Genomic DNA, 72,089 nt, shown 5'->3' with positions numbered 1-72,089 from the left:
TATATGAATTAAAATCAGCTTGACTAGAAAACTAGCTGCTCACTGAGCCTTTGCTGTAGTATTTACCTGTAGTACTTACTGTTACCACTAGTGACCGCTAGCGTCACCGAATCAACCAGGACGGGAATCTAAACCAATAACATTTCACCAGACTGATACTACAGTTTAATAAGACAGAAGTTTTGTAAAATGTCGGCCTTCATTGGTTTGTTTGCTACCCAGAGCTATCAGCAGCTCATTATCTCGACTTTGAAAACATATGGCATTGAATACTTTAGAACTGTAGAAACATATTTTGCTGTAAACCTTTATTAAGCTTTTCAGATTCAGTTTTTGAAGAGGCCGGAGTTGTTTGGAGTGAAGGACCATCAATGACACTGTCAGAGTTGCGCCTCAGGACGACAGACGTGAAAAGGAAATGTTATTGACAGTAACTTAACATTCAGGAAAGGAAGGCCATTGGGACTTTCCAGTGTCTAATAAAGGCTGTGACTAGCCGATAAGGCCGACAATACGAACGCCGCTGTCCTGTGAATGCAGCAGCCGGGGGCACAGTTATTTAGCCAGGGCAAAACAACGATGCACCTTTGCTGAGATGATATCTCCTAGAAAGCACGCAATAAGCTATTAGCAAACTTCACCTTGAATCAGCAGCTCATGTGTGAGTAACTGCACTTTGTGCTCACAGAGCTGTGGCCTCATCTCAGGAAATAATGTATTTGAGTGTACTTGGGGGAGTTTATTGAAAGTGGCAGCGATGGCCCTTTGGATTCCCGGCGCCTTTCAAGAAAAAAACTAAAATGGTAGGTGTAACCATTATCCTTAGGTACTTTCATTTCTCCTGCTAACCAGCATGTTATGTGCCAATTACAGTAAAGGAGAAAATGACATGATGTGACATTTATGGTGAAATTTACATACTCTACAACTGATCAGCCCACAGAGCCGAGGAGTGCATATGTACATGAGAAGAAAGCTGCAGACAGGCGAGCTGGAATGAGCGACTGTGCCATTGACAGATTGTGGGGATCAAGCCGGAGATGTAGGGATTCACTCGAGGGTGTGAATCAGTCATAATTAATTTAGGAGTGCACAAAAATTAATCCACCCAAGAGTGCCAGAAACATTTCTGTGTAGTTTCCCCAGCCACCTGCTGGCTGCCTTATGATAGATGAAACCCTTTAGTAAACAAGCATCACGAAATGGCAGAATGAGGCGTATTGAACGTTGCTCTGTCTCTTCCTTGCCATCTTCTTAGCAATGTAATTAGATGCTGGGATGCAAAACACAGTTGCACAGTGTATCTGCAGGCACCTGCTCTGCCTGATGAGCATCCTGCACACGAGAGCCCGACAAAGCTGCCGGCACTTAAAGGTTCCTTCCGCGATCAGGATCTTCATCCCTGATCACCTTGGCTGAATTCATGGTAGATATCAGATCGTGTGCGTGACGGTGGACGTAGCAGGGCGCGCTGTGCCTTATGGTGTGTGGGTCACCTTTTCATTATAGCAGCAGGAGAGCAGGGGCGACGTCTAACATTAAAACTCATACCAAAGTAGAGTTTGATAGAGCGGCCTCACAATATGCAGGGCTGCTGGAGCTCTGAGGCGGGAAGGCAACATATTTCCTCTGTGCATTGTACACTGTACACAGCACAGGCCAATACACTGTAAACACACACACACACACACACACACACACACACACACACACGAAGCAGTGGCACCAAAGTAGCTCTCATCTTCTTTTCTTCTTTGTCTTATGAAATTTAACTCTTTCATCAGTCATATCAGCTCCAAAAGTCAAATAGTCCATCACGTTAACATGCACATTAAGATGAGCCAGGCTATTATCAATATCTGTATCAGCTTAAGTTGTTAGGGTTAACCCTAACCCTAACCCTGCAAACAAAATAATAATAATAATAATAATAATAATACTATTTTAATCATGTCCCCACAATGATCAAATAGTAAAATATGACTCACATTTGAATCTGATGAAACAGAACAAACACAGAAGTCAGTAGGTGTAATAATGTGATTTTCTGCACATGTTGAATAATGTATTTGTTTTCATTTACACCGTTCTTTCACATATAATTCACACTAATTCATGCTACAGGCCTCATGGTTCATGGTATAAAGTTAGAATAATAAATCAGCTGCCACGTCGGCCTGTGGACTTTAGATAAAACTTCAGTTAGCAAACAGAGTCCCCCACTGTGAGCCGTCAGTCACAAAGAGGGCTAATAGCACTTATAAAGACCATATTTAGCATGTTAATTATTGAAGGTATTTATGTGGGTTATGTGTGGTAATTATGTCTATTATTCATTTTCTATGGTACAAATCATGCCAGCAAAGGGTCAAAACAGAGCGTGAGTGTGCTGGAGGGCTTCACCGTCTGGTGATGAAGATGATGAACCAATAACTGGATATTAGAATTATACACCGTTTAGTCCAGACTACAACGGCTCTTCATCGATCATATCTCTCTCTTTCTTTCTTTCTTTTTATGCCACTTGAGGCTTGATTGAGTTTTTTTTTTGGTGCTCACCAGAGTTTGAATGTCACCGATCGTACCTGCTTCATCAAAACTACCAGATAATCTGACGGCTCGGTGTGAGCGTGGCGTCTGATGGGAAGGAACAAAGACGACAATGTGCCCTGATGATGTATTTATTCATTGAAAGGATGAAGCTGATCTTGAGAAGAAATGCTGTGTAGATTAGTAACATGCGGAGCACCACTATTTATCATTTTAATGACTGACAGCCTCTTTTAGGAGGTCCTGGTACTCTATCTCTGAGAGGACACACACACACACACATGCGTCTACATGTACTTGTGAAGCACAAACACAAACATACTCACTCACTCGCTCCTCTTTCTCTCTCTGAAAGGACACCAATCACATTAATTGGTTCCTTGGGGAAATATAAAACCCAAGGAGTAGGTCTGCAGTCCAAGTCCAAGGCACTCAAAGTCCAGCAAATAAGAGAATATATTTAAGACTGTGAGCTGTCAGTCTATCAAATTAAAGCCATTTCACACAGAGTTTGTAACTTGCATTTCGCTGCGAGCTGCACATCTTTTGTTTAGATAATTATATCAGATTTCAACGCGGTTACACATAGTGTTGGAAGATGTAGCTGATTAGATCCCTGACTGGTAATGCAGCATGATTAGGCAGTTTGCAGTTTCCTACCAATTATGAAATTTAACCCAACAGCTTTTAAAGAAGACAGATGCTGCGTGAATGAAAGCTGCTCCCACGTGCCGCACTAAGAGGCGAAGCGCTTTTCATCAAACGGTGAGAGAATTCTTTGAGGTCAATAGGTGCCAAAAGTCACATCAAGATAATCAATACGCGGCCCCCACCCCCTCCCTATGAATGTTAAGTAACTCCACCCTGTGCTTGTAAACAGCTGATACACTAATGATGCACTGAGGAAATTAACCTGCTCAATGACTTCTGCAAACATCTGCAGATATGAAGCACTGAATGTGGTTTTCCTTCAGCGTCCCTCCGTCTATCTGCACGTCTCCACATGCTATTTTCTTTGTTTTCAAGATTTTCATTCATAGTTCATCCTTGCATGCACAATATGACCATTCAGACTGATCTGCCTGCTGTCCTTCAGTCATTCATTCCTCTCTGAATGCACAGAAATCACCCCTGGAGCCTTCTAATCCAGTTAGTAAAGGTAACTCATCTCTCAAAGTCAGATTTCACCTGAAGTCATGAGAGCACAGATGAGACAGGAGGGTGGGGGGTGTGGGGGGTGTTTTACCTCTTCTTCCTGCTTGTAAACAGTCACCATAGCTTCCAGGTATGTGTCCCATTTCTGTCTTTGTCTCCAGAATGAATCGCTCGGCCAACAGCTGAGGTTGTTTGTGATTATGTTAGAGGGACCTCCTGTCAATCACACTCCGTTCAAGCCCACAACAATAAAGCGACTTCTTGGTTTGATTGACGAGACGATTTGTGCCGTCGTCTGAGAGACGGGCCGACGGATTTGGTTTGGTTTTTACACAATTACAGCTTAAAATTGGACCGTGTTTCTTTAGAAGCTAACTTATAACGGTTGGAGTTTGGAAACTTATGAACGGGGGGGGGGGGCGAAGAAAGACACCGATTCAATTGGCTGAGCACATTTGGGAAATAAGTGAAAATGTGTTAAGACTTCTACATTTTGTCTTTACCTGTGTTACGTTCCGTCTCTTTGTGGACATTTTGTGCCTCTTTGTGGGTGTTTTCTGCCATTTTGCAGTTATTTCGTGTGTCTTTGCGGTGGTCGTGGTTCGTGGTCGTTTTATCAAACGTCTTTGTTAATAATCACTTCAGGAGATACCACACCTCTGGTATATTCCAACTATTTACGCTGAAAAGAGAAAACAGCAAGCGTGTCATAATGTGATCAAACCCCTGGAAACCTGTAAAAAGGGAAAAGTCTGCAGGAGTTTGTGAACCACAGTTACGTCAGAGTCTTATTGTCCAGTCCAGTCACAGCGCTCCGAAACAAACATCTCTATCGGCGTACAATCATCTGAAGTGAAAGCCAAGAAGGCGCGGAGCAATCAGATGATCAGTGGAGGACTCATCTACACTTTGATGTTGTGTGAAGGTCATCCCTTAATCTTCCTTCTCACCACAGCAGACCACATGGTCGTACAAACGCCGGATGGGTGATTTGTGTGAGCCGATTGCGTCCGACTCTCTGGGCTAACTCTATAGAAACCATACAGGGGACATACTGCAATCGTCCTGAGTGCTTGATGGCTGATGGACACCCCCCCCCCAGATAACAAGGTTACCTTGATCACCGTCACCAAGTGTTCCTCTGACCATGGAAGTGCACAGACCTCTGACTGCCTTTAGCACTTGCTAAGACTTTTAACACTGATTGAATGAGTATCATCACCTCTTACTTTTCCTAGAAAGCAACAGGTGAAGGAAGCTTTCATGTTAATCTGGAGATGGTTTGAGGAAAATAGAGAAAAAAAACTTCTTGCTACTTTCTAAACTCAGCATAGATACACAGTGAAGCACTTTTTAGTCCACAGCATTTACTTCATAAATTAAAGAATAACTAATAAAATCTGAAGCATTGTTATAAATCAAAGTGCCCAAAAGCAAAGAGAGCAGTTAAAATTAGCTTCACCTCCTCCAGCTACAGGATTAAAAGGCTGCTGACACATCAGTTATAGTAAAGCAATAATATTTCCTATGACAGAAAAACACTTAGGTGCCATTTTTTGGCGTCGTGACTACTTTTACTTCAGATGAGCTACGTACACTTTGCTCATCATACTTCAGCAGCGTTGATGCAGTATTTCTATTGCTATATTTACGTCCTTTGTATATTTTCCCTTATTGCATGTTTCTTCAATTGTCATTCACAGTAAAGTAAAATGCCACACGAGCGACTGCGGGTGATCATTTCCACTTCCTGCAACAACAGCCTCTCGACTGTGCAGCTGTTGTAACAGAAGGCTTTTATCTCACAACAATCCCAGCATCTGTTTTACTATTGAAGTCTGCCTGAAACATGGCAGCAGAACAAAACCGAAATCCCCCACTTCTTTATTTTCAGGACTGTTAACGGTTCTGCTGTTGTGGGACAATTAACCAGCTAACCAGCCATCAGTGTCTCCTGAGCCGAGCCTCTAGCATCACGCGGTGCACGTAGATGGCTGCTTTGGAGACGAGCTGAGAGGGGCATATTGTAAATGATGGGGCGACTGACTCATCAATAATGTCCTCAGCCATATGTCCAGCTCTTACAACCTGTGGACGACCTTGTTTGTTGTGCTGTGGGGATCAAAGGTCACTCTGCTGTGGAAATAATTAAGTACAACGTCTTTTGATAGCTGTTGACTTACAGAGCGCGTGCAAGCTGCCAGAACGCATCTCTACGTCCCAACTTAAAAGCCTTTAAGCACTTCTGTCAAGATGGAGTTTAGCTTTTAAGTTTTGGCAAGAGACTTTGCTTACCTAAGCACATGTGTCTCGTCACGATTAAAGAGAGCAACATGTTTCAAAGTGTGCGTGCGGCTATTCACAGGCCGAATAGAGATTTTAATCAGAAATACTGACTAAATCTACAGATTGTCACTGAGAAAAGGAAGATAGGACATAGTTACCATAGAAACTGCTCCCAAACTTGGAGCAAACATACTAGCATCTACTTATAAAAATGTGCCAGTATTCACACCATTAGTAGGCCACAGTGTACCATAACACTCACATCGGAGAGCGTCGCTGCATACTTGACTTACTGTTCATTGACACTATCCGAGGCTTTAATATGATGCAGATTATTCAAAGAGCCCGATTTCTACACAGTCATCTAAATGAAGTCTTGAAAAGGCTTTGGTGTACGTGCTTTCCACAATGACTTGCATAAGGGACCTTGAAACAACTAACGTGATAAATTAATTAAGACTCAGAGTGTTTGTAAAGAATCCCACCGAGTCGCTTGTGTTTCTATCTTTGTGTCTGATTAAACACTGCAGTTGTTTGAAAAATAAGTGTCCTCAACACAGAAGATTGATTGCAGAGCAACAAAGCGAGGCAGAACACTGGACTCTGAAAGCAATAACTGAACCGAGCCACATCAACCGGAAAAAAATCACTATATTTGGTGTGCCCTGAGCAGCGCAGTCAGTGCCGTGCCGTGCCAAGGTTTTAGAGTGCCGTTACCAGATACTACAGATCATGATTCAGATCGGATGCGAGACCTTTCTTGGCAGCTTTTTTGCTGCCTACAGCAGCGAATCAGAAAAATATCAATATTTACCTGGATAACTGCCACGCTGAAAGCTGATGTTTCTGAACAACAGCCAGATGAATAACGTCTTGTGAATATAACTTATTTCTCCCACCAGCTGATGAAATCAGAGACAAATGTCTCGGTAGCACGAGCACTTTCGCTAACATACTTTCTTAATGATTATTATCCAGGCCGACAGCTGGCAAGAAAAATGGCCCATCCCCAGCTGCAGAGCATTAATCTGACGCTCCACCTGTTGTCTCTTCGCTCGCGCCCTCCATTGCTCATTAAACAGAGATGCCTCTCAGGCCGAATCAGCTCATCCCGGTGATCACCCACTGTGAGACCAGAGCGCAGAGAGAGAAGGGATCTGGGGTGCCAGATTGTCAGGCCTGTGAGGTGTTATTCCTCAAATAAATATGAAGATTATGTGTAAAGCATGTGTGCCAATTATGCTTTCCCACTTCTTCAGTAAGGCCATTTGAAATGTGCGTGAAGCTATGTGCAGCGAATAAAATGCAGAGTTGGTGAATCCGTGCAGGATGAAATTAAAAAAACAGGAACCGTGGGAAAAGCTTCGGCTCTTTCAGTGGCTCCTGGTCTGTACAAAGCAGGATTGTGTTGAAGACTCAACAATCAAACGCACTTGGACAATAAGTATTTTGTACACGAGGGCAGACATAACACCCATTCTTTTAGCTCCCGTGCTGCGCTTCTGCATCAAGGTGCAGCGCCTCGATAAAAGAAAACATTAACTCATTTGATCCCCCAGGTTGTTGTGCAGAAGCAGGTCTATGTCAGTCAGTCTTGTTCGTGGATCAAGTGCTGCATGTCTCCCAAGAAGGAAGTGGGTAGTCTGGGTAGTCCTCCTGGCTGAGCCTGTAAAACCTTTTACTGAGAACTACAACACTGAATATTCAGGGGGTTTTAACACACACACACACACACACACACACACACACACACACACACACACACACACACACACACACGCGCTTATTTCATATTCAGACCCGTGTCACGTTTTTCTGCCACCGTGGCTCACAGTGCTCTGGTTTACGTGTCTGGATGGACGGACGGACGGACGGACAGACAGACAGACAGACAGACAGACAGACAGACAGACAGACAGACAGACAGACAGACAGACAGACAGACAGACAGACAGACAGACAGACAGACAGACAGACAGACAGACAGACAGATAGATAGACAGATAGACAAATAGACAGACAGACAGATGGATAGATAGATGTTAGGATTTCAAATTAAAAGCAGTCAGAGGGCCTGACTCCACTGCACAGATGAATAAATAGTCAGATTATGATGAGATACTCAGTCTGAGTAACACCAGGCTGAAAAACTGTCTGCCACTGACATCGTCTGGCTGAATGCTTCATGTCAGTTGGACTTCTGGAGTTTGACCTCTGACCTCCACCGGTTCACCGTCGGCATGCTCAAAACTCTGTTTTAACTGTGATCACACCATGAGTGCACTTCATCACCGGGAATCAGCAAAAACAAGAATTTAAGACCTGTCTTTCTCTCTGTAAAGGTTTTCTCCACAGGTCTCTCTCAACACAATTATGGGATGTAAAATCCAGTAATACTGGAGCAGGGCGTTGGCACCAATCTGAGGCTCAGTAACTTATTAATTGTAGAAGTGCTGTAAATGGATTTGTGTTTCCCCAACATGGGTTAGCTCAACGCAGAGCAGCAGCACAGCAGACAAGGATGAGGAGGCCGTCATGCTTGAACTCATTTTTCATTCACTATTACAGTATGGAATTAGTAAAGAACAATATTAATGTGCAGAAAAAAGAAATAACAGATCAAAGCTTAATATGCAGAACATAGAGTATGGCTTCATTTTTAGGATGAGGTATCAAAGTGTGGGTGCTCTCCATAACCAGTCTGAATTTAGACTCTTCCCAACAACTTTAGGCCAAATACGGGTGCCAAGAAGGGTCACATTCACAACCTGCTGCCAGAACTGCTGGCAAACTGCTCATGAGCCTGAAAGGAAAAGAAAAGAAACACTGAAGCATGTTTGCTTCTGCTTGAGATCTGTTTAAATACAAATAACTCCTATTATACCATCAAAATATGAAACACCGAAATAATGAGGCTCAATAAATGGACTAAAATCATAGAAACAGAGCAACAGCTTCACTTCTTCTCTAATGCACATCAGGGTTCAAATCTAAATTATGTGACGGGCCTGTTTACAGTACTGAGGTATAGTGGAACGTAAGGAATCGTTCCCCTGCTCAGACCACACTCGTTTTTTAACTCGACACACCTCAAATGTTTACATCCTGCACCGCAGTGACAAAAACCATGTCCACAGACAGGCAGACACATAAAACACACACTCAGACTCACCAGGTGAAAAATACCAGAAAGTACAGCCGCAGCTATGTAGCAGTGCAGGAAGATAATCAGGAAGAGCACAGTGTCTTCCTCTTCTTTCCTTGGCTTTGAAGCTGAACTTGAGCTTTTGCCACTGATTTGATGCAGGAAGAGAAGGAACCTTATGACCTGGGGGGGCAGGTGTCCTCCCTCCAGGGAACGCCTCGATATGGGAACAGACTACAAGTAGATGGACTCAGATATAAGATGACTTTCTAGAAACAGACATGCAGCACAGTGTTTAAGGGAAGTGCTGTGCAGGTAATAGTTTTCCAGTATGATGTTCTATAGTGTGAATAGAAGCACTGCAAATATAACTCAGTATACCATTAAAGCAGAAGAGCATTCAGGCCCTTCAGTTCCTCCTCTGAGTGCTGGATGAACAGCACAAGCCTGAGCAGTGAATATTCCTACAGTATATACTGTAGCCGGTGTTTTATTTGAGGACAGGGCCTCCCTTGAGGGCCGGAGTGCCTATTAGGCCTGCGGGTGTGCCCATCCGCCGCAGGCACAGTCCCTCTGTCAATTGCTCTGCGTTGAGCCTCCAGTCCCTCCTCCAGGGAAGTTTTCAAAGAGGTACATCTGTTCTGTCACAGTTATGCCAGTTACAACACAATGGTAAACTTGTTCTGCGTGTGTTTGTTCTCTTTGCAAATTATCCAAAGCGTTTTCAGAACTGACAGGATTTTACACACGAATCTGAACCACGACTGTGATGATTCATTTGATTGTAACAGCGCGATATATACAAATTCAAAATGACATGCAAGGCTCCATTAATCAATAATAAATTCAACTTTCCACATTAATTATGCATTTTAGAAAATGGAATAATTCACTTAAGTTAAGCGGATAAACATTTTCTTGGAGGCGTGTGTGGGACGAGGTCCACTCTGGTATGATTACATGAATCACAGCATAAAAGGGGCTGAAATTTCAATTAATTTTTCCTTGACAGTCTTGTACGATACGAGTCTGATGAAACAGTGTAATCCATCTTGACCAGCGTATAAATCCACATCAGACAAAGTGTCCGTGAGGAAAAGTGCACACTGTGGTGAACGCTGGTCTCTGCACTCTGTTATTAGAGGTTCAGGCTTGACTAACTGTATCCTTTTCTGTCTCATCTCATTTGCACAGCTAAATGCTTATGCACAGCACTGTGTGCCAGTGTCACTGTACTTTTAATTAAAAATCTTAGGCCTTTCACTTTCTATTACTCTTTCTGATTTCCACTACTGCTGTTTGGCTGATCTGATTACAAAGATGTACGGTGTAAATGACTGGACAGCGGAGACATGGAGCACTGCCTGCAGCTACAAAACACAAACACGCACTGCACTCGCAACAACTAGAAAAGAATCTTTCCAACGCCGCATAAATACAGTAACAATTTGTCTCCAAGACCTCCAGGTAGTGTGTGCATGTGATACTCATGGGGCTCATGCTACAGAGCACATACACTTCAAAGCATACTTATCTTTTCCACATTAATTGCCACGCTGTGTGCGACGCCTGCTTGATGGAGATGAGAATAAAAAAAAAAATGTGTCATGAGGCATGAATCTTTTATGTGGACAGCATTCAAAGTGATGACACTGTGCAGCTTCCATCATACAAAGTGCACCGAACATAGCCTGAAGTATGTAATTCACCAGGAGCTGGCGCGTATATAAAAGCTTTTAAACTTTTTGTGTCTAAAACACCAGTGAGTGAAAGCCGATGGATTGGAGTTGAGCTCTGCAGGCGGTCTTGGCTCGTCCGCACAGCTCGGACTGCAGCCAGAGTTCGGTCTGAGGTGGAGGCTCAAAAGTTTGAAGGCACCTCCCACGGGAGAGGGAGGTTTGAACTTTGGCTTCCATCCTATGTCATCGATTAAAAGTTGAGTTTCCTGTGAAAACTGACTCCATGATAAGAAGAGACTTTGTCCACTTGTCCCATCTTGCATTTTTTGTCCCAGAAAAATTCTTGATGCACCAAACGGCCGCAAACAGGCTTCATGAATATCTTCAGCAGCAGGACCATCATTTGTGAGGAGTTCGCCTGTCTGGGTCACATTCTTCTGACAGAAATGTGATCTTAACGCCCCGTAGAGAAAAAAAAACATGTAATAAAGAATTTCAGATGAGGCAGTTAAAAGCATCATTAATCCCTGTTAAAGGAATTTTAATGAGATGAAGTATTTTTGCTAAACTATCAAACACACTGGTACAAAGCACAACATTCACTATCAAACCATTCATCTGCTTAAAGATTGCAGCTGACAACCTCTGCAATGCATTTCTTTTATTATTGTTACCATTTTCATGTCGGTGTATTACTCTTTAGCTTCATCCTCCCTTCACGATCGCTGCATTATGAACAGTTGAAACTAATTCTAATCACACATCTTTCACGATAAAGCGCCGCTCTCTCTCTCCGTCTCTCTTCCACGTACGTTTCTATATGAAGCTGGTTGTCTGGGCGTGCTGGAGCCTGAGCTGGCTTGCCATTGTTCATTTGCATTTATATGCATCACAAGCCATGCGCGCCCGGGCCACATGGGGCCCTCCTGGTGAGCCAGTGGTGGAAGACGTGTACCGTGTAATACCATGTCGACTGAGGCCCTTGTTGCACGTCAAGCGCCCATGTTGTCACTTTCTACTGTGAACTGTCAGGAAAATAGCAAAATACCACTAACTAATATAAAATAATGTTTTGTTTTTCTAATATTAATCATTCTAATACAAACAGGAGGTTCAGCCTGTAATGTAACAGTGCATACGAACACTCACAACAGATTGAGCGATTTTTGTTGCTGCTGCTGCTGCATTGAACCTCTCTGGAGCATAAAGACTAAAATTAAAGCCCAACAACATATGGGAAAACAATCCAAGTGTTTCTCCTGCAAAGTAGATGTTGATGTTTTCTCTTGGTGAACAGGAAAACCTTATTTTGCAGTGTTTATTTTTTCATGAGTTATGGAATTTACCCTGAAAGTGAAATCCAGCACATGCAGAATATTCAATGCAGAGCTCACAGTCCCACCTCAGCTGTTTCCTGACTGTGCACGCATGGATCGCACTCAAAACTATGTAGTCTTTGTAATAGTGCTCGCTGCCAAGATTTCTATGGATTTACATTCACTCAACAAGTTCACATTCACACGATTCCCTTTATTTGACGCTTTCCATTCAGCATTCAGGGATTTTTGTGAACTGCCAGCCATTTTGGTTTTAGCAATAGTCAAGTATGAGAAAACAGGCTCTTGTGGAATTACATAACAAGTCCTCTCACAAAACTGGAGAGATGCCAATGGCAGCTTTCAGGGACCAGCTAGACGGGCTTCTCTTCTCTTTTCTTTTTAATGTGCTCTGCATACACAACCGGGAGCCCTCACGCTTCCCCCGGTAGCCCACATACAGTCGGACTTCACCCCAGAACACCAGCCTGGGCTTGAAATGGTCGAACTCACCTTCTATTGCTTTTATTGACCCAGACAGTTGAAAAGCACAGAGTGAGAGACTTGGAGGGGGAACAGAGGTCTCAGATCCTCTACTGGAGCTGCTTGGTCAATAGATACTCTGACAAAATGTCTGTGTTGTACTGCTGAGCAGGACGGAGCCTGTATGGCTGAAATCTACATCACAAAATGTATTTTGTTTTTCTTGATAACTGCAGTTAATATCACATACAAACTCACCAAACTAAAGAACAATGTGATTGATGCTGCATCACAAAACATGTGAAACATTGAAAGAATTATTTTATTTGCATCACAAATCTTCTTCTCAGTCATAACTCATGTCTGAGAGTGCAACATAAAATCTGAGGATATTATTGTTTCTAAATGTCCATGAATCTGCTTAAACCTAATAGAAAAACCCTCCTTATTCCTCCTTCAGTCATCTCCAGTACTCTTCTCTGTCCACGTTACATTGCAAACATGACCTGCTAATTCAGCGTGCTTTTAATTGTGCCAGTTTCATGATATTATACTTCCTATTTACATTTCCCAAAGCATTCTGGGAACTGCAGTTCCACAAGTACAACATAAGACGAAGGACAGATCAAGACAGTTAGCAGCAGCAGCGACAAACACGCCCTGTGTTGAAAAGTAACACAAATTGATGGTATTTCTAAGCAGCTCAATATATTCTGAGAAGACAAAGAAGGACGTATGTTTAACTCATGTCGTGACTCTACTAAAATGTAAACAGAGACAGTTTCACACCGCTGCATCATGTGATTCTCCTGCCAGCCAACAAACTGAATATTACAACACGTTTAGTAGGAAGTGCACTAATACGACACCGTTTTACCTGAATAAGGAAATCTGAGGGCGATTGACAAATAACTTTGTGTGACTTTCAAGATTTACTTTTGTGTCTTGTCCGTCATCATTACCGCTCTGCCGAATTGGCTTTTAGCTTTTCTAAAACACGCGTTTATCTGGACATGTATTAGAACTGCCAAGCACTGTGATTGCATGGAGTGTAGCAACCGAGGCCACACAAATGCCTGCCTGCCACTCCTGCAAGCTGTAAGCTCTCCCATGCAGTCCTCTGAATTACCTGTCAGCATCGATTACAGGGAGTCAGTGTGGATAGGATCTTGGATTTTCTCTCTCTCAGAATTAAGATAAGCTCCTGCCTGCCTGTTTGAGATGCCCCTTGTTGACCCACCTGTTGAGTGCGATGTGAGATGTGTGCTCCGCCGTCGCAGCCATATTATCCTCCGGCTACACACACACGCATTCATGCCGAGCTGCCAGCGCTCACTGTCCTCATCTGTTCATTTCTGCCCGGCGCCCCTCTTCCTCACCTCTCCTCTCACCTTTGTTTTCACTCCTTGTTTTTCTCCTCTCCTCTCTAACCCCTCTTGCTAAGCTATCTGTCTGCTTTTATTCAGCCTCATCTCTCTCGCCACACCTCGTTGACAATGAATTCCAAAGAGAGTCCCATTTCTGCTGTTATCCAAGCAGAAATAAAACATTCTGCTCATTTAGTTTGTGAAATTGGAAATATTTAAGCCTAAACAGACATTTCCAAACACCGAGGCTGCACAGCACGATCTGCCATGACGTCAGAATACATGAATGTCTGCTTGTATGGATTAATGTCTTTGTATGTCTAAATGTAGAGTGACGCTCAGAAGATGCCTGTTTCAAAGGATATTCATTGTGAGAAGTTGTCTAAGTGCACAAGAAGCATCAAAATGGTCATAAAAAGAGTAAATTCTGCATGTTCCAAGTTGATGAAACCATATTTTGGCAAAATAGTAAGTCCTCCACATGAAATGACAAAAGTCTGGCATTTTGTTGAGCCATCCATCTACCTCAAAGCCTCCCTCTGTGCAACAATTATTACATCTCCGTCCTCCAGTTGTTCATTTTGAATTAAAAAAAAAACAGAGTGGAAATGCTGGAAATTTGAAAATAAATTGAAAATCACAAAAAGTTTTTACATTTGCACAAAGTGGTGGAAGTTTGGTGCTTCAATAACAGCCGACTAATATGAGAAAGTGCAACAGAAACAGACTGAAACGTCTCTGAAAAGCTCTTACATCTATATATATAGAGATATAGATATAGATATATAGATATAGATATAGAGGTATAGATATATAGGTAGATATAGATATATAGATACCCGACAAGCGGACTGTGACCTTCCTCCAACTTGTTCCAACATGAAGCAACCAGCCATGTTTCCATCATGTGATCAAGTGGTTTCCCTTCATGGTTTAATGGTTAATTGTCTTGATGTGCATGATTTTATAACATTGGTGGAAGAAAACAAACATTAATCACATTTTCTTTGGCAGATCTTCTGGAGCTTTGGTTCAAACTTGCAGTGCATCACAGTGACACTACTTCCTGTTTTGGTCCTGATGGACAGTTTCTTCATATTGATCGATTTCTTTTTCCCTCCATAACTATTTGGCGCTGTTAAAGCGTGGGAGCACTCGGGGAGATGGAGGACCGGCCGGGTTGGGTGGCTCGGGCAGCCTAGAGGAGCCAGAGCCCGGATGGGCTTTCTGGTGACGCAGTGCAGCTTTAAAACATCCTTATTGTTTTAAAGGAGTGTGACCTGATAACATTGTTATTATTCATGTGAGGCGGGGAAAGACTTCTCCCTGACCGCTGAGCAGATGAGCGCTGAGTCTCACCAATATTCAGCTTGACAGAGAAAGAAACGGATTAAAAGATGGAAAAAGTGACCACGGTGGTACAGAGGATGTTTAATTCTTCACATGTGGATCCTTTCTCTCTGTCCTGACCGGCACAATAATAAAGCTCCTTGAGCTGCAGTTCAGACAAACTATTTATGAGTCATCCAAGTCCGTTTCCTATTCATTATCAATGAAAGCACTCCAGGCTGTGCATCAACATGACACTGCAGTTCGGTACTCCTCCTCTGGCATTGAGGCAGTTTCTCATCTTTATAGATTCTGATTGGACTTTTTAATGTGCCAAGGAAATGATATGTGACTTTGTGGTGTTTTCTAAACCGTCGCAGAAGGTTCCATCAGGGGAGAGAAGCCGCTCCTTAAACCAACGCTCTCCATAATTTGCACAGCTCCAAGCCTAATGTTAAGTTGATGAGAGTCTCATGGATGGGAGGCTGGAATCTAATATAATTTCAGCAGAGGGCTGATTACACTCTAAATGGTGTGCAGACTTTGCAATATGTTGGCATAAGTAGATACTCACAAAATATATTTTTTAGGTTTCTTCTGAGGGATTTCAATTTTACAAATACTGATAGGTTTTCCACTGCCAGAAGAAATAAGATGTGACTTCTTTGCTGTTCTCCAAAACTCTTGATACAATTTAATCTGTGGAAACAAGCTGCTTTTTAAATTTAACTTCCCTCAAAGCTCAACATTAACCGAGTTAAATGTCTCACGGTGGATCTAATGAATGACGCACCAAAGCAGTCATAAGTTAACTAGCGGGCAGAAGAAAACCACATGAGACCAAGGATTGTTGTGACCCAGGACGACTGGGCTCTGAGCCTTTTCTACTAATCAACTCTTTTTAAACTTTAAAGCACTATTTTTATTGATTGTGTCCTGCACAGTTTTAATGTCCCACCACCAACAAGACATTTGCAAAGTAAAGCAAACCCAAACAGTCCAGTTTAAACCGAGCACTGTTATTTAATGTGGGTTAAACCACATTTTGAGTCCTTTCTCTAAAGTGACAGTGACTCAGGCCCTGACATCCACATTGGCAGCCTTTATCAGCTCGTCTCAAACACGGCAGAGTAATTGTGTCCTCGTCAAGCCATTTTGTTATTGTATTTACTGGTCCTAATCCCTCAGGTAATCCCATCGACTTCACTACAGCCAGAACCTCCCTGGTTGAGCTTTCCTGAGCGGCTGTCATCTGTGTCTATTTAACTGTCAACCTGTTGGGACAGATATGAGTTTTATTAGCAAGGCATGATGTGGTCAACAACTTTTTATCGGCTTCCCCGGCCTGGATAACTGCGCCCATATGAAGACACGAAGACTGGTGAGGTGCGGGAATAACAGCGCTGTAATTGGATTCATTTGGAGATGATCACCGGCCCCATTAGTGCCATTTGTGTACAGTGATGTGGACTCAATCTTTCGTTGCCTCCTCCTCTCCTCTTGGAGATGAACAATTATCTTCTGTAAATTGATTTCTGCCCCACACAGTCTCACATCGAACACATGCACACAGACCCACTCAGCCCAGGACCCCTTCCTGCACACACACTGGCCTTTATCTCCGTCTTTGTGCGCGCACACATCTAGGTCGTGAGGAAATTCAAAACATACGATTCTTTTCATGTTTTCTTGCCTCTAATCCCCCTAATCCATTTGTCACGCTCAGAATATTCTCTCCGTGTTTGAACTTCAGTCGGATCGAGCGATACCGCTGCAGAAAAGGACCCGAGCACTCGGCTGCTGTCCTCATCAGCTGATAGTCAACACCGCCGTGGGCACATCCCACCCCGAGGTTGACACCATTTCTTTAGTGCCATCGCTGATCTAATATTTCCGGGCTCACTCTGAGAGCCGGCGTATCAGCCAACTGTCCAGGGAGGATTTTACAGTGCAGTCACGCTGCAACAGGAAACACAGAGATGCTCACGTCCCACCGGTCCTAAATCAGAGCCTCCGTTAATGCCAGACAGTAGTTTAATAATCCACAAATGATCAGGCATGGAGAAAAGGTTGTTACCTGGCTTTGACAGAGAGAGAGATGCTAATCCAGTCTCTTTAGATAAATTGTTTAAAGTATGACAGAGTTTAAGGCACCCAACAATCCTGTGTGTATGAGGGAAAGGGTATATTTCTGTCATATTGTACACTGACTTGTTATTTTAACCAAAACCATGAGTGAGATTTGGTGTCTAATCCAAACTTTGACACTAAAACTACTAAGTCTAGTAAATACACACCCCAGAACCTTTAAATTCTTTGTTCCTATTTGAATTATTCTGTAATCACTTTTAAGGTCTCAATGTCAATAGAAAGTTGTATAAAATATAATTTATCATCATCATTATTATTATTTTCCATGTTTACAAGTACTGCAATGGGACTTGCTTTAAAGGAACAGTTCACCATTTTGCTTATTCACCTTCTTGTCATGGCTAAAATGAGAAGATTGATGCGAGGCTACGGCCAGTTAGCTTAGCTTAGCATCAAGTCTGGAAACAGCACCTTTAAAGTTCTCTAATCATGTCCAGTTTCTTTAATCCACACTAAAACCTACATGGGAAAGTAATAATTCGATATTTTCAGCGGAGTTATTCCTCTCATCTAACGCCAGAGAGCAAATAACGTCAAACTTCTGATTGTTCCCTGCTGGATCTGTATGTTCTGTATGGGCACATAATGGGTGATGGGCAGGATAAATGCTTCCTTTATGGCTCTGAATGATTCAAATGAATTTCTACAATGTTAGTTAGAATAACATGCAACCCTGAAATTGTGTAGTAAATCCTTTTACTGTGCCTTACAGCCTTGTGCAGGGGATTAGAGAGAAAATCCACAACAAAGCAGAGCTCAGTCTCTGCATTGTGTCTCCATGATCTTGAATAGCCTGTGATTTCTTTACATGCAGAACTTTAACCCAAAGTAAGAAGAAGAGCCAAGCATTAAAATAAAGCTCCACTGTAAAGACTGGTGGATGCTGAGCCCTCGGACGGCTCCGCTCCACCTTGGGGCTCTGAGCCGGAGGCCGAAGGTGCTCTGTAGCTGCACAAGCTCACAGTTGTTGTCTAAGATGCAGTTTAGACCTCAGTCTCCGCTCTGCTGCTGCCTCCAGGCTGTCCAGCATCAGTCCTGCAACACGGCCGCTTCTCTCTCCCCCTCAGATTTCCACTGCAGAGAATCTTTAATAGTCTGTTACATGCGTGGAGCCTCAGTCTCTTAAGGAAAGCAATTCACTCGTTCGTGTTCGACTTTCCCATTTCTGCCTCCTCACTTTGTGCTTACACCGTTCCTGCCTCTCGTAGTTTGGGCTTATGGAGTTACACAACGAAACCTGGTCAAAACACAGCTCGTGCCTATTTGTCTTTCAGCCAGCGGGCAGCTTTACAGTAAAGGAGCTGCTCACTCTCTCCCCCACTGACTAGCTGGAAGAAAGGTAACAATGGCACACTCAGCCAAGTACTAGCTCAACAGTACTCTATTAAGGAGAATAAGTGCAGTGTGAGGAAAGAGGAGTGTGAAAAGTATTCATGTGCATTAGTTGTGACGCATTATGACCCACCACACTCCCTGGGTGGATCCCTGGGTGGATCCCTGGGTGGATCCCTGGAGTCCTGTGGGATCCAATGCAAATCTTGCACGAGGAGGTTAGTTCCTTCATGTGTGGGTCACTGATCAACACCGAACACGATGCAACGTACTAACGACACACATAAAAGACCAAACAGGACAATAATTCACCAAATGACCAAACGTGTTTAAACAGAGACACTTGTTAGAGTGTTTGGCAGCTGTGCACTGTGTCAACCTTTACTGTGACCTGAAACACACTCACTGCAGGCGTGTGGTCACAAATCTACTTTGCCCCCGAATGCACAGGAGTCAGAAATCCTTCGGCCACCAGGGGGCTTTGTCACTGTCACGTAAACAAGTGTTTCTGGGGCTCCTGCTAAAATTACCGATGCTGTTGTCTTTTGTTGGGAGGATCCTACTAAAGAAGAGTTACAGCTCATGAAACCTTGACAAAATTTGATTCATAAAGAACTTGTGGAAGCTGCGGTCAGAGAGGTCGAGCCAGCGAACAAAGGTGGCGGCAGAGTCCCCGGAGAGCCTCTGTGCTGCTCCTCCAGCCTGAGCTCCACCTAAACACAAGGACCGGTCGCGCTGCTCCGAATGTGTTCGCGCCCAAACTGACGGAAATCGAGGAATGCAATTCTCACGAGCTTCCCGACTTCTGCAGGTGGAACAAAAGCTCTTTGTAGCAGGAACATGAATGTCAAACAGCTGCATCCCTGTTTCAGTTTGACCTTTTTGCTCACTATGTGACTAAATATACATAATGTGAAAGATTCTTCCTCAAATATTCAGAGTAACAAAGTCCATTTCTTCATACATGACCTTGTAATTTTATCTACATGCCGATTTTCTATCGTTTCATTGTGTTTTACTTTGAGGCAGACTGAGGAAAATGAGGAGAACTAAATCTTTTGGGCTTGGTGACATTATTAGAAATCTTTTATGGGTATGAGTCATGCAATGTGAATCTTCTCCTGAGTCTTGCATTAAGCAGCACACCTCCTCCGGGGGACCTTCCTCTCCCTCATTTGTTGCAGGAAGATTTTACAGAACTTAAAGCCTCCATATATATGTGAAGCTTCGTCGTGCTTACGGAGAGGACGCGTGTCCTCCGACGCCTGTTTGGCATCCGAGTTGACAAAGCTGAGGACTGAGGGGGACAAAGGCGGCGAAGCGTCACACAAAAGTGCTTCTTCCAGCCTCTGACAGTTCCGCCGAACCTTCCCGAGGCGTCAGTCAATCACAGCTCTAAGCAGTGGACACCTCGGCGTGTCCCCCCCCCCCCCCGGGCTCTTCCAATACATTACCGTGATGGACGTGTGTCAGGTGATGTGAACAAGTCGAGCGGCTCACACCAATCATTTTCTGCCTTACATCTTATGTAAACGGAGAGACAGACAGTCGCTCGGCTCTCTTGGAGAAGACAGACCTCTTCCTACAGATCAGCTGTTCCACTCAGTGAACTGACAGTCAGTTCTTTTCTTCCTCAAAGAGGCTGCAGTCTGCGTCTGTCTGGTGTGAAACTGTTCCATTTCTGCAGCTCTGTTTTGTGTACAATATTCCTCTGAGTGTTTGGTCTGGGGGATGTTTTGTCTTCCATTGGTTTGTAGAGAAGGCGGCACACGGAAACAAGTGCTCTGACAGTTTGTGATCCCACACAGCTCCATGGTTCCTGTCTCAGGTGAGGCGGGTTTGTAACAGCTACGTTCCTCAGGTTTGGATGGTGTGACGAGGTAGCACACGAGGCGGTGGAGACGCTGTCAGGGTTTGTTTTGTAGCTATTTGTGGTTTCTACTTTCCGTCTCAACATCCTCTAGTTCCTGATTCCTAAATGTAAGGAAGCCATGTGAAGCCATATATATGACAGGAAATCAGCAGATTAATTGATAGTGAAAAGAATCAGTGTTTGCCTGCAGCCCTACAATGATGATCAATTGATTGGTCAGGTACTTCATTCAGAACATTAGCTGAAGACAGACATTCACAAACTGATTTTCAGCTGTCAACAACCATGACAGGAGATTTAATTCACCTTTAATCCTTAATGATAAATTAAATATATATATATTTTTTTTTATTGAAGCCATAATATGTACACATACTAGATTTTACTTAATGTGAGACAGTAGAAGAGAAGGGATCTGGATTAAATCATCATCAGACCGACAGAAATATCTGCTCCATAAAACATCAATTACAGTTTATTAGGCTACATGATAATTAATGGTATTTGACTGACGATCTATAGTAAACAGACCAGAGGCCACATCAGCAAAAACCTGGAAAACAACAATGTCATCCAGCAGTCCGACAGTTAATACTGTGAATCAGGGCAGATATGTTTTCATCTTAAAGCCGTGGTTTGTTGGTTTGTTGGTTTGTTGGTTTGTTGGTTTGTTGGTTTGTTGGTTTGTTGGTTTGTTGGTTTGTTTTGCACTTTATCATATTGAAAGTTGTTCCATGGTCCAAACGGTGGATTAAGCTGATTGAACTGATTAATTGGGTTAAACCTAATACATCCCCTTAGTAACCGTGTGTGTAACTGTGACTGTGATACAGCAGGTATTGACGGTGCTTATATCCTGACAAGGGGTTCAGTTTCAGGCCAATTTACTGACACAACTCACAAACGAGGCTTTGTGAAGTTAAAGCCACCAAACCGGCGGCCACTTGTGCTCGTATCCACGCCTTCGCTCTCACAGCACTCGTGGGATTATTGCTCTAAAGCATTCAGTACCGTACGACTCTATAGTTTGAGCAGACTTATTTGGCGTTGCCATGGTGACAACAGTCACGAATCGTAACTCTGGTTTTACAATCGCAGTCAGAGCCCTTTAATGGGGCTCTTTGCCACTTATCTCCGAATCTGTGCTCAATGAAATTTGCATTTGCTCATCTATTCAGGATGATCCAGCTCAGTCCTACGGGGGCCGCCTCCCCTGAGCGCCGACACCACCTCTCCTACACCAGGAGTGTGTGGTGAAGAGCAATTACGGCGCCCGGTGCCCTGACACTGACACGGCGACGTAATTACTTCTGAAGTTGGCCCAATGCATCTCTCATTGTTTAACCCTTGTGTAGCAGGTCAGCAGGGGAGGGCCGCCGCTCCCCATCTGTCCTGATAGCAGAAGGTGACTGACAGCTAGACGACCGCATAACAAACCGGAGAAGAGCGGTCCAGCACGTCCCAGCTTCGTTAAGAGGTCGCTGGGTGGACCGACGGAGGAGGAGGACGACTCAGCCCCGCCGATACTTTGTCTAATACTTGAGTGAATCGAGCGGCTGGTGTTTAAATGTCTCCAGCCACACCTGCAGCAGCTGGAGATGCTGGAGATGCTGCGCAGAGGAGTCAGTTATTCCACCCACATAACTCTTCCCGACACGACCATGTGATGTTCACTCATTTACTTTGGTATCAAATCCACACGACGTAATGACAAAAGAAACGTTCTTCTCTGCCTCTCTTTTGCTCTGGCGTCCGGTCTTTGTGCCAGACTAACATAAAGCTCCTCACGCTGGAGCAGGACGGCTCCCATGTCTTCCTTTCATGCCACTCGCTTGTGTAACTAATGAAGAGAACACATAGCAGATAGCTTGTGCTGAGTTTAGCGGTATGAAAAATACATGAAATCAACATTATGCGGTTTCTAGGATCTACTTTGGTCTCCAGTTGGTACCTAAAGGAAGAATTCCTCCCCATTCAGATTTTTTTTTTTAGTAAACAACGCACTATTTTACTCCAGAGTGTTTTTACTGGTATTAATGTTTGTTGGAGTTTTAAAGGGCGCCATTTAACAGATTACTCTCTAATGCAACATTGCTAAAATTGAGGTTATACAGCATCATAGTGTAAATTGAACAGCGGAGTTTTTACAACTCCCAAGCGAAGAACGAATGTTCATTACATCATGTTTTTTATTGCTTCAGAGATCCTGCATTAGACTTTCAGCCCACCGCTGAAAGACTAACAGCTTTGATATCACCTGAAAAACGGAGACACGGGACGTTTTGCCAAACATCTCTTCCCAGAAGAACGGTGATGTAAGCACGCAGGCTTTTAGGTTGGCTGGTGTGTGCAGCCAGGTAGAATGACATATGGCAAGGAGGCATGAGCAATGTGCTGCAAATCACACTTAGGTGAACACAATCTCAGCCTCGACTTTCAGGTTTCATAAATAATGCAGTGCGGGCAAAGGAAAACATTTGGATTTCCCGGGAGTAAAAGCAAATACCTTTTAAATTCCACTTTTAAGTGCACTGGTTTAAAAAAAGAAAACATCTATAGCCAGAGTAGCCTGAAAATGCCACTTGACTGTTTAACTTTGACCTGAAAAAGACTGGCCCTATTTTAAAATGCGACATAAATCGAGCAGAGTGCTGTCCAGACAGAGTCAGAGTTCAAAAGACTGTTGGTGAAGCCTCAATATGTTCACGTCTGTTTAACACCAACTCTCCTTTGAGGAGAAGTCGATACTGACTGTACGGTGAGTTTCAGGTGTTACAACAGTGTGAAAAACTGTGTGAAGAGTGTAAAAATATTAGTTATTGATAGAAACTGAATATGGGAATGCTTTTTAAGGGCAGGGGTTTTAAATAATCAGCCTCCTTATGGTCTACCATATGCCTTATTTAACTTGATGGTGTCTAGGTGAGTGCAGCATGCTCTAAAATAAACTGCTCAGGCATGCATTAAGTACTACAAAGTTTATGTAGTTTATGATTGAAGGTGCCAGAAGTGAAACCCTTCAAACTGTAAGCTTAGATGCCTCTAATACCTCCCAACCTTTCCTTCCTCGAGCCTCACGTCAGGGTGCTGAAGGGCAGTGACGCTGAAAGATCTCCAATAAGGCACGAGTGGGTCAAAAAAACAGAGTCGACAATCCAGAGTAGCAAAAACAACACAACAGAGACAGGAAAGAAAAAAAAAGGCCCAACAAACAGCAAAATAGCTTAAGAACATAAGCAGTTCCAGAAAATATTTCATTTAGATGGCAATCACATCACCAGTGCTTTTTAGCTCTGCACAGTCATTATCCAGATCTTAACTCAAATGGATGTGGATTAGATGTATCAGGGTTTTAGAGGTGCTGCATGCACTCTCACTTTGGCATTGTAGAGAAGAAAAAAAAATCAATGAATAAATGAGAGCAAAAGTGAAAAGGAGGGGGAAGAGAGACAAATGAGGAAGCAGACAGAGACACAAGAAGAGAGGCTTTCTGCCTCGGACAGCTCGTGGGCTTTTGTGTGATAACTGGTGGCTGTAGGAGGCTGTGAAAAGATAAGGTTTACTAATGGGGTGTTCAGGAGAATGTTTCATTTATTATCATACTTTACTAATGCGACCGTGGAGCAATATCGAGCGTCAGCGCTATTCATGCGAGCTCTGAGCGGTGTACATTGTGGGGACTGTTAGTGGTGCTTCCAAAACCGTTAATCCTGGTGGGGAAGAGGCAGCTGCAGCGCTGAGAGGCTGTTATGAAGTGTGGCTTCAGAGCAGCCACGGGCAACGCTCGCTCAACAGACCCGATACAGAACCTTTAATCTTTCTCATGAGCACATTCCCAGCATTGTCTATTCCTCCATTCTAGTTTCTGACATTAAAGGTTTTTTAAATGTTTTACATATCTCTGGTTTGAAATGACTGGTAGGTACAGAAACTTTTGAAAGTGCTCCAGTAGATTTCCTCTGCAGAACGTGTTACAGTGACTGTAATGTGATCCCTTTGCACCACATCAAAGTGTGACGCCCACTAAAAGTGCTGATTTGTGCCCCTGATAGGCTCAGCTTTTTATTCTAAGTGTCTGAAAATGTTACAGAAGGATCCCTGCAGAGATAGAAGTGTAAGATTTTAACCATAAACAGCTGTTATATCGCTCTGTTCAAAGTCACCAGACTCCATTGACAAAAATGGTGATTTTGCATGAGAGTTACTGATCTACTACGGTCTCAGTCAGTTAGTTTGTTTGTGTTTTTGTTTTATTTTGGTGTTTTGAAGGGTTACTTTGGATGTGTAACACACAATGAAACAAACAAACCAACCAATCGAGGCAGCAGTCAGCTCGCAATGCTCATGTTCTGCAAGGTAAAATAGTTGTTTTTGTCAATGGAGTCTGGTGGAATTGAATAGCGTATTAAAACGGCTGTTTGTGGTTAAACCAAAAGGATCTTCCAGGTGTAGGGATCCTTTCCATAATGCTGTCACACACTTAGAATAACACTCTGAGCCCTTTCTAAACACTTTCAGTGTACATACTTTGATTTGGTGCAATCTGAGGGATTATACCAGAGCCCATTCTCGGCTGCTGGTGGAGGCAATCTATTGGATCTATTGGATCTATTGGATCAATGGCAAAGCTTTTGTACCTACCAGTCATTTCAAACCCAAAATATGTTAAAATATTTGACTTGTCCTTTACTTTTTTTCATCTAATGATGCTACAGTTTTCATCGACCTTCATAAAGACCATCGTACTCTCAACATCGTCAGACTCCATATGTGTTGTCTTTTCTATCCCATGCATTCCTTGGTCAAATCCTGCTGTCCACATTACCCCCTTGAGCCGTTAGCCTCGGGCAGCGACGAGCGGCCTACAGGGGTCTGGTAAACTCACATCTTCATACTCCAAACACTCAGATTAATCAATTTATCAGAATTTTAGGAGCCACAAAAGGGTTTATACAACCATGTGTTCAAGACCTGTAAACAGACTTTGATGTGAAAATCACTGGAGTTCCCCTTTAATCTTTTCACAACCTGCAAACCTGCAATTGATTTTGGCATTTTATAAATTCCAACTGCATTTTTATTTGTAGTTTAGATTAAAGGATGTTTTCATACTCCATGCTCACTGGAGGGGCTGCATGTTAATCAGAAAAAGAAAGGAGTGGAAAATAATCCACGAATTATTCCTTTCGTTCATAAACTCTTCTACAATCAGAGCAGAAGTTATTGAAGAAACATCTTTGTTATTAACATTAATAAACGCTTTAACACAAGAAAGATAAGTGACCAGCCATCATAAGAAATACTGTAAATACAAACTAATAAATAAACGTACTGCTGCACAAACTGAAGTGTAATGTTAGACAGGAGTTCGTTTATATGGCTCAAAAGGGCAGAAATAAATCTTCAATAAAAGACTTTGGAGGAAATTCTGGAAATAAATCTGGTGACCCAAATAAACCCTCCTGTGACCCGTGTGTGGGTCACCTTCCCTGTCTGGGAATGACTGCCATAACTCAACAAACTCAACTTTTAAAGACTCAAAAGGTACAAATTACACAGCAAACACTGGATACCACACTGCAGATGATCAACAGGAGGAGGAAATGCATGCTCTGGGTAGAAAATGTCTCATAGGTGAGCAGCCCAGAGGAGTTCTGGAGGTAAAGAGAGAAAGGCAAAGCCCAGGAAGACAGCCAGCACCAACAGATGGTGGAAAATGTACCAAAGATCCAGCACAAAGCCAGGTGCTGGACAGGAGAGAGCAAAAATGCAAAAAACACAGGAAAATAAATGACTGAGGAAGAATTCTGCCCCTGCACTACATCACGGCTAAAGAGGAAAGGAAGCATTAGGAAAAAGTTGACTGATTTGATCTAACTACACCCCGAGAGACTTCATGGTGGATGTTTCATTGCCTTGGACAATTTTTCTCAAGCAGCGTTTCCATGGAGAGAATATAATGTATGTTCCCAACAGTAAGAGAGCACAGCGGGCAGGAAAGAGAGCACAAAGAGAAGCAGGAAGTACCGCGACTGAAGCAGGTTGTGTTGAGTTCAGGATCGGAAACAGGTAGTTAGCTCTGCCACCAAATATACACAGTATGAATTATAGACCATTTACGTTTAACTAAAGAAGCCGACTGATTCCACACAGGAAAAGAAGCGTTACATGGAGAAGAGGAACTCAAAATGATGAAACTATAACTAGAACACTTTATCTTATTAGTTTAACAACCTGAGACGCTTCACTTAACAGGAACTAAACCAAAAATCAGCCCTAATATACTATGTAAGCAGGGTACCTGAGGTCCCTAAATATCGTTCTCTGTCCGGCTCTCTCACAACCACTCAAGTCCTATCAAGCAGTAAAACCCTTTAGAGGGGAAATTAGACCGGGAAGAGATGAGAGAAGGAGGAAAACAGCTTTTGTGCTTCAGCATTAGTGATGAGATATTAGTCTCAACATATGTGGAGTTAATGCAAAAGATATTTAGATGTTTTTCAGATGCTTTGACACCCAGATGGTCAAATTAGAGAGTATATTCACTGGAAAATACAGAAAAAGGGATATTTGAACTGTAGCTTCGTCCTTTATTTTGTTTTTTTATCGATATCTTTTAACAGCGTCATTAAACGCAGAGGCAGGAAGTGAATGTTGTCGTCCGTCTGAGCCCCAAGTGAGTTTGTCTTCATGTTACTTTACACAGGTAATATTCTGGAGCTTCAACCAAATTATTATTTTGTCTTGATTAAGTATTTAATTGGTGCATTTAATCTAAATATAACAAGGTAGGCGGATGAGCAGATGAGCGCTTCTGTCAACAGTTTAAAAAAAAAAAGACTTGCTTCTAAAATAAAAACCAAACTCCAGCTTTTCTGATGAGCTGCTAAACACAGACCATCATCAGTTCAGATACTGCGAGACACTCAGTTACCACCAAAATATAATATAATATATACATGGAAGAATCAGTGACCTATTTCCAGAATTAGAAAGCACCAAAAGTTTAATCAGAATTCAACACAATTTCATCTGACGTAAAGTTTGCTGAACTTCATTAAACTTAAATTGAAGCAGTTCATGAATTCTTTAGGTAAATTAAATTTTGGAGCATCATCAGCGGAACAATGAAGCATATTTTGGCTCATATGCACATAAATACATTAAAAATATATTATTGTCAGATATACTGTAGATGCTACAGTATGTTAACTTTAGGAAAACAGACCAGAAAGACTTTCGGTAAAAGGAGGCCTCCATGAGGACAATGAGCAGAAACACCACTGGAGGCTCCGGGGAAATCTGTCTGTTCCATCAGATCTCCGTCGCTCTCTGCTCCTACAAATGAAACTAAAACATGGAAACAGTTCAGATCTCTTCTGGAGGGTTCACAGATCTTTAGTTTCTGTTTCTACATCCACGACTGTTTTGTATTTATGCGTGTTTGTGTGTTTATTTGGTCAAATGTAATGGAAAAGGCGTGCCTGGTTTTGTTTGTTGTTGTTATGGCACAATTCCCACACTTTTGTCAGCTACTGTGGTTTGTTGCATTGCTTTCATTAGCGTTTAGCTGAAAAGACGTCACAATAAGCAGAAACACCAACGTAGGCACTAAGGGACCACTTCTGGTACAGAGATGAAAGGGCTCATTTTTTAGATTTCATCATCATATCATCAGTCCAGTCACTTCATTTAATCATTTAAATGCATGTTGCTTAAAGATTTATTCTAAATTAGGTTTAATTATAAGCTGATCTTAGCTCATCGTGGACTCAAGTTAGTCTGAACTTATTAACAATCGCTAAAAATCAGAGTGTAGGCTACATTTAATGACACAACAACACAAAGTGCAAAGTGCTATACAAGCATTTACAAAAAAAGTTTTAGTAGTCAAATAAATTCTGCTTGAACGTTGGCTGCTGCTCAGAGTTTAATAAGGGCTTCGGTCCTCGGATGACTCAGATACTGTAGGTAATGTAAGCTATCCTAGTTTTATTACGGCACACTTATGGCACTTTATACACCTTGTTCTGTAAATTATAGGCTATAATATCGTTATGTTCTCGGAGCATTATTGCACATGTACAAGATATTTCTCTAAAAATATAAAGTAATGTGCTGCAGAGGGCCTCGGCTTCGCTCCACTGCACTGGAGAACGCAGAGGACTTGAACCGACCGCTTGGCTTCGGCGCCGGCGCCGTGGCTTCATCAGAGCCCAAAGTGCATTACAAGCTCCACTCAAACACTTTAATGAATCAACTGTGGCAAGACCCATCAATATAGAGACACTGAATAATGCCTTTAGCCCAGACACTTAGCTTGTTACCCCATCCATCCTATAAGTGCTGAATGAGGAAACGGGGGGGAATAACCACAGTGTGCAGATTGTCCTCATCTAAAATGCTTTTATGGTTGATAGAATTTGATTCGTGTGACAGGCGTGGAACAATGTCACATAAAACGCTTAAGCTACACTCGTGTTCAGATTTCCTTCTTCTCAGAAGTCCACTGTAAATTGAACCATGAAATGTTACACCTGTTTTTTGAGCAGCTCTCTGGCAGACAACAACGCCTGTACATGCACGTGTCTCACGTTACTTTCTACTCTCTGTATTATAGATGATGTCTGTTCATTTTCCCTTTTTAATTATTCAGGTCATTCAAAGTAGGCAATTACATTAATCATCAACTCATACCGCAGCAGCTGGTGGTCAAAATGTCCACCTGAGGTCGTTTTCTACATTGAATTTCACTTGGATATATGTTACATGGCTGTTTTTGAATTCTGGAAATGGAAAAAGCAAAAGCAGGCCTCCTTCAGCCAAGAGTTTGCTGAGTCATGACTATTTATCCTCACAGCCTCTGACATTGGTGCCTTAGCGGCTGCAGAGTAAAGGCGGAGCGTTGCGCTGTGATTTATTGAGTGGGCCCACTGCAGAGGGAAGCGGGGAGGATAAAGTGCTCTCACCTGGAAAGTGAGGCTCGCTGTGGTCAGGAGAGATTTTTTCCGAGGCTTCACCGCTCACATCGCTGTAAAAAGAGCCGATGAGGTCCTGGATTCCATATTCATGAGTGGATTAATGAAGCAGGAAGTGTGTCTGCAGAGCCAAATTGATTCTTAACATTTATCAGTGTTGAATATATGAATGGACAAGAGCGAGCGTCGAGGCTGCCGATGCGCTGACCACTCACTTTAAATAATGAACACGGTGGGAATGTGTACCGAGGGCCGCCTGCAGTATCTCTCTCCTGCACCTTCACTCCAGTAGCCGGGACTTGCCCTCCGTAAACTGCTTGAACACACTCCGAGTGAGAGGGCGCTCCGTGTCATCCCCGGTTTTGTGGCCTTGCAGGTTTCCATGTTAACATATGTACAGTGCGGCCCCATGAGCCCAGCGCTCCCTCTCCCCTGAGCACGCCGAGTTAAACAGGGCGAGATAACTTGTGCCATTTTTCATGTCGGATCATGTCCCAGATACGCTTCACCTACCACTAAATGTAGGGTGTGTTCCCCATCTCGTGCTCACGGTTGTGACATACTGCAGGCACTGACAAAATCCCAATGTGGACGGGTTTGGGCATAATAATAATAATGATAATAATAAAAAACTAAAGGAGGAGGATTTTACAGCTTTCTGTCTTGACAACCTCTGCAAACAGCTCTAAAGGCCTCGTGGGCGCTCACCAGGTATGCAGCAATTCCAGTCTTGTGCATCCCACAGTCCTCTAAGTCTCCTCTGATCCCATCAATTAAACTGCAAGTTCCTCTTTATGGAGGGTTTATACCTTTTGTCCTTTACGCAATAAAGCCTGCTTTTCATCCTGTCCACATAACCCGACCGTGACTTAGTGCCACCTGTTTAAACTGTATGAGCATTAGTAGGATAATATGAACTGGACATTAATGAATATAGTAGTAGAATGAGCTGTGGGACGCTTCGTGGAGCCTCACAATCACAGTTTGAATCCAGGTCTAATGATGCCACCGATGACGGGACTCTTTTTTAAATCGGTGCTGGAGCTGCTGCTGTGATTTTGCTCGGCTTCCTTTCACATATGTCCGCCCAGACACTAGTCAATAACCCATTCATTTATTAGGGAAGACTCCATAGATTGTCATGTAGTTTATTAAGTCGTTGCAATTCAGTATATCAATTAGAGCTACTGCACATAATTCGTGCTAAAGATGAACACAGTACGTGCTGTACATGACTTGATGGATCTCTGTATTGAAAGTGCACAGTGTAGCATGAATCCTTTCTTTTCCTGAAAAGAGCCGATGTACATTAGCGTGCTGTCGGCGTGCACATGTTCCCAGCTGCTCTTCTCAGGCGATCCAAGAATACCAGCAGACAATGCTCTCTGTAGCCGGTGCTGCCCCGAAGAAAATCTGCTAAAAGGAATAAAGGCGACGGAGTAAAACCACGCAGAGCTCCTGTTGTACTCGTTATCCTTATCGTTCTACCCCACTTACTCCTGATAATAACAATTACTGCCCGTGTCACTCAAAAGTCCCGACTATGAGTGAGAAGAAAAGTCCTTTTGGTGCTCCACAAGATGTTCCTGATGAATAATCGTGGAGAGGAAAAGCAGAGTACATTGATGTCTTTGTCACACGCATGGGTTGCGTGGCCACTATTCATCACTATTCAGAGCCGGCCTGGAAGGAAAGACGCAGAATCTGTGAGGCAAAGATCAGACGTTATGTGAATGATTCCCTGGGAAAAAACAAAAACAGCCCACAGAGTTTGTGCCTCCTAATAGCTTTCCTGCCTCGGTGCCCCCCGGTCCAGTCCGTTCACAGAACCTCTGGAATGAAGTGTCAACAGCAAGGTTTCTGTCAGTAAGGCAAAGGTTAAGTGCACAGCTTTTACATGTTAAAGCGACACAAGGGGGTGCAGCACTCCAACATGAATATTATATAATGAAATCCTGTGCTGTACTGTACGTTTACAATATAATAACAGACACACGATCAGAACCAAAGCTAAGAGCCGTCTAATGAATCTAACAACACCGAGGATGAAGACAGCGTTCGTTATTCCTGTTTCCTCAGTGAGCTGCTCCAAGTTCAGGGTCGAACACTCAACACTGTGAGATCAGATACACAGCCAGTAAAACATGGTGGAATAGGCTTTGTGGAAAAAGAGCTAATTAAATGTAGGGACTGTAAAAAGTGACGGGGGGAGCGGAGGATCTGTTTAATTTCTTCTCCGTGTGTGTGTGAGATTTATTGTATTTAAAAAAGCACCATTGAAATGTGGTTTTAATGTATGCAGAGGACACAGAGGAGCCGTCGCCTGGCTGTCACAACTTTGCTCTATTATTTCCAATAAATACAGAGAATCTGTCTCGTCTTAGTGCCATATTTAATGTGAACATATTAAATAGAGTTGATAGAGTATTAGAGGAAGGACTTTATTTATTCTTTAATAAAATACAAGACTCAGCAGCCCTCGCCACCCCAATAATTGTCCCTTCATTATTTCTAATTAAAGAAAGGAAAACTTCTCATCTCAAAGTCATCTAACAGTAGTGTAATAAACTGATAATTAAACTGATATTACTGCACGTTCGCACAGTTATCATTGGAGAATCTTTTAAGATAAGCCAGCACCACTTTTTAACCTTCGCATGACGTAAAAAAGTGTTTTAGGGTTTTAGCTTTAAGCAAATATCAGGAGAACAACAGCGTTTCCTGTTCCTGTCCTTTGGTTTTCTGCAGAGCAGCGGGCCTCCACACACGCTCAGTGAGCGATCAGTTTGTACTTTAACGGCAAAGATGACGAGCAGCCATGTTCTGTGTTTCTGTACACCCATTACAGCGTAATTATGTGTGCTCTAGAAAGCATGCCGTGCTACTTTAATATTGAATGAGAGAAGGAATAGCACACCAGTATCTTGCTTTCATGAAGCTATCAGGAAACCCATTCTGTGTCCAAATGTGCTTTTTACTGTAGATAGCATTTGCCATGGTTGAGGGTACAGTAAGTATTACCGCAGGTCTATTTTTAGAAAGGCAATTTCAAAGTTTACTGTGTGCATACACATGCACATGGGCAAGTGTTTAAATGGAAGTTTTCTCGTGTGTTTTCAGTGTGTGTGTGTGTGTGTGTGTGTGTGTGTGTTGCTTTGCTTAAGGCTTGTTGTTTGTGGGTTCAACAGGCAGCACATACACTCTTATCCTCCATAGGGGAAACTAGCTGTGCTGCTCTCCACTTCCACACCTTCAGGCTTAACTGAGAAAGAGTCAGTCAGATGTAAAATCAAGAACTTCATATCTTCAGTATTAGCAAATATGTAAATGTAATAACTTTACCCCTAGTTTAGTTATTTCACGGTCAGTTGGAAACACGCCTGGCAGCTGTAATCACCTGCATTTAGATCCAATCCCAACACGGCCCTGCGGCACCGATTCTTTCCACGGTGTTACGGAGAGACTGCGTTTTATTCTGTGGTAATTACGACAGGCAGTAATGCAGATTCTTGCAGTTGGCAAGTTTAACAAAACTACATCAGAGAGAACCCTTTAGAGAGCAGCCAGTGTGCAGTGTGTCGCCTGTGAATGTGCAGCATGCTACACAGATTTGTTATGCTGTCGTACACCCTCCTCTTCCTCCTCCTCCTCCTCCTCCTCCTCCTTCACCCCGGCAGCCCCGACGCTTTTAAGTGCAGTCGGATGAGCAACTCCTTGATTGGCAGTTCGGGATCAGTGAAGTACATAACAAGAGACGCATTCACCACCTAAACCTCGTCATCTTGTCAAAATCAAAACATTCCTAATTTAATACAACTTACTGTGACTGAGGTTCTACCAGGAGAAGACCGAACCATGTGTGCAGCTTGCTGTGTGTCACTTCCTAACAGTTTCACACTGGGGTTTATTTCTGCTGTTTGACCGCTGGCCAGTAAAAGTAAGCACGTAACATTACAAGAGAATATAACTGAGCGTATTGTCGATGGGTGGGACACATAAGCAGGTTAGTACAACCGCTGTGATCAATGCTGCGCTTCCTTTTCGCTTATATTTACAAAATAAAGTGATTGGACATATTTTGAAGCGCGACACCACAGGAAGCTATCTGCAGCAAAGCGCCAAGGTCAATTCATGTTTAAGGACACTTTCTGTAAATCGTCGAGGGTCTTTGCCAACAGCTGATGCCCACTGGGTTCACCCGAGTGGAGTCATCGCTCGAGATGAGTCCCAGCAGAGAGAACCCAAGTCGTGACTTTACCGAAATACTTTGCAGCAGTTGCATCCAGAAAATTTAAACCTCTTTCATTTTCAAAGTTGTTTCCTCAAAGCGCCGTTTTTAACTCTCCTCCACCCTTTTTCTGTGGAAATGTAAGTGTGTGCATGAGGTGCACTGGTTCACATTAGCAGAGCTACAACAGTCCAAGTCAGTGATATCCAACCATTTTTGATTTGTCTAAGTTAGTCTTAAAGCAGCGTGTCGCTTGTTTTTGTTCTCACATTGTAGTAAATTAAATATCCTTGTGTTTTGGAGTGTTGTTCTGACATCTGACGGCGTCAGTGGTGCTAATCAGTCAACTGAGGAAACAAGCAGGAGCTTTATAGATACTGAAACTGTTTGATAGTTGCAGTAACTTCACGACGGATTAGTGCTGATGGTGGCTGAAATAAGACACCATTACATGTCCTGCATACATCGTGTGTCCTGCTGTTAATGAGCATAATCTTGTTAAATAAGACGCAAGAGAAGTGCAGACGTCACGTGGGAGCATCCTGGTTGATTTCTGAACACTTAAATGTAATCATCATTTAGAAAATCATCGTCTGTCCCATCTTTGTTTCCAATGTAGACGCCTTTACTCTGCAAACCACTTCAGCGCACTAATCTCTTCAATTAATGAACGGCCACAACAAGATGATTTGACTTTGGGGTCACTTCTGTTCTGCATATTTTAGCTGCTCTCTTCACTCACACTGCACACAACCAGTCCTGAATAGCAAATCTAAAATCCCTCTCCTGCTACAATTTGGATTTTTTTTTAAAGAAATCTAATGAAATTAACCCCTTCATGCAGAAGTACAGTTGTATTGTGGTGGCAGTCGTTAAGCTGATTTGAATTCTGAACAGTTGTGTCAAGCTGCAGACCACAGCAGCTATTTTTGTCCTCATATCCACACACGCTGCTCTGCACGTCAGCAGCTGAGCAGAATCAGTCAGATCGGTGCCAGAGCTCAACCTTTCAGTGCTCAGGGTCAGCATCCTGGAGAGGTGCCAGGTATTCCAGCTCCTGGAGACCATATGGGGTCTGCTCCTCTTCCTCCTCCTCCTCCTCCTCCTCCTCCCACCTCCTGTCCTCCCCTCCTGCACCCTCCTTCCTTCAGGGCTGCAACCTGACCCATCCTCACATACATCACGTCTTATGAAAAGCAGCACAAAAGATGAGAGCGAGATTGTTTCCTCGACAGCGTGATGGATACTGCTCCACTTCTCCATGTGAAACACTGACAACACGTCACTGACGGGGATATTAAAGATTTATTGTACATCATTAGCTGGCGTCATTAAAAGTTTATTATTATGAAATGAATGAATGTGAAATGAGCTTCACTGTGTTACAAAATAAGCTGTTACAAACCTTGTTGTATGTTCTTATCGTGCTATTTTAGGTACATTAGCGTAACAGCGGACTGAAAGTTTCCTCACATTTGCCAAATCATCAGTTCATTAGTGCAAATAAATCTATAAAAGTTCCACAGTATCACTAGAAAACAGTTTGTCATCACGTGAAGTGAAGCTGAGGCTTCATATCATGACAAAATAAGGTGTTACATATCTTACTGTGCTCTTTCAGGTAAATTTGACTTATAGATGAATAAATGATTCCTCGAGTCTCCACAGTAGATTAGTGCCACTTGTAGAAAGGCAGAAATGAAAGTATAAAGAATAGTGATATTTAAAACACGGTAGAGAGAAACAAACATCACTGTTGGTCTAATTGTGACCTGTGAGGTTACTGAGAGTAAAATCCAGCCGATGATTCTCACCGTGTGGCGGCTTTGGATTATATGCAGCCGTTTTAATTACCCACAAAATGAACGTCAATAGAATCCAGTTTGGAAAAATCCTGAATTGCAGCTGCAGACTTCTTGACTCCTTTGGTTCTTATTTGGCTACATCTTGACTGAGTTTGGCACGTGTTTGCCCTAATTGATTTTTTTTTTTTTCTGTTTCTTTTCATGCCCAACAGCACTTTTATAGAAAATTAAAGCCTTTAGCATCATACGATGTTTCACACAGTGCAGATTTCTCCCCACAGATCATTTTAAAGAGTTAAAGCCACATGTTTAACAGCCCTGCCTCCGGGAATCTACATTTATATACTCATGTGAAACAGCAGATGTGTTTATATGTACGAACGGACTAATAAATAACAATAACTAATAACTACGTCTATTAAAACACGACCGTTTCCCTCTAATCTGGAACTATTCATTCACTCGCTTTTGTTTCTTTTTAAACCCAAACTATTTATTGGCTCGTTTTGACTGTGTCTTATTCTAAATGTATTTCTGTAAAGCACTTTCTCCAGCAATAATAATAATAAACTTTTTAATCATCGTGTTTAGACAGAGGCAGCAGTTGGTTAAGTTTAGGAAAAGATTATGGTCTCCATGTGTTACAAGAAAGGTTTTCAGTGACCTGAAGCACTAAAGATCCCAAATCTTAACCAAAGCTGCCAAAAACTAACCACAGACCGGGTCGTAATTATCTACCTGCTATGATGGACTTAATATAAGAAAAGTGTGGCTGCTACTGTCACATCTGGACTAATTATTAGCAAACCTAACAGCTTCTGCAGCATGTGTCAGCGGGACAAACCCATCGTTATCTAATGCACAAGGCAGCTATGTAGAATAATTATTTCTTCCAAATAACGAGCTCCACTTTGAATCAAAGCCTCTGAAATGTGTTGATGTCGAGTCCATCCTTAATTTATGGTGGTGACGCCTGGAAAAGAACGTGTGAACGCGTTTTGGGGAAAATTCTTGAGCAACCTGGGAAAAAAAAAATAAAAGTTCCCTCTTGGTTTGGAGGGTGGCAGTCAGGGGCAGCTGCAGGACTGACCCTGCCAAGGACAGAGAGCTTCCCATGCCTGCTCAATGCCGTAAAATGGGTCATTGAACAGCTAAATGGAGTCATTATGATGAGTAATTAAAAGAATACTGCTAAAGACTCCCAAACTCCCCTTTTCTCTTGGTTCCGCTGCTTTTTGTGTTGTCGTGGGCCTTTGCTGAAAGGCAGCTGCCTTGGGCCACTTAAACTATCACCCCTTTCACTGGGATGCAAATATCAGCCGCCATAGCAGCCAATTGAATTGCATTATCTATTGTCCTCTCATTTACTGAAAATCCAACCATTTTGCAGATTTCCATTACTGATTGTTGGAAGATTGAATTTTGCCTGTGCTTTTCATCTGATACCGCATGTCACACACTCTGAATCACAAGGGATGAGAGCGCCGAATGGTTTCATTAGAGCAAGAGGAGTAATGTGAATACTGATTGTGCAGTAATGTGGAGCTTGTCTTATGCACATGTTAATATGTATGTAGGTGCCTGCATGGCCGTACGCTGCGGTGACTCGATAAACAAGAATCATAAAAGCAAAGATGACGCACGGATAAAAGGTGAAGGAATCGTGTTCAATTTCTTTTTTCACCTCTTGCCGTGAATACAAAACATCCGTCTTTTTTTTTAGGACAAAGCTTCTCTTTCTCTTTATTTGAACTTCCAATAAAAATGCATGAAGATGTGCAGTTTCCCCCTGGGCGATGTGTGGAGCACATTCTCATTCGCTTTACGGGGAGTCATTACGATGACGGCGGAGAGGGCCACGGGAGGGGGGGGGGGGAGGAGGCAGGGGGGGGGGGGGACTGATGTTTGATTAATTAGTAAAACTAACTTTGGCAAGACCAGAAACTGAAACAGAGGATTTCATTAGCTTGTGCTTGTTAGATAAGGTTAATGAGGTGGTTCCGAAAAAATGGAGAGGAAAAAAGAACATTCATGCTGCTGAATTAATTTGTGAGACTGCAATGCCAAAAGAAGGTTATCCTCTGAACAAGCAGCTTTTTATTACATGCCCCATTAAAAGTGGCCTCTGTGGATTAGATGTAACATGTTGACTTAAATATGCGTCAACATACAAAAATGTATTCACTCGTGCTAAGATTTCACAACCTCTCGATGGAAAAACACGTATTAATGTCTATTTTTTATCTTTTTTTCCCCTCAGAGTTCAAGAAGAGAAGTCAGTGAACATCTGCACTGCTGGAGGACACCAGGGATGCTCTCTCACACCGACGACTTCAACCTAGATTACAGAGGTAAGTGCAGGTGTTTGGTCGCTCGCAGCTTCAGTCAGCTGCAGCTCTGCATGAGCAAATGCCCCATAAGAGGATCACGGGGGAATCCATCGCTAATCTTCTGGTCAACACACATGACAAGTACAGTAGCAAAGACAAGTCACTCAAAGGACATGTCATGCTGAGAGTGGACGCTGTCACAGACTCCTTCGTTCAAACTCCATCGTGGAAATGAGGTCTTTTCTTACGTCGGGACAACATGTGCCGTTAAATGTGCCGTGTTCACGTTTCCCTGTTTAAAACTCTGCTTTTTCATTTAAGCACCAGAAACTAAGATGCTAATCAAAACAGCAAGCGATGGTCAAATGGTTTCTCCTCCATTGTGGCTGTAGTTCATCTATTTTATCACTTTAACTGTTTCTACAAGCTCACTTAAGTTCTTTGGACTATAAACTCTGAATATTTCTGTCAGTTTCATGAGAAGCAGCTTGTTTATCGGTGACGGCAGAGAGCTGAACTGAAATGTAAAGTACTGATGATTCTTCCTCTAAACACCTTTTCGTTTTCTTTTGAAAACGAGGTGCTTCCACAGCGACGTGTGCACAGTCAGGGCCGCCTGTAATTAGGAGGAGGCTTTAAAAACTGAACCGTCACTGACTCACTTTCTTAAAATACCAGCAGCCAATTTCATAACCAGCACAACCTTCCTGTTTAAGTGGATCACAAGTTATTCAGCTCGCCGGTTATGTGAAGCAGAGCGGACTGAACCTGTGGCTTCATTAACATAATAATTATGACAAACTTTCTGTATACAACACCTTTCAACACACCGTTACTAAGTGCTTTACAGTGAAAGCAAACACAAAACCATAAAAATTAGACACACAGAGAGCAAAAGACACGATTAAAAGGGTTAAATAATTAGTAGAAAAGTAAATAAAATAGAGTGAAAAGCCATGAAGAGCCTTAAAAGTGATCAATACGACCTTAAAATCGACCCTGAAACAAACAGAAGGCACAAATATCAGCAGCACAGTTTGTTTTAAACTTAATACTCTGCTGTTGTTCACTTAAAGGTGAACAATAAAACACCAGGATGGAAGATGGGGGGGGGTACTGCCTTGACATTCCGCGTATACTCCCTTTAAAATGAATGGAAAAAAAGGGACATTACAAAAATCTTATTTGCAGTGAACACTCAGTCCTGTAGTTTGTTGTGTATCCGCCCAACAACTTCATTTCCTGGTGTGAAATGAGAAATAGGATCTCACAGGGAAACCAGTGCAGCTGAAAACCTTTTGGTCCCAAAAAAAAATAAAAAAATGGTTCCTGACTTGTTAATACGCGACTGGAAAAATGTCCCAGCGCCCGTTAAACAAAAATGAAAGTATGAAAGTACAACAAACAGAGATGCAATCTGAAAATGAGGGGGCCCCAGAGAGGAACAACAGTAATGATGATGCTGAGGAAACGAAGCAACGTAAGAATAATAAACACTTGTTAGGAAACAGCTCGTCACACTGCAGATAATCTACTCAGAGCTTCATGTATCATCATCTAAATCAGCAACGAGACGAATATCGAACCTCCTCGCTGTATTTCTCATGTTTTCCTTTAAGGGCGTTTGTGTTCCAGGTCCGTCGCTTTCATGTTTTACATCATTCAGTTCAGAAAGGAAGCAGATATTCACGGTGTTTCTATTTGAAGCAGAAGTTGGGAAGACAACGAGCCTTTGTCTACGTTCTTGTCAGTCACGTTTGGACGGACTCCAAACATCAAATCCCCATCGGAGACATCAAATGTGTGTTTGAGTGCTGCATCAATCGGACGACTTTGATTAAATCCTCGCCCGCCTCACTTTCAAGTGCAGCCAAAGGGATTTTTCTTGTGTCGAACTGTCCAGAAATAATTCTTAGAGTATAAATATAAAACCACATTTCGCATAAATAGCACAACGAGCCAATAATACAGATCCTATTTATCGCCATCCTAAAACAAGCGGTGCGTCCTGGTCCAGCTTCCGTCATTAGAGCTGAAGACGTGCTGCTGCAGGTTGAAGTGACGAGTGTGTGGGTCCGGAGATGGAGAGGGACCACAAAAGTCCCAGTTTAATTATTTTATTTTATTTTTTTTTTCAAAAAGTGTCCAGAGCAATTTTCTTTTCGGGGAGCTTAATATTCCTAGTTTCCCTGCAGAGATCTGTGCTGTTGCTTCATTGATCTGTGCAGAATGTGCTGCATGCAAGACGGGAAAGAAATGGGGGGAAAACTCTTGTGTTTTTCCAGTTTTACCTTTAAAATCAGTTTAAAAGTTGTCATCGGATTAATTATATCATAAAGTCATTGATCACCCGATGATCGCTCTCCTGTCCGAGTCACAGCAGCTTGAGCCCCATTAAGCTCCATAGAGCCAGCTATTCCGTCAACCAGGAGTCCTAATTGATTGCACTAGAGAAGAGTTATTTGAATGGATTACCGTAAAGAGCATCATGGATTAGCCCGTGAGAGACATGGATCCCGGGGGAGCCTTAAATTGGTCACATAAAGTGATTATAAAACATCCGTACGGTTGGCAATTATTGGGCTTCCTCCTCATCAAAGGAAGTTAACCCTTCCTAATTGTTTGCTCGATGCTCTGATGTCACCCCTCGCTGGCTGCAGAGTGCACGACCCACTACGGAAACACGTGCGGTTGTAAATAAAGTTTTAAAGCTTTATGCGGGGCCATTGGTGATGTTGTCAAGCTGGTGACTATTAAAAAATAAAAAGCATCCTGTGTGCTCTTTCAGGCAGGATGAGTGCAGCGCACCAACCTCTCCGTGGCAGCACCATCCATATTTAAAAAGGCTAAATGGCTGGTTTACACGTCTTGATTAACGATTCATGTGATCACATTATTACTGGGAACTCCGGTGCTCAATCAGAGTAAGAGAAAATCCGACAGAGTGCCTCCTCAGTGGTTCTGTTGTGCTTGCTGCATTTCCCAGAATTCAACTCATCCGATTGCCTCGCCCCTCCGTCCTAATGTACTGTATGTTTTTTAGCCATCGCTTTACTCGCTGGATGCTCCCTCGGTCCATTAATGTCCTGACGAGAGCCACATCTATCAGGACTGTGGACGCCGTTAGATTAAAGGCTCTGCCCTGTCAGAGACGAGAGGATCCAAATCAGATCAAAGATGCCTCCAGTAAACATCCTGTCTGAGCCCATTTGTGTGTGTCGCCGCTGAAACACCTGAACTCTGACAACTCTTCTGGTTAAGTGGCACGACCGTAAAACATCGTTATTACAGCAAATCAGGAACTATTTCAGGCCTTAATCGTCATAAATTGGCTACAAACAACCCAAAAAACCAAGTAGTCTGATACGTTACTGACCTTACTTGTGTTTTGGACAAATTCAGACAAACATACTAATTTGGATTCGGTATGTAAAAGAGGTCACATATGAAAATCCACCGGTGGGGTTTCATGCAATTCTTATAAAAATAGGAAAATTAATGAAATAGAGGTGATAAAACAATAAGAAGTATGTTTTTAGAGCTGTTAAAGAGGCCCTGGGGCTCCAAACTGAACAATAAAGGATCATTCCGGTATTTTTAATCCTGAATCAATGGCTGCTCCGAAATCCCAATCAAAGCACATCCACTAAAAGTTCACTGACAAGCTCAGATTGTTATTTTAAGTGTCTGAAAACATCATGGGAAAGATCCCAAGAAAAACAGACCTGTAAGATCCTTTTTGTTTACCCATAAACAGCTGTTCTATCAGACTATTCAACCCCACCAGACTCCATTGACATAAACAGCAGTTTTACTTCTCTCAACACAGCAGTGGTTGGTCTGCTGCTGCCTCGATTGGATAGTTTATTTGTGTCATTATGTGTTAAACAAATATTGTATTGATTCAAACTAACCTGAGAAAACACCCAAATCACACAATAACATAAACCATCTAACTGATGGAGACAGTAACAGATGAGCAACTGCAGTGTAAAATTACTATTTTTGTCAATGGAGTCTGGTGCATTTGAAGAGAGCGATATAACGGCTGCTTGTGGTCAAACCAAAAGGATCTTCCAGGTCTCTCTCTGTAGGGATCCTTTCCATGATGCTGTCACACACTTAGAATAACACTCTGAGCCTGTCAGTGGATCAAACAAGCTCTTTTAGTGGACCTACTGTGATCAGGTGCAGCTGCAGCGAAGGCTTACGCTGTTGCCCCTTCACTGCCGGCTGTCCCACGTTTAAAAATACTGGAGTTGTCCTTTAGGGTTAAGCTAAAATTTACAGCCCAACATAAACCAATATTAGACTGGTTGTCTCACAAATAAACAGCTAGTTCTCAAAATGTCATCTCTGTCGCTTTAATCAAATGCTGTGCTTTATTAATGAGCCTCGCACAGGCAGTCAGGCTGCGACTGGAGGAAGGAAACGGTGGAGAAATGAGTGAAAGCTCGAAGGGGGCTACACAGTTTTGACAGACAGCTGTCAGCCATTCATTACAGGCTCCCTAATGATTTTTTTCCACGTCGCTGATGAAGTGCCGGGGCACCTTTCTCAGCATGACAGGGGGCTTTTCTCAAATCATGACACCTCAATTCTTCGCTCTTATTACACGCCATTCAGTCAGACACACCACAGGTGACGAAGCCTGTCGTCTGTGTCGAGAGCTGTGGAATTTCAGACTAATGCAACTAAACAAACTCCCCGTTCGATGCACATGCTGTTTTGAAACACAGATTTCGGCGTGCTCTTTAGTGGGAAAAGAGGAGATAATTGCGGCTTTGGTTTATCCCCCTCAGAATAGGATTAAAACGTGAGGCCGCTCACCTTTAAAGACGGATCTCTGACCATCTGTTTTTATGTTTCCTCTTGTCAAAAGCCGTCCTCCATTTAATGTCATGTCTCTTTAACATTTGACACTTACGAACATGCTTCGTTTCCAAGCTTATAAACTCCTGTTAGATTCTAACGAGGCTCTTATATAACAGAGCAAAATATGGCGGTGAGTTTTTAATTAGACATTTTTCGCCTACTTGCATTAAGTAGATGTTATGTGACTCACTCCTCATAACAAGGAGCTAAAACTGAGGTGAAAACTTTGAGCCTCAGCTTCTTACGACACTTTCAATCTTGTGTAGTGACACGATTGATTGACACCAATGAGAAAACTGTACCGCAGGTATTCATCTGATCAGCTGATCTCTTCTGACTCACGTCCTGCTTTTCAACTTAATTTCACCCTCCATTATTTTTGCCATTTCTTTTTTTAATTACAGTAAAAAAAAAAATCCGTTATTTATAATTTCCATTAGAACCTGCTGTGTTTGTTTATTTCTACTCAACATTTCAGGATTGATTTATGCTCCACGGTGCATGTTTGTCATTGTCTCTGTGCTTCTTTATTCCCTTTAGAAAGATAGCACTAAAGCTGAAAATTGCATCTCAAATGGATTATAGATTAGTATCGGTGTCTGACTGTCCAACTTGGGCGGTAATGTGTCAGGACTGCAGCACAGGCCCGACGAATAATTACTCATCCAGTTTGTTTTGAAAACCCAGTTGAAGGTGCAATAAATCTACTCTATGATGTGAGTGATACCAGTGTATTAGTCAATAACGCTGCCTGACAATAGTTGTCTCCAACTGTGTGATTGAGATTCATATGTGCGTCCAGCGTTACTGTACAGCAGCTGCATTGACTTGTTAATTTTGGGGGAAGAAGGGATTAAATGTAGCTGTAACGAACTCCTTCTTCAGCCACTAAAGCAGTTATCCTAGTGAATATTCATTAATAAACAGCAGAGCTGACAAACAAAGGTGTGACGGCGTGTTGCTGCCAACTTGTGCACGACTCTAACAGCCGTACATGCACTTTATTTTGTGCTTGTGTGAATAATACTGTCACCTGTGAGGAGGAAACCACGCTTTGAGAGTAAAACCGTCACCTGCTTCGCTCCCCGGTGGTGTTTCCTTTTGGCAGTAAGTGGGCGAACCACAGGTGGAGAAAACCTCATTGGCTGCTGCTGTAAGTCGCCGCTGTGCTTCTGCCTGTCCGACATATTGGGATAATGAAAGATCCAGCGGTAAACAACAACTGTGAGACGCAGACTTCACTACAAAATAAACCCCAGTAGCTGAATTTAATTCCGAGACGTGACCAGTATCATGTGCAGTTTTTAAAGTTTACAACAAACCAAACTTCATGAAAATCTGTTCAGAATTAACCGAATACAGTGAACAGCTTAAGTTAAGGACACAGCTGGTGGTCGAATTATTATTAAAATGTTTAAAAGAAAATGTAAAGTAAGAGATAACCTGTTTACTGTCAGTTCACTCTTATTTATCTGCTTCTGGTTACCTAGCTTACATTTTAGACTTGTTTTTCTTTTAATTTGTAAGGCACCATTTCTCTGCATCCACTCAGACACTCTACACTTAGTTTGATTTTTATTTAATTACTAACTTTTCTGTTTTTTTCCTTATTATTATTCCTTATAATTTCCTTCAGGATGAATAAAGCTGATCTCATCTTATCTTAACATACATAGCCAAAAGTATTGGATACATGATTGGATAGTTAAAGGTACTGTAATGGATAAAATGACCAAACTGATATTCAATAGATTTGATCATAAAAACATATTTTATGAATATAATAATTGTATCTAATCAATATCAAGAAGTAAGATCCAGTTTAAATAAACGTATTCGAGCCATGAAGAGTGGCTGGTAAGGTTTTAACTTTATACTATATTCCTTATATATTTGAGACATTATCTCGGTAGTATCTCACAACAAGCAGCTGTTTTACTGTACCTGGAAATCTGACGAAGCTAATTTTAGCCATGAAAGTTAATGACTACAGTAAGTCATTTAAACGCTTCACATCGGCGACATGATTAATCACATCACACGAGGCGTCTCGTCCAATATGTAATATATCTTGTCACGTGACCTTTGGCCTCGGTTGTAGAATGATAATTGCCTCTGCCTCGTCTCCTTAGCAGGTTATGACACAGACACGTTTATTGACTAGACACCCTTGTACAAGTATTTTACAAGAAGCGTGCAGAAGGCGAAGTAGATGAGGAGCATCTGGGAAGCAGAGAGGCTGTTGTTTCTGTCGGCGGAGGAACCTGCTGTTAAAAACCTCATTAAAGCTTCTGCTTCTTTAAATAGGGGATGATGTATTCTAATAAAATCTCTGCCAGACAGGAGCCATGTGTGACTGTGACAACAAGGTGATTTTTAACCATCGTTTCTATACATAAACTACAACAAACTGTTGATTCTTTAAAAGAAATCTGCCAGGCAAGTGCTCCTTTCACCCTCATGTGTGTTTGTGGAAGTAAACTCAAATGGACAACAGCAATAAAAATGCTAATTCTGGCTCGATTTTATCAGAGCATTATGTGTTTATCTCCACTAATGTCCATTAGCATTTAGAGGATTTATTTGTTGCATCCTTCAGCCTAACTGGGATAAGAGTCGTCCCGGTGGCGTGTCTGTCATCTTGTGTTGAGATCTCCTTCAACTGTGCAGTTCGCCTTCTTTGGTGCACCAGAAAACCTTTCCCTCCTCTGATAGGCGAGCACCAAACTCTGCGTTGCGTCCTCTGCCCCTCAGTGAGCCTGAGAGAATCTCCTCTGTCAGAAACAATAACTTCCCCTTTCAAGGCAGATGGAGTTTTATTTCTCAACAGCAGCATCACACAAGCTGGTTTTTCCATTCGCCTCCCCGATGTTTCCCTTCACTGCCGCTCTCATCATAGATAGAGATCACCTGCTGATTCCCCGTCACCTGGTCCAGCTGTAATACTCTTTTTTTGGGTTCTGTAAAACGGAGCTCACACTGCAGGTTCAGGGAGGAACATAAAGTCATTATTCCCCTTAAATCAGGCGATTATCAGCTGATCCCCCCCCCCACACACACACACACACACACACACAATTCCTGCTTCATGAATGTGCTGCTGCTCCTATGTAGTCCTGACCACCTCAGGCTTAAATGCACCGCCCACGGATGGATTACTGAACGGACCGATCAGCACAGGGGCCGAGAGGTCAGAGGGCAAATGGGCCAGAGCCTCTGTCTGAAGTGGCAATTTAACATTTGTTGATGAAAAGTCAATGAAATGACCACAGAGACGCTCCGATCTCTTCAAACCGTCTCTGGAAAGACTCAAAAGGACTAAAAAGAGAGAAAAACAACCACACAGAGATACAAACATGGACAAAGAGACATGACGACTGCAAAAAGACTTAAAATGACTACAAAAGGTTTTACAATGAGACCATCCATCGTTGAGTTACACCCTGAAGTGGTCACCAGTCAGTCACAGGGCACAAAGAGAGCAGCCCGTCCTCAAACTGAAAATGATAACAGGGCTTGTTTTCTTAGTAAGTAATTCCAAAGGAGGGAGGAGGGAGTCAGGGGACGTTCTGTAAAGGAGGAGGTCGGGTGTCTGAAGGACCAAAATTCAGACGTATCTCAACTGACTTATTTCATTTCAAATTACATTACACATTCCAGTCCTAACATCTGCTCCACATCTAACAAACTTCTAACCCAAACTCTGCTCTTTTCCTAAACTTGAGAAGTAGTTTTGGTGCCTACACCAAACCAAACTGCAGCCGTGTCACACAACATTCACACATGTGGTTGTTGGAGTGATCTATTCTGTCGTTTTGGTACGAGGACGCGCTGGAAAGACACAAAACAACCAGGAAGAGGCACAAAATGACCGCAGAGGAAGTGGCTGTCTTTAATTTGTAGGTGATCTTCAGGGCCGTTGACATCACATGTCTGCTGACCATCATTAGCAAGCATCTGGCTTCTAATTCACTGGATGCTAAACCACTGCAGCCTTCACTGATATTCATTTCAGTTTTCCTGCTAACGAATGCTAACGCTGCTAATAGCCCATTAATGAATAAGTGGTTACGAGGCATCGGTTAAGTCATGAGATTGCAGTTAATTAAATATCAAAACACGCTGCATCTTGAAGATGCATTAGCAGAGGCACTGCTGAGAAAATGTATATCAGCCAAAAGTGTGTTTAAGCAGCCGTTTTTTTCTGTTTGGTAAAATTACAATTTGATGCATTTACCCAGAAGCCAAGTGTGTAGACACATCTTTTAAAGTTTAAAGGCAAATCTTGAGGTTTTAAATTGGATTTGTTGCCAGCAGCTCCTCCTACAAACGTCTCCAAAGATGAACGGCTGCTTTAAACTGCGTGCTATGTATTCACAAAGTCACAACTTTTTCTATTAGAAAACTTTGTGTAAGAGAAACTCCCATGTGGAAAACAGAAAGAAAAAAAAGACCTAACAATGAGGGAACTGAAATAATTTATTCTTCTTGGAGAGCAATAAGGTGTCTGCAACCTCATTCTCTGTTTGTGGCTCTGTATCTGCAATTCTGTGTGGGTAATATGTCAGAGTGCAGCGAATTTGTGTTTTAATCAGCATCATAACATGACGGAAACACAAAAAAACACAGTTTCTTTCTACCGGCTTGGATGTTTTCCTCAATTGGAGCTCCCATTGTTTCAGGCTGCTTCGTGAAATGGGTTAAGCCATGTTTTTGTGAGTGGTTGTGAGTCAAAAACTATAAAGAAGTTCATGAATAAATCTAAGACAGAGTGCATCTCAGATGTGCGTCTGTTATCTCAGGCTCTGTCAGCGGGGATTGGGAGTTCAGGGACAGTCTGTGTCAAACTTGCAAGATTTCCAGAGTTTCAGAGCCACACCGCCAAAGTAAAATGCATAAGGCCGTAATAAATGGTTAAACCTCGGCGTGAGTGTCCAGACTGAATTAGGCTGAATCTGGGTAAGAAGATGAAATTGTAAAATTCCCTAGAAACCAAGCAAACTCTTGAAGATGTAGATGAACTCAGCCCTCTTTGTGGAGGTAATCTCAAAGTCATGATGTCCTCTCCCTAAATGTGTGGGATAGTCCGTCCGGTCGGTCAGATATAAACATTAAGCGCAGGGAAAGGCTGCTCAGCTTGTCAATCAGAACGCAGAGGCAGGTTCACCTGTCGGCCAGAAGCACGGCGTGATTGAATTAGCTCCAGTCACTTTCCGAAGGTTAATTAGTGGGGAGGCCGCGGCTGAAAATGGTGAGGTAACTGACGGCGATAAGGGGAGCGGCCTTGTTGCAGATTTAAACATTTAGCAATTCTCCAAATATTCCAAAAACTCTTTTATTTTTAAGCTGTAAAACACATTTTTACATATTTTGGGTGTAAGTGACTGCAAAAGGTTTTGGAGTTGATCCAGGAGATCAACTCCAAAACCAAAACGAGAAAGGGCAGCAAACAATGTCTGTAATGTAATCCTTCAGGGTAACTGCCCCAAATCAAAGTAGGTCCACTAAAAGTGCTTGTTTTTGCCACTGACAGACTCAGATTGTTATTCATGTGTCTGATAAGGTTATGGAGAGGATCCCTACAGAGATGGACCTGGAAGATCCTTTTTGTTACCCAGAAATAGCCTTTAAAGTGCTCAGTTCAAAGCCACCAGACTCCATTTACAAAAATACTAATTTTACACAAGCGTTTGCTGGTCTTCTGCTGCCTCAATCATTTAGTATGTTTGTGTCATTATGTGACTTTGTGTTATATTATTATATTGGATCCGATCTAACCCTTTGAAAACACCAAACAAACTAACCGATCGAAGCGATGGTAAACCAGCAACTCCTCAGTTCTGCGAGGTAAAACGACTGTTTCTGACAATGGAGTCTGGTGGGTTGGAACCAGGCGATGCAACAGCTGTTTCTAGTCAAACAAAGAAAGTCTATATCTGTAGGGATCTTTTTTAATAATGTTGTCAGACACTTCAAATAACAATCTGAGCCTGTCAGAGGCGAAACAAGCACTTTTAGTTGAAGGACTACATTACAGTCACTGTTTGCCGCCTGGTCTTGACGGCCAGTTGAGGCGATCTACTGGACCAAATCCACACATTTTTGTACCTATCACTCATTTTAAACCCAAAATATGTTGAAAAAGGCCCAAGGTTTAAAAATACTGGAGTTATCCTTTAATAGAATTACAACACCACCCAGAAATCCCCTTAAATCCACCAGAATAGTGACTTATTCTCAACTTTTGTGCCACAGAGCAGCTCCCACTTTAGTTGGACATGTCATGAGTCAGCAGCTGGAGACATTGCTGGCAGATGCTTAGGCTCGCAGGCCAAAACAACGTGCCGAGTTGATGGTCAGTTGATGGTCTGGAAAATTGCATTTAAACCTTCAGGTTCTATTCTGAGTTGTATCTTACTCTGAAACGTACAGAATTAAATTAAACTCTACTTTGCTCCTGTCCCTTTGATAAATGCTCTCTACAGCCCGGTTGCCTTTCCCCCCTGATCAGTATGCGTGCTGCGAAGCTGAGCAGTTATGGTTTCGTTATGGAACACACTAATACAGAGATTAAGCATTATTGTTAAATAAAGTACTGCAGCAGGCTGTGGGGAGGATGCACTCTTCTTCTTCTCTTGTTTTTTCTGCTAACTATTGTGCCATAATTCCTCTGCAGGGTTTCACCGATGCATCTGTTTCCACCAGTGCGGTTTGATTCCACGCCTTTCTCCGTGGGCTTATCATCTTTATAAGAGGTGTCACCCAAAGTGGAGCTTTTAGTTCGTAATGAGATTTTTTGTTCTCGTCTAAGCTTGAATCGCACTAGGTCATGAGCCTGCTGAAGGACTCTTGATACACTGAAGAACAATAGAGTGAGATATTGGGAATTTACAAGAGATGGCAAGGCAGTAAGTCATTTAAAGTTTTACAAAGAATGACACCTGTGTGGAATACCAAGTAGTAAGTGGGCCGAGTGTAACTTTCCACTAGACCACGTCCAGAGTGCCTGTGTGTGTATAGATCTGCCCAAACTCTGCGCTCCAGGCCGTAATTATCCCCAAAAAAGATCTTTTATTTGATATTTGCTCTATTACATCATCAGTATTAATTGAGATCAGCCCACACTTCAGCAATACTTCTTATCCTGATGCTAATGTGCAGATAATTAGCAGAGACAAGCGCTAACTGACAGCAATAAGGTGTGATTTGTCCTTTATTGATCTCTGCAGAACCTAAATAAATCTAGGATGTTTCGGGGCAAACTAGCAAAAATAAAAGGTTTATATGTATCATTCAAGTAATGTGATGTTAAAGCTGAGAGAGTTATAGTTTATCCATTGTTCTCTTTCTTTTTGTCCACAACAACTGATATGACTGATAACTCAGAGCTTCTGAACAGTCAAGTCTGTTGTTCAGGTAAACAGAAAGAGTAAACTGACACAACACTGCTATAAAGACCCAAAGTCCATCTAAATAATGCTGCTTTAACACCATTAATGAGCCAATTTACTGTTTTACTCCAATATAAGCACATTTAGCAGCCATACGTGACTTATAAAATCACTTTTAAGAACATTTAAGGACATTTAAGAACATTGTTAAAGTGAAAAATTCAAGAGAAATTTGTGTTTTCAAGTCGCTCAAATCACCAACTCAAAATACAGTCCGTCAATACGACATTTATTACTTTATTTCAGCCTCAGGACGACTTATTGAGATAAATACTCTGAATACTGAACTGAAAGCTTCCTCTGGCTCTGTTTTATAAGGGGAAGTGATGCCAGTTGTCACGTGGGAACAAGAGGCTTCGTCTGGAAAACAAATGAACGCAGTGCATCGAGGAGGCGCAAAGTAGTCCTCACTTATAGGAGATGTTCGCTTACAGTAACTAACACCTCCCTCTGCTGGAAAAGACTCCCCGAGTACGACAAGTATATCACTGAAGCCATAAAATGCTCTGAACTTTTAGCAAACATTACTCAACGAAGACAGGACCATCCTGGCAATATCCCCAGAGTAATTAATGTATGAGTTTAATATCCTCTGATATAACCCAAGCTACGTGCCCTCGTTCTCCGTCCCTCCAAAGCAATTCAGTACCTCAATGAGCACAATGTTTTCCTTCCCCAGGAGAAGTAGTTCCATTTCAACTCAATTGATTCTCCACTTCAGGTTTCCCATCTTTACTTTTTTTTCCTCCATTCTTCCCAGCAAGAAAGTGCATGCATTTTCAATGACATCAAATAAAGGGCAGTCATTGGTATGGATGAGGAGGGCTCCTCGGAGATTGAAGCACCTTCACCATCACAAAGCACAGGAGGGGAAACTCGGGGAGAGACAAGACAAAGCAGGGCCTCAAACTGTAGAAGCAGATGTCTTGATATCACGCTTTGGTAGAACCTTGGAGATAGAGCGACGTTTAGTATGCACGGGGAAATTGTTTGGGCCGACACGGTGACAAACAGAAGGGTACTGAGAGGCAGAGATAGCCGGAGAGGGTGGAGAGACGCAGTCTGGTGGGCTTTGCATACAATATACAATTGTTTGAGGGGACAAAGAGACGCAGAGGTTTCATGATCTTTTTCATCAATGTGGCCATCGGCAGCTTCTGACGGCGCTTGCCTCGGAGCGCTGCCTCCTGTGGCGGGCGGAGAAGCACTCGTCAGGCTTTTTCCTTTACGGTTAAAAGACCCCAGCCGGACTCAGAGATCCATCCGACCACAATCATTACCGCAACACCTACTTCAACCGCCTCCTCAGCGCCTGGCCTCTTGTACGAGGCGTCACTGGACGGCTCGAAAACAGTCAGCCGCCAAAAACTAGGATTTTATGAAAGACGGCCGCGTTTGTGTCGCTTTGTAGAAACCAATGATTTCCTCTGAGTAGAAGTAAAGAATGAACAGACCCTGAGCAACTGGAACAGAAATGTACAGGCTGTGTTTGAATCATTCTTCAACAGCAGGGTTTCAATAGGTTATCCACAGAAGAGCAAAAGAAAAAGCCTTCATTACCCAGCGCATAAAGCCTAAATGGAAAAGAGACTGTGCAATGGCTGCCTGTGTCTGATAGGAGAATATACTCAGCTCTGATGCCTTGGGTGTTCTGGCCTGCTGCACTCAGGGCTAGCACTGGACCATACAGATTGCTGCCATTATGGAAAGTAGGTCTGTGGCGGCAAATAGACCTGAGCTCTCATACGGCAACATGCACTGCCGGATGCCTTAGGCTCACTTGAAGATCTGAATATACAGTATGATTTGCATAAAAACAAACACTGGAAATTAATTTTTATGTAGTTGGCGGCATTGTTTACTCCCCAACAACACCGCGGGCATTGTTTTTGTTGGCATGTGCTGTGGAGTCGTTGGGACGTGAGTGAGATGCGGCGTTCTGATGTAAAAAACAAAAAAAATCTACATTTTGTCATGCAGAAGCCACAGTATCAGCCATCAGTGTGAGCGTGCTCGTCCTCACAAGGGGGAACTAGTGGGGCTGTAATTTATGCCTGGTTTTCAGTGGTGAGGCCGTGAATCAGCTCACTAGAGTGAGTCATTGTGGACAAACAAAACACAGCCAATGCATTCCAAATGAGGAGACCTCTCAGCTTTAACTTAAACTTCCATTTAGCCGCCAAAGGAACTCACTCCAACGGCACGCTGTGAGCAAGTGGAGGTCAGGTCAGATGAGCTCAGTCTCTGCCGCGCGGTATTTGAGATAAAGGTCAGAGACTGGGGAATAATAAGACAGCATTTTTCTTTAAGAGATGCTTTTCCTTGCCACATGTTCTGCAGAGCTGTATTTTTCATATTCATTTCATGGAACATTTGATTTGGAACCTCTTTCCTCCCAGGGGCTTTGAGAGCGTCCTTTTCTTCAGTGCTCCTCTGCTGTTGCTCTTTTGTCATCATGAAGGTGGTTTTGTAATGGCTGCCTTTGGCATTCGGCAGCAGTGTCCTCCACCACGGCTCCTCTTTGTCTGTACTTGAATAGCTGACCAGAGCTTTTTCGTCATCATCTCAGCCAGATTATGTGACCCTGGGAGAATTGCAATTAAAACTGTCTGTGCACCAAAATTGGACATCATTTGTGTTTTTAAAACAGAGTCTTTGATGCGCCTTTGAATCAAATTGGAGCAGAGCACATTTAAGTGCGTCTGAACACAGAAAGCTGTAGCAGCACAGGACTGAAATTCGGGGACAGCGTCTGCTCTCTTATCACGCTCACTGCTGAAAAACCTCAGGAGTTTATACAGGAAGTGGCTTTTGCATGCATCACAAAGCAAAACAGCTTGTTGTTCATTCACCACATTTGGTCCAGAGTGGGAATGGGCGAACTGGCAGCTTCCCCATCTCCAGGAAATTATGGTTTTTCCTGCCCGTCTAACTCAAAGGCAGGCTGCCTTTGTATTTTTGCCGCCTGCCTTTGCTCAAAAATTCTGACAACGTGCCCCAGCTCAGCAAACAACATCTCTGATGTCGCTGGTAAACACTGGGAAAACATAGCGGCGACTAACAGAGGGAAAAGGGGAAATTTATACCTAAGTGGTCGTGTATTGACCAAAGGCCCTTTCCTAGTGTTTGGCCCGGCGTTAAATCATAACACTACAGTAACTGTCGGCCCAAGCACTTACTCACTGAGACACCTATGAGGCTTTAAAGTCCTGGGTGTTTAGAAATGAGTAGATCATTGATTGCAGAGGTGCTACATGCAAATATTTCCCCAAACAAGAGACGCAACAGAGGACAGAAGAGTTGATCGCACCGCAGCAGGAAGAACATTAAATGGCAAAAGCTGATCAACAGGAAAATTAAAGCAGTGAAAGAAAATCCAGAATCCATTTTGTTCCATTACATTTGATTCTGAAATGTCGCCTGGTCTGAACGTTGTGTCTTTATTTACATAATTAAGACCCACATACCCCCCACCTCAGTGTGGCGCCCCCACCCGACACACGTTCTCCAGCCGTTGGACCTTTTATATTTGAAAAGCAGAAATAGGCTAAACTGTAAGATAAAGATTCGTAGATAATCTCACCCTCTAGGCTGACTGAGATCTGAGTGAAACACACAGAGCCTCAGATTATTGCTCCAATCTGTACCAATCTGCATCAGTTTATCAGCGTGCAGAGCAGCGTGCGGCGTTGGAGCCGATTCAGAGCTGCAGCCCTTTTTTCCCTGTAGCACAATGTCAAATCATTATTAGCTATTATTGTTATTCTGTTGGAGTTTTTATGTAATTCAAATGTTACATGAGGCCTGCAGTTATTATGAGCTGTAGGTGTCTGTGTGTGAGTTTGGCTGTTTGGGGATATGAAATGTGAAGAATACAGCGGTGTTGTTATTGGAGTGTTCGCTCGCTGCAAAAAGTATATGCAAAACAAAGCTGTGGCACAGAAATGTACCAGCAGACGAGGTTGTTGAGAGCTGCAGACCCTCCGTGGTGCTGCTGGTCCCACGTTTACAACCACTAGTGAGCACGTGCAGACGTATCTGTAACCGAAGCATGAGGAGGAACACCACAGCACTCGTGTGACTATAATGTGATGAAGTAAACACAGAAAAAGGTCAAACGACAGCAGGGGTGGTCTTTAGGTCCACGGTGGCAGGAGGGGTTCAGCTTGAAGAATATTCTCTCTGCCATAAAGTGTCACATCTATTCTGGTCTAACAGTGATCAACCCCACCCCCAAACCAAAAGGCGACCCATTTAGGCAGCACTGGTGAGCGCAAACAGCAGAACAGGCTAACACACATATCGATACCTCTGGATATTGATTAGTAACAAATTAGTGGTTATTGTGAGATCATTTAATGCTAATCTTACATTTCTGAGGTTTGCTAGCAGTCTGTGTCCCTGTAATCTTTTCTGTTAATTGCACCAGATATGTAAATATGGAGGAAATGATATTAAACAATAGAGGAAAGAAAATAAAATCTGCTCCTCAGGAAGGGCAGCGTTTACGTCTTAATTCAAAAGATCTAAGTTGTTTTATAATAAATGTTCCACTGAATCGAATGCACATCTTGAAGCCGTCATATGCAGAGATCAGATTTCTGTAGAATGATAAAACAATCCGACAGAAAGGCACATCATTATCATTATTATTATTATTATTATTATTATTGGTGATGGCAGTCTTTAAACTGCTGCTGGATACCTGCAGCAAACAGCATATTATGTTTTTAATTCCCTCGTCAGCAGCAGCACTTTGACCCTCGAACAACTAATTGCCGTAATGACGGCTGTAATAAGTGATTTGGCGGTGTAATAAAGGGAGGTCACGCTCTAGATCTGTCTACTGGAAGGACTATAATCGCTTCAAATTAAAGTATCTGAAAGACATATAGCACATTCAGTCTGTTACAAATTAAAGGCTGAACTTTTCTGAGAAAAACCAGAGGTTTTACTGCCACAGACGGACAGAACGTGGTCCAATATGACCAATAGCTGAAGCGGCTGATGTCGGATCGATATTGCAGTGGAGCTGATATCCAACAGTCGCTTTGCTGACTTTATGACTCCTCTGAAACCTTAAAGATTATTAAAGCAACATTTAAAGCCAACATTTAAAACAACAACACAAGTACAAAGTAATAGCAATTTGTTTTCAGCGTAGCCCAAAGCATTCTGAAATGTACCTGTTGGAGCAAACTGTATCACTGAGAGGATTAACTGGTGTCATGTTCTTATATGGAACTAAGAGGAGAACCAGATGGAGGATTTAAAAGCAAACAGAGTGCTTTCATTTGAAACACGATTAACAGGAAGCATCTAAAGAGGGTAAATAATCTCTTTGGGATTTTTTTGTACTGCAGATTAGAGAGAAAGAGCCACAGCCATAGTTTGTCTCCATTTGCAACAGATCTTAATTTAATTTTGGACGAGCCAATAGTCAAACGCCGTGCACAGTTTCTCTTGTTCCTCTTGCAGAATCAGAGCTCAAAAAGATTTAAATGTATGCATGAATGTCTCCAGACAAAAAAGATCCTACATGATCCTGCATCCATTCCAAGCGTCACTTCCTGTGATGTTGGATGGTTTATTTAATGCAGCTTCTTAACTCTGGCCTCCCTCAGTTGCATCTGACAGTCCTCAGGTTAATGGTGTGAAAACAGGGACCTTGTTTTTCCCAACCTGTCAAGTGGTAATTGGCCAACAGTTTCCTTAAATTGCAGTCTGCCACGGGGACTGCAAACACCTCTTAAATTGTGTACAAAATAATTAGTTGGAGGAGAGAGGATGCCGTAAGCGTGAATCCTTGGCCTTGAGTGCAAGATTTCATTACCAACATGTACATTATAAGTATGTTTTTTCATCCTGATACAAAGCAATTAAAGTCAACTATGTGTTCTTGTCTTTGTGTTGCAGGTTATTCCTCCGTGCACATGAGCGAGACGCAGGAAGGACGACAGTGGCAGAAACAATAAGATGAGACCGTTTAATGATGGTAACCTTTAAGGAGGAAAGCACAAGCCAGCCTGAGGTGGTGAAATCTCTTTTAGGCATCACCACAAGTTCACTGCAGGCAAACCTCAATGAAAGAAACTCAGCGTAAGGGCAGGTACTCAACATTTTTCTGATTGGTACATGGGGACAATACCATCCATCAATGAAGAGGAGACAAATAAAAGGATTGCTCCTGGCCCCTGAGGACAGTTGAACAGCCGGCTGATTTTCCAAAAAGATCCTCTCAGCTGCACTGAAACCACAGCGGCATCACCTTCCTCTCATTTTTTTGGCCCCTGCACATAACTCTCAGAGAAGCACCAATGGCCTGCAGCTTAGGCATGGTGATGAGTGCCTTGTTTTGGTCTGTAGCCATTGTATATTTGACTCATTTTGGCAGAGTCAGTGGAGACTGCTGGTTAATTGAGGGCGAAAAGGGCTTTGTATGGCTTGCGATTTGTAGCCAAAACCAGCCACCTTTTGAGGCCATCCCACAGCATATCAACAGCACCATTGTGGACCTTCGACTGAATGAAAACAAAATCAAAAGTATCCATTATTCTGCCCTGAGTCGCTTTGCCAACTTGACCTACCTGAACCTGACAAAGAATGAAATCTCCTACATAGAGGACGGGGCCTTTTCTGCTCAGTTTAACCTGCAGGTCCTTCAAATGGGCTTCAACAAGTTGCGGAACCTGACAGAGGGGATCCTCAGGGGTTTAGGAAAGCTGCAGTACCTCTACCTCCAGGCAAACCTGATTGAGACTGTGACACCCAATGCCTTTTGGGAATGCCCCAACATTGAGAACATTGACCTCTCCATGAACCGAATCCAGCAGTTAGACGGGTCCACTTTTGTCAGTTTGACCAAACTGACCACATGCGAGCTGTACACCAACCCTTTCAACTGCTCGTGTGAACTTCTTGGTTTTGTCAAGTGGCTCTCAGTTTTCCCCAACAGGACAAACGAGCGGATGGTCTGCGACTCCCCTCCGGGCGTCTCTGGTTATAGTTTACTGAGCCAGAATCCCAACAACCCAACATATCGAAACGCGCTTCACATGCTCACCACTGTGTGTACTGACGACTACGTGACACCGTTTATTCCCGTGCCCACCGAGCCCACGACGCCCCCGCCGGACTCCACACTTTGTGGGCTGGAGGACTGTCCCTCAGGCACCGAGCCGGAGGACATTACCATTAGTACAGCCTACAACGACGTGGAAGTAAACCCCCTGATGAAGCTGAAGCAAGTGTCCAATACGGGCGCCACCATCACGGTTCAGATTCCTCATCCCTACAAGAAGATGTACATCCTGGTTTTGTACAACAACAGCTTTTTCACAGATATTCAAAACCTGAAAGACATAATGGAGGACATTGAGCTAAAGAACCTTAAACCCCACACTAACTACACGTACTGCGTCGCTTCGATACGCAACTCTCTCAGACACAACCACACTTGTCTGACAATCACTACTGGCCCGTGGAACGGAAAAGACAGGATTGTAAACAATGCAACTGCTACGCACTACATAATGACAATTTTAGGCTGCCTCTTTAGCATGGTTATTTTTCTGGGTGTGGTCTACTACTGCTTGCGGAGAAAGCGTCAGCAGGATGAAAAGCACAAAAAATCAGGGAGCCTGAAGAAAAACATAATGGAGCTCAAATATGGGCAAGAACTGGAGGGAGGGACTATATCTCGAATGTCGCAGAAGCAGCTGTTGGCCGGGGAGAGCATGGCACGCATGCCATACTTACCATCGGCGGCTGAAATGGAGCAGTACAAGTTTCAGGAGATAAGTGATACTCCTAAAATGATGAAGGGAAATTACATGGAGGTGCGAAGCGTGGACCACCATGAACGCCGGGAGTGCGACATGGGGATGCCTGGGAATAGCCAGGGCTCGGTGGCAGAGATTTCCACCATTGCAAAAGAGGTGGATAAAGTCAATCAGATAATTAACAACTGTATAGATGCTCTGAAGTCAGAGTCCACCTCTTTTCAAGGCGGGAAATCTGGAGCAGTGTCCACCGCAGAGCCCCAGCTCGTGCTAATATCAGAACACCCTCAGAGTAAATCTGGCCTTCTGTCCCCAGTGTATAAGGACAGCTACCACCACTCTCTGCAGAGGCATCGGTCCTCTGATGTCTCGCCAAAGAGGCCCAGCACTGCCACAGGAGGGCCAATGCGAAGCCCCAGGCCTTATCGCTCTGAATCCAAGTACATAGAGAAAACTTCCCCAACAGGAGAGACCATCCTCACTGTAACGCCTGCCGCCGCCATCCTGAGGGCTGAGGCAGACAAGATCCGTCACTACAGCGACCACCGGCACTCGTACCCCGACGCTCAGATAGAGGAGCTCGAGGGACCCGACAGCCACAAGTCCTCCATGTTGGAGCCTCTCACTCACTCCCGCTCCAGAGACTTAGCATATTCCCAGCTGTCGCCTCAGTATCATAACCTGAGCTTCTCCTCCAGTCCCGAGTACTACTGCAAACCTTCACACAGCATCTGGGAGCGCTTCAAACTGCACCGGAAACGGCACAAAGATGACGAGTACATGGCCGCGGGCCATGCGCTGCGTAAGAAAGTCCAGTTTGCAAAGGATGAGGACCTGCATGATATTTTAGACTACTGGAAAGGTGTATCAGCCCAACATAAATCATAACCTCTTTAGGTGTTTTTAAAATGGACCACACATTGCAGAAATGACACAAGAACCTCATCTGACAACTGAATCAATGGATACTTCCGTATTATAATCAACTCACTCACATGTATCACTTTCTCTTTTGACTGTGAGGAAAATGGGGTAAAGATTCTTTGAATTTGTCATATTATGTAAAGCATTCATCGGGAAACTTTTATCTATTAAAGAGAAAATATATTGCAAAATGAATAATATATATGTTACAATGGATTATAGGTTTTTTGGGTATCGCATGGCCAAGTCCTGTGACAGTGGATTTGCTGTTGTGTAATATGAAACTATTATATGAAGATATGTCTGCTGAAACCTCAATATTTCTTTGAGGAACTACCTGGACCCGTCATTCAAAAAGAACTTTGTTTTCTTCCCTCCTTGCATATATTTAATTCAACAAAACTATGTACAGATATGGGTTTCTATATTGCAACGTTTGCTGTGTAAATGGAAGTATTAGTGGACGAATCAGGTTTTTAAATCAACTGGAGCGCTGTTCATTTACAATAACTTGTTGCTGAAGAACGGCACGTCCCACTTTTAAACCTGTCAGATCTTTTTGTCATTTTAACCATCACCGCCTGTCTTTTTACTCTTTTCTCTCTTTTACATGCATTTACAAGATACAGATGGATTCAGTTTTAACGTCCCCTTAAATCACATAACAGTATTTCACTGGATGGAACCTGATTGACTTCAAGGAGACAAGATGCCGCGTTCGACGTGCAGCGATGAAGGTCTCAGTCATCAGTTCCTCGAGCCATCATTTGTATCTTTAGTACCAAAGTAGAAAAAGCTGAAATGTTTACAATATTTCTGCACGGTCTGGGAATCGTATGAACAAAGTAGGTCCATGTTGAGTTTGTTTTCCTTTTTTTTTTTTTTTTACTGTATCGGTGACTCCCTCGTAAGCGTGAACCAGTGATATCCACATACAGGATACGGTATCGAAAGCCTACTATTTAACACATTTTACAGGGGGGGGCGGCTGCACTTTGTCACCTGTTGTTTAGGTAAAGGCAGCTGCTTCTCCCCGCAGGAGAGCCCGATGGATGAATGTAACAGATGCATATTCTGATCTGTCTATGGCAGCTTTTATGTAAGGAAATATTTATTTAACGCTATTAATGACTGTTTTTTTTTTCCCTTTGCTTCAGTATTTCTTCCAGTGTATTATAATGCATAACGTCTGATCCGATAAGTGCAGGAAGGTAGTGTGTTATTCGGATGGGCCTTGTTGCTTGCTGAGGGGTTTCGTTTTGTTTTTAACTGCTAGGCTGTTAAGATCTTTTTGTATATTGTGAAAGCTAAGTACCAGACGAATATCAACATGCTAGAGTAAAATTTGAGAATGTGAAACTGAATCCTCCGACTTACTGGCTGTGAATTTGTATATCATGAAATTTTTTCAGTAAATATAAGACTTAACGCTTTTTCTTTGTGAGATGCTTATATAACGTATTCCAAAACAGGCTCATGATGATTCATGCTCATGAATTATTAATGCATATGCACGTCAGCTCATCTGAAGAACTCTAAATGTATTGGCCATTTAGGATGTGGGTTTATTAAAAAAAAGTAGAGAACAGTTATCAGGAATAAGTCATTTCTAAGGCTGCACAGATATTTTTAACAAAATGAACACGTTTTGCCAAATCTTAACAGAATTTCTATAAAAATCTGCTAAATAAAACGTGTGTTCATCCACTGCTGTTATGTGAATCTGCCATTAAAACACTGCAGAGGGAACAACGAGGCGACGTGATTAGAAGAGCGTGAAAACCTATGATGGAAATATAACACTTATGTTTCATGTGCTCGGTTAAGAAAAGTTAAAGTCTCCTCACTGGTCCACGCAGATCTCATGTTTTTATCTGCGGCCATTTTTTTTTTATTTCTGCATGAGAACAGAAGCTTCGGTCGATGTTTCATTTAGTCCGTTTCACTCAATGCAACAAACGTTCCGCCTCTTTAACATATCCTGTCTTTTTTTTATTTTATTTGCAGTGTTTTTTTATGTCTAGATTGAAAATACTTTATTAAAACAAGTGGGTGGAAATGCACTTGCTGTGGTCCTCAATTAATAAATCCACATTAAACCAATTAGAACTTCATCATGTTGGTTAAAGCTATAAATCTGTGGTGCTTTAAACGAAACACAACCAGCTGTCACACTGGGCAAACGTCTCCATTTTGTTTTCTGCTGCATTTGATCCAACTTCATTTTTGGTCACATGGCAACATCAGCCCGTTGAGTGAAATCAATATTAAAACACTTTAGAATATATGACTGAAAGCTGGACAGACGTCCTGGACATAGTTTGGGGTGAGGAGAGGACAAGAGCTGAGCCGAGGGACTGGATTTATCTAATCACATGTTTTTACTTCCATTAGACACTGAGTGTGTGAGTGTAACTGCAGGCAGTAGGTAGCCTGTTTGTATTTTTCCTGTCATAATGCTGCGTCCATTTCATCTAAGTGTGTCGTGACACTGTTATTATTCATTAACGTGAAATGAAGCATTCATGAGCCTGATGTGAATGTGTTATATAAGCACTTTATAAAGTGTTAACTTGGTTGTCTGACTTAATATTTCAACCGCCTTAAGATTTTGGGATATGTGTACAAGTGTAAATTTCCTTTTTTGTTTTATTTCAATGTTGTTGACAAGTCTCCATTTGTTGTTATTTTTATAAAAGCATTTCAGTATCTTCTGAGAGCTGTCAGGTTTCTAGTTCATTTAGCTGTTTAGCAACATGTTTTTCTACTGCATATTGTAGCACTTCTGTGTCTAATAAGAGTTTAAAGTGTTGATAAAACCTTTAGAAAGATCAACAGTTGTTGTTCAAGTGCATCAAAACAAACAAGAGCACAAAAATGTGGGTTTTTTTATTTCATTTCTTAATACTATGTTATCTGCTTTCAGACAAAGTACTGTGAAATAAAGTTAAGGGTGCACATACAGTAAACACTCAGCATTTTTATTATGATCAAAAGGTTAAAGGTGTTTGGACTAAACGGGAAGAGATGATTATTATTATTAATAATAATAATGTTATTATCCATTATTAGAGATAATTAACTGCGCACGACTCACTCGAGTTTGATCGCCACATAATTTGTGTCTATTTACGCTCAGGAATAAAGAGAATGATGGGAGATCTGAGGCTAATGCGTCTGCTGCTTATGCTAATTGGGGTTAATGCTTGTGCTATCTGAGGCTAATACTTCGTGCTATCTGAGGCTAATGCTTCATGCTAACTGGGGATAATGCTTCACGCTAACTGGGGATAATGCTTGCGCTAACTGGGGCTAATGCGTCCGCTATCTGAGGCTAATGCTTATGCTACCTGGGGCTAATGTTTATGCTACCTGGGGCTAATGTTTATGCTACCTGAGGCTAATGCTTGCGCTACCCGGGGATAATTCTTGCGCTAACTGGGGCTAATGCTTGCGCTAACTGGAGATAATGCTTGCGCTAACTAGGGCTAATGCTTGCGCTACCTGGGGATAATGCTTGCGCTACCTGGGGCTAATGCTTGTGCTAACTTAGGCTAATGCTTGTGCTAACTTAGGCTAATGCTCCTGTTAAATGAGGCTAATGTTTATGCCAACTTGCTTGGTAGAAAAGCGAAAGACAGAATCAAGTAACAGACAAATATTTTCAGTATTTAACAGGTAGTCCAGTTTTTTCGTCTACTGTTCTGCAGCCCTCTCCTCTTCTGTCCAGCTCAGCTACATGTTTGATTCACCATCAGGATGTCAGGACAGCTAATCAGCTAATCAGCAGAGGATACATTCACTGAAACCACGTTCACCTTTTTGCATCGACTTTCTATAGAATTCACCTGTGATGAAAACTTTGCTTTGTGGAGACGCACCTTAAAAGGCCAGACAACTTGTCATGTGTCATTTCTGGCTCCAAAACCAAGATGGCGACAGCCCTTTAACCAAAATGATGAAAATACTCAACTCTTGGCTTCATAACAGCAGTCTGCAAACCAATGGCCGACTACGTCTTCTTCTTGTTTACAGCCTATACAGTCTAGTAAAGCAAAACCTTTAATGACAAAAAAAAAAACACTATACCTTATTGCTTTTGTAAAATATGTCCACCTCCTGTACAACTTCCTTTATTTTATGAGACCTGACCTTTTCCTCATTAATGCACACATTTCTGCAGCAACACACTCTTAACTTAGTAATCTAACCACGTCACCTACGCTATAGATTGAGCCTTTGTTTCCAGTCTGAACCTGGATGCTCCTGAATAATTAAACCCCACTTTAAGAGTGTGATTTCTCAAATGGATTTTTTCTTTTTCTTTTTCTCCACTGCACCTATTTTTGGCTCATTGTGGCATCACGTGTGCTATAATGGGCCTAAAGATGTGTTTTAACCAATATAGACCCCCCAAAAAAAAACTTCACCTCCTTTCATGTTGGTTATGCCTGCCAGTCTCATTTTGAAATAAGGCCAGTTTCAACACACACCTCATCCCATGCTTTAATGTGATTAGGCTAATGATGTCAGTAAGTACCAAACAATTGGATTAAGAGCATCTTTTCTGTATTTTCCTTTTTTAAAGACACAACTGTCCAAACAGACAGTGTGGGACACTTTGGTGCTGATATTTGCCAACATTTGTCAGCGAGTTTTCTTTTTTTTTCCAGGTATTTAAACATTAACAGTAAATGTAAGGTCTGGATGGCATCCCCTCAAACCCCCCCACCTTTAATCTATAATATTACTCCAACACCACTTTCAAAAAGACCCAAGCAGTGGGATTTAATAAGACAACACAAAAACAAGACACTGAAATCCAAAACCACATAAGACTGTGACACTTCTCCTCTGCAAATGGAGCCTGGAGCATTTACGCTCCTCTTTTGCTGGGTCAGGTGCACCTCATTCAGGACTAATCAGGTATAGAAGACCTGGGCAGAGCTTTAGTGGCAGAAAGAGGGACAAACAGCACAAGGAAAACATACAGCCGTAACACCTCACCATTTTACACCCATCAGGAGGAGAGAAAAGAAGCAGAAACACCTTTTTCCCTCTCATAGCGGCCTTAATAGACCATGACACGATGTAGCTGCATGTTATAGGAGCTCTGCTATTGTGATGATTGCAGTGCGGCAGAAGGCTTCTTCATCTGAAAGCTTTCTTAATGTCCTTACACCTACTGTTGGCTCAAAACACATGCTCAGGTCCTTCACAGGCTCAAAGTCATAATATCAGAGATTCTGTGCGTTTCCTCATCTTGCTTCTGCTTTCTGAACACATAACATGAGGAGTAAATATCTGCAGGCGATGCCGATTAGTGGAAGCAAGTAAACAAACCAAGGTAAACGTCCACACTGCATTCAAAATCACAAAACAAGCAGCAGGTCGAGGCCGTGTTCAGTCCTAACAAAGCGGTTATTACACACGACATCCCGACAACAACAGTTCAGTACCTGGAGCTAAAGGAGTCCATCAACACGCTACCTGCCTCATGTGATGTCGCTACATGGGAGCAGCTCAAAAAAAAAAGGCAATGAACTTAAACAACAAAGCAATAACCATATTGCTTTCCTTTGCTTGGCACACCTCAGCCATCAATAACTTGTTTACAGTGCTGCTCTCGCTGCCTTTCTGTTGCAATTTGCTTGTTTGGCTTGCCTGGAGGGAAATGAAGGGGAGCGACTGTGGAGGGCGTCCACTTTGATTTGTTGTTGTTACTCACATCAGTGAACAACAGAGGTTAGCATTAAGGCAGGAATTACACACAGACTCAACCCGTAACTCCTCACTTACTCTCTGCGTGGCAGAAGCAGCGCTCGACCAACCTCGAGGGCCGGGAAGGTTTGGAGCTGTGCCCCACTTGTTGATTGTTATTTGCCCGTTTATGATTAAAATTCAACCGTTACTAATAAAAATGATGAAGTAGCTTGAAGTAACGAGCTGCAGCAGATATGCGGTTTAACGTGATGGATTTTCTTGTCAAGTTTCAAGTCTGCAAGTTTTTCTATGGAAATCTAAAAACTTAGTTGTCAGTATTAAGTACATGTTGAGAGTCTGTTCTTCAGGGTGTAGAGAACGAACGAGGGAGTTCTTTAATTTAACAAAAAGCAGCTCTGAGGCGACGTACTAGTGGCACAGCGGTGCTTCCAGCTAAACACAAGAGATGCACCTACAGCTCTTTTTTTCAGGCCACGAACAAAAACAAGTGTTTACATTTGGGTACTTGCCAAGTACCGATATGAGTAACTAATGAAACCATTACAGTGCAACTTTTCTATTTCCTGTTCCTTTACAACACCATCACACTTTATGTCGGTGTCTGCAGTTAAAAGTCAGTTGTCAGCACCACTAAACATCACAGGAGGAAATATGGTTAGAAAAGTAATTCCTAGTAAAGGGTGTGTTTGTGTTTCTGTTTTATGTGAAAACAGGTGAAATCTTAAGCTGCTTGGTGGAAGTAGTTACATAAAATAAAAAACAGTAGATCAGAGCCAATCTGCACCCGTCCAACCAACAGAGATGTGTGTTAACCGGCCGCCCCCACCTGAACCACATGCCGCCCACTTTGTGCGTTACAGCAGCATCGTTGTCAAGAAGACTGAAGGCAGCAGCGTTCTCCTGTGTGTGAGACGATGGACCATCACATGCACTGTTTGTCAGCATTAAATCCTTAATGCCGCTTTGACAGTTTAAGACCAAACCTGTGATATTTTCTAGCTAGTTTAACCGAACCTGTCTGGCCTGCGGCGCTGCTGCCGATACTGACCTTCGTGTGCAGATTCAAGGCTGCTGACGGGCCGCACACCTCTCTGCTGTCTGACAGCGTCAGAGAGCAGAGCACACTATCTCACCTGATACCCTGTAAGCTTTGAATATGCTAACATTTGCTAATTAGCAGTAAACACAAAGTACAACCTGAACAATTCTGCAAGTATTTAGTCAGAAACGAGAGTATTTCACCTGAAGAAGTGCTACATAAATGATGGGGACTAATCAAAGTGAGCAGGATACATAAACATAAAGAAATGAGAGACGGACCTTTGGAGCAGAGATGTTCTGAGCTTGACATCCACCCAAACTTTAAACTGTTTGGAGAAATTAGACACGAGTTTCCTGGTTGGGTGTCGCCGCTCTCTCTGTTTGAACACAACAGCTCAGCCGGCACACAGCATGAATCATGAATCAAGAAATTTGAGATGATACATACATTCCCCGCTCTCTATCGAACAGCCTACTGAGTGTTTACTACGTGCTGAATAATGAATGGGAGAGCTGGGGAGTGATTTCCAACCCCGCACAGGCTGAAGACAGACAGCATCGTGTCACAGTTGAGGAAACGGCACACCGATCACAGAAGTGGAGCTTTACCCGGGGGGCTTTGTTGATCCTGAACGAACAAATATTTTAGGGGGGCAGAGCATAACAGGCTGATAATAATGAGAAAAAAGCCCAACCTGATCCCTGAACACATTTGTTCATGTTGTTTCTGGTTCTCTTTCCCTGGGAGAGCCACATCATTGTGATGCAAATACAGCTTTCATTTCAAGGCATTTTTAAAAAACCCCTTCACTGTGAGAAAGATTGCTTGCCTGCCATCCTTTCTGCGAAGTTTAACGATGGAGACCCTCTAGCCCTGGACATGGCACACAGAGTGCGTTAATCAGCTGTCAGCAGAGCATGACTAAGGCTCACAGTTCAAAGTATTTGGGGAGAGGAAGCTCCAAAAGTTCCTCAGCTCTTGTCAAATTTAATGTCTAATTGGACACGGGTGATCGGCTATGAAGAACAGAGCATCGCTGGCTCCAAAATGAGATCTGCACAAAGATCTCAAGATCAAACAGCTGCGATAATGAGCAGATCGAGCTCCTGTAAAGCTGCTTTGGAGGCTGATCAAACAAGCCAAAAGCTCTTCCAGTGTGGACAGTGACCAACCAACACCGTCTCCACCTTGCAAATGAAATTTCAAACTGTATTTGAATATGAACGAGGACTATTAATTTAGCCATACTTCACACTGGTAGCTGAACGCTTGCAACGCTTTCTGCGGGGACTTACCCGCCAAGAAAGTGCATTATGAATGAATCTTTCATGTTTTTACCGAGAGGTGTGGAAGCCTGTGATCTATGAGCACCTTCATGTTGATGGGCTGAAACTCTTCACTCTTGTTAAAGGAGATTTATGCTGATGGATGATTCCGACGAGCCGAAGGAGACCCGGGACCTGCTCATTAATACACAGCGCGGCGGCAGCGGTGATCGCCGAGCGGAACGAGCGAATGATCCTTCAAATGAGCGCTGTGCTGAGGCAGGTCACGGGGACCGAGCAGTCAACACCACCGGCAGGGAAGAGAAGAAGTGCTGAAACACACTACATGTCGGAGCAGGAGAGACCGAACGGCTCATTACGATATGAAAGTGAGAGCAAATCAAAGAGTCTTCACACACTAGAAAATATAAGACGGGTGCCCACACAGGTCACATGACTTTTGTTCCCAGAACTTTTGCTTCTGGCGATAATGAGCCTGCCTGTCTCTTCCTCACATCATAGGTCTTCTTCTTCTTTTCCTGCCAAACAAAGACTCCTCTGATCATAGCGGAGCACAAACGAGAAGAGGCTGAGCGAGGAGAAAAAAAAGAAAATCAATGGCTCCATTCTTGAGGAAGATAAAAAGCTTTTAGGCTTTAATTATTTCCTCCTTGTAGCTTTATGAATTTGCTTACCACTCAATTCAGAGGTGAGGACTGCGATGAACACACTTACATCAGGCTGGATCACTTCTTTTCCTTTCACCACAGTCAAAGGAGCATGTTAATGATTTGCCTGTATTAAACACTGGGACTGAATTCAGACACAAATGTATATTTCCACACACACAGGAAGCTTTTGAAAGCCCATGTAGCTCAAAAGAAGTCTGTTTTTCCTTTGTTTGCTTTTGTTTTGGTCATAAACAACTTGAAACTGATTTGCAATTCATGCAGTACAATTAACACTTTCAAACACAAAAGCCAGTGGAGAATATTTGGCTTAAATGTTGATAATCTTATGCTGCGTTTTGCTCCTTTTATTCCTGAGTCGACCACGCCGCAGTACAGGAAACAGTAAAAGCAGGTTTAGCCCTCGAAAACAAACACAGACACTGATAGAAGTTGGACTTTAATGTGTATGAAGACAGAGGAGCTAATAAACAGTGTATTACCACAGCTTTCACTACTGAGGACGCTCAGAGCAGCCATCTTGGATTTTTCAATTAATCAATCAATCTTTATTTAGATAAAGCCAATTCACAACCGTGTTATTCCATAAAGAGCAGGTCTGGACCAAACTCTTCAATTAAGAGTATTTAAATGACATTTCTAAGAAGGGGTTGGTGAAGTTCTCCTGACTTTCAGACGTTCAAGGTGAACTTTCTGAGAGCTCGGTGTGAACACACCATAACAGAAGTGTTTGTATGAATATTGAGTGAATAGACAAAAACAGTGTGTCAATAATCAGATGCTATTAGTAACATCAGTGCTTTTCCTCACTGACTAAACAATAAAAGAATGATCTAACTAAAACATCTTATAACTTGAGAACCATATAGAGCTCGTCTGTATCACATGCTAACTCCGCCCGCTGTCGTGCCCGCTTCACTCCAACTTTAAATTGTTTTTGAATTAAACTTCTTTGTCCCGATTTAAAAGCCTCTACACATTTCTGTTACACCCACACAGCTGTTTTCCAGGAGCTCGCTCCGTTTCTCTGTGTCATCACGAAATCCTGAGCAATGACGACACAATGAGATTTCTCTCTTTTGTCCCAGCTGGGAATTCACCGTAGCTACATCGTCAGTGTGATGCCTTTTAATCTGACAACGCTGCAATCACACAGGACTTTTTTTTTTCCTTGGGGATGTGTTTCTGATTGCTGAGGCACTTGTTATTTCCTGGAGGAGGCTCTGATGCATACTACAGTCCTCTAATCTGTCCAGCAATCATAAAGTCTCTGGAAGCCGTCACTGATTGCCCCGATAGTGAAGTCATTTCAGAAGATGCGTAAAAAAGGAAATTACTCACTCATTGACAATGAAAGGCACTTTGTGTCGAACAGCATTCCTTAGACTCATAAAACTCCCGAAAATTTACAATTCAATTTCATTTTTTTAGTGCTCTTGAAGACGTGGATGAAAATTAAGTTTAGGATTCAAATGGTTTGTATTTATAGCAAAGCAAGTCGACCGTCGTGTGTAGGAGTTATAAATTGATATGAATAAATAAATATATTTTTTAGAATAATCATCTTTGAATTGTGCAGCCTTTGACATGTGAAATGACTCTGCGGTGCAGCGGAGAATGCAATTAGTGTGAGGCTTCAGGATTTTAAATGGCTTGGATCGCAATCGATTAGGAAACGACATTTTCCATCGTGCACTTTAAGCATTTTGAGAATTCTCTGAATACTGAACACTTTGCTGCATTATTTTCTCCCTTTAGTGCAAAACAATTCTCCATTATCCCGATTCTATTGACAGTTTAATCAGACAGAAAAGGAAGGAAGCATCATGATTACGCTGCAGGCGGCTACATGATCTGCACAAACACCAACTTTTTATCCGCCTTTCTTTCTTAACGTACAAATCCGAGCATTAATCAGAGAGCGACGGCAACAAGTGCGGAGACGTTGGGGAGTGAAGAAGCTGGTGAACATGAATGGAACATCTGTACAGAGTCAAAATGATGCTAACTTACTATCAGACTGTTTGGGACTTCAGTCAGACTACAGTCATACTGATGAGTTTCCATGCACTCATTCATTTTGCCCACAGGTGGAATGAAGGTTAATCCAGTCTAGTCCAGAAACACCCCCCCACACACCTCCAGGACAGGTTTCCAGTCCATCACAGGCCAGACGGGAAAGTCACTCTTGATCCTCACCTTCATTCAGTTCAGTTAAATGCAACTGGCTTTATTGGCATAAAGGTTTTGTAAACAATGTCGACAAAGCATCAAGAATAAAACCAAATATTCAAACAGTATATAACATAACGAACATAAATATTAACGCTATAACATCACACTTTGAAGGGAGGAACACACAAACCGCTCCCGTGCTGCCTTCATATGGTCGTGCTTGGCGTTAAAATGGTTATGCCGCGAGAACGCTGTTGCTAGGCAACACCGGACACCAGCACGGACGCCATAAGACTCCTCACCGCCAACGTTTGGCAGTCAGCGAGCTAGGGAGTAACGTCAGCTTAACGCAGGACATGTGAGGACATGAATATTACTGAAAGACACTGATTCCAGTATATCACTGCACGGCTTTGTTGAATACGACATGTTATGGTCTCGCTGTGGACGGAGTACCGATGGAGGAAGCAAGAAAGTCAATAAAATGGTTTTTAAGTCAGTATTTTGTGACTAACTGTTGCTTTCTTTAGAGCAAAGCTGTGTCACAGCGTGTATTTCATTCTGCTGGGGTTCATTGTGCATTACTGACGGCTCGCTGTGCATCATCGCTTACTTAAGGCCAAAAAAACAACTTCCACTATTTCTAAAAAACCTCAAGAACACGTCACAACTCAACTCAAGTTCATATGAAGTCTTATTGTGAAAAACCATCAGGCACTTCCGCCCTATAATAATCAAAGTACCCTTTAGAAATAACATTGACGACACTGCACTTTATATATTTTGTATTTCAGGACTAAAGAATGTGCTTTGTTGCTGCAACAGAAATTAGTTTTGAAGGATAAAGTGTGAAAAAAACAAAACAACACAAGTGATAATTTAGCCTGAACCTCCTCTGCATTCTGCTTAAGAACAGCACTGCTGCTGCATTGAGAATGAGGCGCATCAGACCAGGGGACGGTGCGCTGGTATGCACTGTGACTGAAATTAAGCTTTGTTCTTCATTTCACATCCTCGGCATGCATGAAATCTGAATTCTACGGAAATAGCTCCTGTAGGTGGCCGTGCATGAATTCATTACCTCTCGTAAAAAGCATTAGCAGGAGATCCCAATATTTCGCTCATGTTTTGTGTAAACACAAGCGTCCCTTGGTTAAAAAAGGAATTATGCTGATGTGAAATGAAGGCAGCAAATTATCGAATGACTTCTATTATCTATTAAAAGTGTGAGAATCAGTATTATTTTGCCCGTCTCTGCTCTTTCCTCCCCACAGTCCAAACACACGCAGGTCAGGAGAAGGAAAGTCCAAACTGCCTCTGGGTGCCACAGCGGGTGTGAATGTGTCCGTATGCATTAGCCCTGCAATAGACTGCAGACCTTTTTCACCAGTGTACCCCGTCTCTCACCAACTGCATGCTGGGATAGGCCCCCATCACAACCCGGGGTAAAACAAGTGGGCAAGGGCCCATGGAGGGTGTGGGCCATCTGAAATATGTGGAAATGCCTTAGCTGCATTATCAGGATCTCACACCGATAGATGTGTCATGTGGTCTTTCTCCATGAAAAATAAAGAGCATATTCTAAAGGTAGACAAGGGCACCAGCAGCTCCACATCCTTACATATCCTCTCATGTTGTTAATTAGAAACACTGAGTGACAAAGGGTACAAGGATATTTGATTGTCATCAGACAACAGTGTTGTACAATGAAATGAATGAGCAGATTATTAGAATTAAAATGGAGTTAATTATATACAAATATACATATTTACTGCGGCCCAGAAACAGCTGGACGGAGCAGCGCCGCAGGTCCGAGGAGAACAAGCGGGGGAAAATAGTATTATTCCAATTTTGCAGCTGGGTTTGATATTCATGGTCCCCATTTTTGTATTCTAGTTACCGTTCCTGTTGCACCACCGTTTTTAAACATGGGTCCCACCTTCACATATTTTGGGTTTGAAATGACTGATCTTGGGTCCAGCACATCACCGAGAGCGAGCGACAAACAGGCTGCTACAATGGCTGCGAGGTAAATCAATCAATGTGCGTCCATTAAAAGTGTTTTCAACAGGCTCAGACTGTTATTCTGAGTGTGTGACAACATTTTGGTTTAAACACAAACAGTCGTGAGCAAATCTTTAAAAAATGCCAAAAAT

General features: G+C 42.6%; 1 protein-coding gene across 1 annotated transcript; it reads left to right on the top strand.

Annotated features, from left to right (window-relative positions):
• Positions 1 to 56,635: 56,635 nt before the first annotated feature.
• On the top strand, positions 56,636 to 59,002 carry elfn1a (extracellular leucine-rich repeat and fibronectin type III domain containing 1a). The gene has a single exon (XM_070848527.1). It carries the CDS (start codon positions 56,651 to 56,653, stop codon positions 59,000 to 59,002), a length of 2,352 nt encoding a protein of 783 aa, XP_070704628.1. The 5' UTR covers positions 56,636 to 56,650.
• The last annotated feature ends 13,087 nt before the right edge of the window (positions 59,003 to 72,089 follow it).

Source organism: Pempheris klunzingeri, chromosome 17 (assembly GCF_042242105.1).
Source record: "Pempheris klunzingeri isolate RE-2024b chromosome 17, fPemKlu1.hap1, whole genome shotgun sequence".
Classification (NCBI taxonomy): domain Eukaryota; kingdom Metazoa; phylum Chordata; class Actinopteri; order Acropomatiformes; family Pempheridae; genus Pempheris; species Pempheris klunzingeri.
This window is presented reverse-complemented; position numbering and strand designations above follow the sequence as displayed.

Coding starts and splice junctions, on each gene's coding strand:
- elfn1a (XM_070848527.1), top strand. CDS start 56,651: ATGGCCTGCAGCTTAGGCATGGTGATGAGTGCCTTGTTTTGGTCTGTA.